The following is a 72,089-nucleotide window of genomic DNA, read 5'->3' as shown; positions in this document are numbered from 1 at the left end:
AGTTGCAATGAGGTAAGAAAGACCCCAAAAGGGGATAGAGGGGCCCACAATAAGCAGTTGTCATAAATCATTTGTAAAATACTAGGGCCAGAGGATATTCAAAGCCAGGAGGACTGTACCGCACTTGCAGGACTGGCAGGCCGTTTGATGCCTAGAGCCTCACACATTTGCAATTTCAATTGCCAGGCTTGGGGCTTAGAACGGAAAAGGTTTGTGCAGACTGGACTGCTTGGACCAAGTATGTTTTTTCTTTTTCTTTGTAAGACCTAAGTTGTCGGGAAGATTGATGCTGCATCTTTCTCTTTCCAGCTTCCCCCAGGGTTGTAATTTGCTTAATGTGCTTAGTACTGACCTGAAATAGCTGGAGGGAACGACTTAGTGGGCTAAGCCCCCAACTTTGTACGTCAAGAGCAGGGTTCCCTGGAGCCACGGGCAGATCCTGGCAGGGTCACCACAAGTTTCCCAGTGAGGAAAACCAGGTTTCTGTGTTTGGGGCTCTTACAGAGGAGGCCCCTGCAGACAGCAGCCTTCCGTGCAGGAAGGGAGGGAGGCTGGCCAGGGCCCTGAAGAGTCAGGAGACAGAAAGGCCCTATCTGGCTGCCAACGAATCTGCCAGAGGTCTACAGAATGTTCTAGAAGAACCCAGAAACTTGCTGGACTAACGTGTGGGCATTTTAGTGAGGTTTTATTTTGTTTAATAACTTTGTAAGAAAACAAGTATCTAAAACATATAAGTGTGCAGAATCTCTGCAACACATACACATTCTCTTTCCTTGGACACCCTCCTCTGCCCTGGCCAGCGCACTCAACAGGCACCAGAAATCCTTTTGTTTAACGTGGTTCACCTTTTCACAAGGCCACCGGTGTGCACAGAAGGACAAATTATCTTCTGAGGTTGGGCAGTAACCATGAGTATTCATTACACATCGGAAGTCACACAAAAGCCATGCACAGCAGTTCTGCTTCCAACACTGACATTCAGGATCAGAAGCAACGGCCCACAGGCGAGGTGGGTTTTCTGTGGATTTCACTATATGCCACTGTTACGTTTAAAGTTACTTCATTTGACCCCTTGTTGATCAAAAGTCACATAATGATGGGTTGCGCTGTAATACATTTATTCTATAGGCAAAATTAACATTTTAAATTATCATTTTAAATAAATATACAGACTACTTTTTTTAACTTTTATTTTAGATTCAGGGGTACATGTACAGGTTTCTTATACAGGTAAACTCGTGTCTTGAGGTTTGTTGTACAGATTATTTCATCACCCAAATATTAAGCCTAGTACCCAATAGTTATGTTTTTTCTGCTCCTCTCCTTCCTCCACCTTCCACTCTCAAAGAGGCCTTAGTGTATGTTGCTCCCTTCTTTGTGTCCTTGTGTTCTCATCATTTAGCCCCCACTTATAAGTGAGAACATGAGGTATTTAGTTTTTTGTTCCTGCGTTAGTTTGCTAAGAATAATGGCCTCCAGCTCCATCCATGTTTCTTCAAATTACATGATCTCATTCTTTTTTACAGCTGCATAGTATTCCGTGGTGTATATGTACCATATTTTCTTTATCCAATCTATCATTAATGAGCATTTGGTTGATTTCATGTCTTTGCTAATGTGACTAGTGCTGCGATGAACATATGCGTGCTTGTGTCTTCATGGTAGAATGATTTATATTCCTCTGGGTATGTACCCAGGAATGGGATTGCTGGGTCGAATGGTATTTCTGTTTTTAGGCCTTTGAACTGCTTTCCACAATGGTTAAACTAATTCAGACTGCATTTTTTTTTTTACCAAAATATTTAAATAAGTTCAAGACTTGTCCCCATAGATGGTGGACTTTTAATTTATTTTATTAAGCTAAAAATAACATGTGCATTATTTTAAAATAAATATATGCCCAAGATGGGAACATTCTGATCTGAAGAGGAAACTATTTTACTACGAGGGGCTTAGAGTTGGAGAATGAGAATGCATGAAGTCAATGCATTTAGGAAACTCGGTGAATTTACAAGTCATAAAAACTTGTGGAGAAACGGAGGAAACAGAGAAAGGGAATGAAAGAGCATGGGTGGCACATGCTAATGGGTACAAAGGAATTAGCCCCAGAGCTGGGTTGGCTTCTTGGCATGGGAGGGTCCTGGAAGCCCTACCCAAGCATCTTGTGAGGGTGAGTATAAAGTCTTTCCCCAAAAATGGGTGATCACCCTGTTTAAATCCTGGGAGGTCAGCCTTGTCAGAAGAGCCACTGACTTACACATACTTCTTTGTTGCTTTCTTGCCTATTTTCAGCCTCCCTTTCCTCCTCCTCTGCAGGGAGAGCTAATCAAGCTGGGATGTCTGACGTGGGATATATTCTGCCCGTTATTCTAATTTTGGTCCAATTATCTAGTGTTTTGAATAAACTTGCAGAGTTCTCCACCACTTGCTGGGAACCGTCAGAGGCAGCACATGCTTCCACTCATCCTGTCTTTATTTAAATTCTGATGCTTCCTTCAGCATGGATTTTTTTTTTTGGGGGGAGGGGGCAGTAATTGTGATGTTTTTAGAATATTGCATTGAATTATTAATTACCTTGATTATTGAGTTTGTCAGAGCCTCCTTAAATCGGAGCGAAGTGTTGAGAGGTGAAAGGGAAACTTTGTGTTGAGCAGTTGGGGACCTGCAGTCCGGGAACGGCTCCCAGGACTCCTGTGACTCAAGGCAATGCCGAACCCAGGGCTGCATGTCCATGGCGTCGAGTCCACCTTCTCACTAGCTTTGTTTCTGGGATGAAGTGTGCCCTGGGCAGGGGAGGTTGGCCTGGGATGTGAACAGCGGGGCCACTGGCTAGTGAGAGACCTCCCAGCCTGGCTAACACCTGGACAGCTGCCCAGAGGAGGAGGTGGGAGTGAAGCAGCCGACCTGGAATCCTGACACAACCAGAATGGTAAACTCACACCCCCGGACCAAGGAGGCTGAAAACAGCACTTCCCATTCATTTCCTTTCAGTTTGTACTCTATCTCCACATTTAAGAAATATTCTTCCAGAATTTCAAAAGAGCAGATGAAAAAGAAATTATTGAAATCTGTGGTATTTGGATTTATTTATCATTATAAACCTTAGAGAAATAGCAAAGTTTAGTATATGGAAAAATGTTTGATTGTCTATTTTTTTCCTCCAATAAATCCTTACATTAATTATATTTTTACCGTTCTTTACTAACATCAATCTAGCTGAACTCAAAGTTAAAGTGCTCTGTATTCTTAAACTCCATGAAAAACAAAACATGAAATGACAATATATTATCAACGTGTACTAATTGTTAAATTTATAAATTACTAGAGTGCTCCCATTAAAATACAGAAATAAGGAATTTGAGCAGCATTCATTTATTCATTTGTACCCTCATTTATTCATTATTTAATGTTGATTGAGTGACTGCTATGGGGAAGTGATTTTTCTAAGGTTCTGTAGAAAAAGCGCTAAACAAAAAGGATCTAAACTGTTACCTTCATGGAGCTTACAACCTGTGCAACCTTATGCTAGTCTATGTGACGAAGCTCTGCATGTTTGCAGCAGCATTAAATAAGCTTTTATTTGGACAGTTTGGAGCAAGAATATTTTATGTTAATAGATATCTCTACAAAATCAGCATCCGATATTCTCTTTAGGCTTGCATATCCGTGTGCACACAACAGACTTACATTGGTGAAGAAACAATTCTGAAATGTTAAAAATAGGAATATTGAAACGTGTGCATCAACAAACTGCTCACAAGAACTTTAGAGAAAGAAGAAATTAAGTAACAGAGTGAGCAGCCAAGTGTGGTGGCTCATTCCTGTAATCGCATACTTTGGGAGGCTGAGGCGGGCGAATCACTTGAGGTCAGGAGTTCAATCAAGACCAGCATGGACAACATGGTGAAACCATGTCTCTACCAAAAATACAAAAATTTAGCCTGGTGGAGTGGTGCATGCCTGTAATCCCAGTTACTTGGGAGGCAGAGGCAGGAGAATAGCTTGAATCCAGTAGGTAAAGGCTGCAGTGAGCTGAGATTGCACAGCTGCACTCCAGCCTGGGCAACAGAGCTTGACTCCATCTCAAAAAAAAAAAAAAAAAAAAAAAAAAAGGGCTTCAGGACAGCTGACCTTATGACATCTGTTTTTCCACTTCTAGTCCATTAATTGTTAATCTCTGTGATTAAATTGCCAATCTAGAGACCAAGTTTAAATGACCAATAACGAGTTAGATTTTCTCAATCTTTCAGTTATAAATGTGTCACTGTGGTGTGCTACCTAATACTTCAGTGGGCCAAACAAATACAGAAATAAACACAACATGATTAAGGTGCTTATCGTGATTGAGGTGACATTAAGGGAGAAAAATCGGCATCGCAATTTTTCAAGTAGGGGAAAAGTTACTGCAAAAAGAAAAATATTTGTTAGCTTTAAACTTATCAACTAGACTGTATAGGATTTCACTATTTAAGGCATAAAACACTCGATATTTAGGTTCTCAGCAAATACATTAGGATTGTTTCATAAGATTTAAGGGGATCCAACAAAATGGAAATTGCTCTTTTCTTTTTAGCCTCAGTTTTCTCATCTATAAAAGGTTGGTACTAAATGCTCCTTAAGATTTCTTTCAGTACAAGAAAACCTCAAAACCCAAACTTTAATATTTTAGTACACTAAGATGACTAAATAATTTTCTCTATAAACTAGTCTTAAACGTATTTTTTCACAGTGTCTATATTGAGTATAATTTAAACTACACTTCCCTGTTCGGAAACATTTTCACTGCACAAAGAGAGATATGTTTGTATTCTGCTCCTTACAATTTCAAGCGGCCCTCCTGTACTAATTTGTTTTCCAGAACAAAATATGAGCTCCATGTCATTTACCACTGAAGTTCATTTGTGTTGCCTCCTCACCAGTGAGTACCCAAACATTTTGTGAGCTCTTTAAAAAACTATGTCACAGTTTTAATATTGCTGATGTTTTTCAATCACATCTGACAAGAAATACTTGCTCAGGAAGTTGATTGTTCATTTAAAATATTATGTTGGTGTTTTAGCCTGGATTTGGAACAATACGGCTTACCTATCCAGTTCTGTTTTTCTTTTATCTGATGTAAATTAAAGGTATTTTTAATTTAGTGTCTCTTGATATTATTTGCGGGCTGAGGGCTGGGATTGGGATGAGGTGTATGAGGTACTAGTCATAGGGAAATTTTAAGGAGGGACCAAAATCAGTAATCAAGGTAAATAAAATTTTGGTGCAACATTTTAAAAAGTCAAATTAGCACAACAAAATCCATGATGAACAAAATATCCCTGTTTTAAATAAAAATAGCATCAGTAAAGGCATAGCATGCCTCTAATTGTTCATCTAGCAAGCAGTGAAAAACTATGCAAATTGATTTTTAAAAGCTAGATAACTTTACCAAAGTTACAGTGAGGAGCCAAACATATCTCAAGTCAGATCTCCCTGTTGAGTGACATGTTTCTTTCAGAGGAGGATACAAGGAACACCGAGGCTATGAAAGTGAAGTTATAGTTATCAAGTATTGTTCTTTAGTTAGTGGGGCTTCTGGTGAACTTGACCTCCCAGTTAAAACAGGTGATCATGCCTTGTGGCAGAGGGTTACATACTCATCTTAAACAAGGAGTTAGTTGCTGTGCTGTGGAAACAAAGGCATGGCTTCATTGACTTGCTTCCCCAACTTGAGCTTGCATTCTTGATCATGCTTGTGATTCTGTCCATCATCTGGTGATTTTGTGAAAACACAGGAGCATCATGAAAGAAAACAGGAGGGAAAGAGAAGAGGAGAATAGAAGCAAGTAGGGCAGGGGAAAGTCTTGCAAACTGGTTTCAAGATAGCTATTATCAAAGGATCCAAAGGTAAAGCTACTAAGGAGGAAAGAAGGGACAACTCTCCAGAAATCCATGCTTTCCTTTGACCTTTGTTAGAGAAAAAATTATTCATGGTACTTGCTAAAGATGGGAAGGCAGACTTTATTTAAAGTCGGTCATGTTGATTGATGTAGGAACCACTGGGGTCTTGCAGTGGGGGAGAGAGATTGGACTCAAATCCAACGCCAACAAGAAGAAGTCGAAGGTTATAACCAAGGATCAGGGTGGGGGTCAGTGCATGGAAAATTACTGAAAGAAACATCCGGGATAAGGGGATCCTAGCTAAACTGACTTGATAGGATCATTGCTGAAGGCAGGCCAGGGTGACCAGATGTCAAATGTGGTCAGATATCAAGGGTAGGGATTTTCCCTTAACCAATTGTGCAGGATTCTTGCTCAAATTGAGTTCTGCAGAAACAAGAAGAGAAGCTTAATTACAAGCTTAGTAAAACAAAGGACTCAGAGGAGACTGACTAAAGTTTTTTTTTAAAGGGGAGAATCTCTGAAACTTTGAAGTTTGATAAACAAATAGTAAATGATTACTGATAACTTGTATCATTGCTTTCTTTACTCTAGTAGTTAGTTAAGAGACCCATTCTTGGTGGTTCCCCCTTAAGATCAGAATAAGGGTCAGTTTACGTGTGCAATACCTTTAAAGTTTATGGTTCTTATGGAGTGAATTCCTGAAAGACATCCCTTAACTTGAATTCTCATAGAGGCTTAATATATTAAAAACTGGAGAAGATAACCCCATTTTTTTTAAGAAAAGAGTCAGAGTCATATTAAAATATTTGCTGAAAACTGCAAACAAAGAGAACATAAGGAGACTGGGGGAAGCACAAGACAGGGTATGTCTGAAAAATTGAATGGTGCAGAATGAACAATATCCGCTTTGCAAACTTGGCTGAGTCTACTAGGCTTTTCTTTCTCTTTATTTGGTAAAAATATTAAGTCTATGAATTGTTTCATTACTATCTCCTTTAAAAATAGAAATAAAATACAACAAAATTTAAGAACTAGTTTACAAAGAATAATTTACTTTACTAATCTGTTACAGTCTTGCTCTTTTAATGCCAGAATATAGCATTTTCTTGACCTCTTTCAGTTCAGCAGTTACTTCAATCTCTTCATATACGTAGAAACATCACTGTTGCATCAAGTAGTAATAATTCAGAACTTCATAAAAGCATCAACCAGGTGTTGTGCAGATGCATTAACATCCTGTGTACTTCCTATTATTCCAGTGATTGGAATGGAAAGGAATAGTGACAACATGGTGGATTTTGTACTAGTATCAGAAAAGTCTAACTTCAGTTAACAAGCCATGATTTAAGCAAGAAAAAATCAGTGTGATGACATAAAAGGATGTATCCATGTAGTTAGAATGGGAGATCTTTCTGTGCTGAAGGAAGAACATGCCCACAGTGACATGCTTTAGCTTAGAATGTAGAATGACCACAAAAATAGACAAGCAGCAGATTGTGAAAAGCAATGAGCAAAGGATGAAAATGAGGAGCCACAGAATGTTTTTCTAAAATGAGAATCATTATTAGATTTTGAATAAAAATACAACTTTGGAGGTGACTAGATTAGAGTTAAAGAGGGCAATGAAAAAGATATGTAATAATCAAGTTAGAATGATGAAATCATGACCTAGGACTGTGGTGGTGTGAAGGAAGAATGGGGGAATAAATTGGAAAATATTAAAAGGATAGAATCATTAAAAGTTTGTGATAGATCACATATAGACTTGGAGGAAGATTGCAAGATAGAGATGAATCCAAGGCTTCCTACTACACTTTTCTTGGAGATGATATATCTAAAAGTAACATCAATATTACACAAAATTCTTTAAGACAATCTAAAAAATATAATATAAAATATAAAATAATTGGCTTATATACTGGAGAATAACAAATTCATTAACTCTTTCTATGGATGATATTATTGTAAATGCAGAAAAAATTAGAAACTAGTAAAAATTACTAGAATTTTTAAATAAAATTTGGTAAGGTGGCTGGAAACATGCTAAATATACAAAAGCATAGTTTTCTCTATACTTTCCATATTAGTTAGAAATGAAAATGCAAACAAATTAACCTCTTTTCCAAAATAGCTAGAACTATAAAATACTTAGAAAACAACTAAATAAAAAAGATATGATTTATATTATAAATCTTATTGAAGAATATAAAACAGATCAGATAAATATTCAGCTACAAATATTATTCTCCTGAGTAGAAAAGTTTAATATTATAAGAATTTTAATTATTCCCAAGTAATATACACATGACAGAATTTTAATCAGAAGAAACTTTATTTTGACCTGAGTAAAATGGTGCAAAAAACCAAGTATGAGGCAGAAACAATCCTACTTAGCAATATTTCACATTCTCACCTACATATTATAATCAGCTCTATTTTTAGATTGAGGCTACATGACCAGTTTTGGGCAATAAACTGTATTTGAGAGTGAGGTAATTTTTTCTACGCACTTTCCTTTTGCCAAGACAAGCTCAAAAACTGCATTTTGAAGTGGTGGTGCCACATGTTGGGGGATCTCAATCCCTGGATCATCAGTTGGAGGAGATCTGCAATAATCCACTCCCTTGTGGGAGTTTGGAAGAGCAAAATATACACTTGTGTTTAATTAAGCATTAAAACTTGAAGGTTAATTGGTTCCTTTTTGCCTAGCTTAACCTGACTGAAATAATATGGGAAAGTAAATGTTTTAGAATGGGCAGTATAATTTTAAATATCAGTATAGGGAACAGGCACTTGTCTTAACGTATTTAAAAATGTACAAGAGGCCATTAATATGAACTGAAGTAAGGCGTTCACATGACAGATTGTAATAGGAAGTCTATATAAAATTGAGTGTATATAGAAACAATATACGACGTCAAAAGGGATATTTCAATTCAGGAGGGGAGCATGGATTGCTTAATGAGTGGTATTGGCATAATTAGCTATTCATCTAAAAGAAAACAACACTAAACTCCTGCTTATACCATATACAAAACAAAATGTTAAAAAATCTACAAAAACATGAAAAATTTGAAAATCCTTTGGGAGAAATTTGTATTATTGAAAAACAAAAAGTCTATAAAACATGCTAATAAAAGACCTATCTGAATATATGTTTTTTAAATGTCAAATGATAACAAAAACAGTCAAAAATAAGCAATGCACTGGAAAAATATTTGCAACATATACAAATGAAGGGTGTACACCACCGAGATTCTATAAATTGATAAAAAGGCAAACAGGCATGATTTATTAAAGACTCAATCCATAGAAAAGGCAATCTGAAAGGTTATAATAGACATATAAAAAGATGTTGAACTCCATTGTCAGAGAAATGCAAGTCAAGTTAATGATGCACAACATTTTTAACCCCTTCAGTTTAGAAAAAAATTAAAAGCATAATAATGCCCAGTATGCATGACAGTGTCTAGAAATAAATGAGTCTCCTGGAGGTAACAGCAATTTAAATTCTTGGTTTAAATTATAAGTATTTAAATAAAGCTGTGCACACCTTTTCTTCTAGCAGTCTTTCTTTTGGGAACATTAAATATTAAAATATAAAAAGCAATAAGATATAAGGATACTTGAACAAGAATAGTGTGGCATGTTTTGAGGTTAAAAATGAATCAGAGTCAATAGAAATATCTATGTATAAGCCGTTGAGTGACTATATTGTATTTGTCCACACATTGAAATATTGTACAACTCTTAACAGGAATGAGTTGTAGACTTATTGCCTGGAGAAATGCCCAAGGATGTGAGACACTCACTCAAAGTCAGCTAAGTAAGAACACTTAACCACAGTCTAATGAGTTTGGAATTACATCCTTTTTCTACAGGCTAATCTTCTCTGTGTGTGCTATTGCATTTTTACAACCTCTTGGTCATGCAAACATAAGGATAGTTACCACAAGCTGTTAACAGAGTTGATCTCCATGGATGGACAATAAGGCAAGATATCTTTTAAAAATTACCATTCGGCAGGTTTTTTCACTAGAATAATGAGTATATATTGATTTATTTTTGATTTATATATAGGACTTAAAAAAAGAAACATTGGTGATATAGAAAGTCCTGCAGGTTTAAGGGCTGAGGGCTCAGGGATAATGAATACAGGCCCTTTATCCATTATCTATAGAAACCTGCGGGGAGGAGAACTGACCAAGGGGTGTGATGTGATGGACCCACAGGAGCTCTGGAAACTCAGGTGGACTTAGTTGAAGCAGAAGGAACACCTCAAGAAAATGCCACAGGAAGCCTACATGTATGGATACTTGTGGATACACAGATACTGATGACAGATCTCTGGGTTGGCTGTGGGATTCTGACAATTGGTACATGGAGACAAGGTTACTGCTTATGAGATTTTATAATGTTGATCCCCATGGAGTGATGTTTTATCTAGTAATTTCTGATCAAATGTATACTCATCAACGGAAGGAGACAATTCTATAACTGAACACACTCACTGTCTTCAAGTTTATAGGCACAATTTAAATAGGAATAACATAATTTTGATGTACTGGTAAAATAAAATAATATAATTAAGTTAAATTCTAAAATATTAGCCATTATGACTATGCTGCAGTTACTGTGGTTCTTTTACGTTTATGTAGCAACTTGTCACTTGAGGGACTCCTACTGAGGAGGTCCAGTAGGACAGAAAGTATTGGAAATATCATCAGCCCTCCAAGTCCATGGGTTCCACATCTATGGATTACACCAAGTGTGGATAAAAAATGTTAGAACAACAACAAAAATAACAATACAGCAATAAAAAATAATGCAAGTAAAAACAATACAGCATAACAACTATTTACCTAGCATTACATTGCATTAGGTCTTGTAAGTAATCTAGAGATTGTTTAAAATATATAGAGGAAGTGTATAGCTTTGTGTAAATACTATGCCATTTTATATAAGGGACTCAGCATCTGTGAACTTGGCATCCTGAAGCCAATCCCCAGGATACTGAGCAATGACTGTGCTTGGAATCCCGGCTTCTCTCTTAGCAGCTGTCCACCTTTCTAAGCCTCGGCTTACTCATCTGTAAAAGCCTGCACACTTTACATTTATTAAAACAACACTTTCAAAATATCTAACATCTGGGAGGTGCTCAGTTTGCATGTGTGTTCTTTTTGTAAAAGGTATTTTCTTGATAGTCATAAATTTTGGAGGAGAGCACAAATTAAACGAATGGAAATTATGAATTATTTTATATTGCTTATACTTTCAAAATAAATATGGAAAACCTGTTCATTTCTATTTTAATTGGGTTATTAATTATAAAATATCCACATTAGTACATTTGAAATTATTCAGTTCTTACCATGGAGGCTTGGACTAATACTAATCATAATTACAGTAATATATCAACAATAATTTTGATATAATAAAATATAATTCGAGCTATCAGATAGATACACTATTGTTATCTATTAAGCTTAATCACATCATAGAGTGTACTGATAATAGAAATTACCCCAAAATCCTATAAAAAGGTGTGAGAAGTTTGACCCCAAGGGAGGAAATAAAGATCTCCAGTTGAAGAAAGATTTTACTTGTTTGTGTTTACTAACCCTATACAAACATATTAAAGAAAAGAGCTGTTCTACACTGGCAGCATCCAGGGAAATAATTGTTGAGACTATTTCTCATAAATTTTAACACACTATTAAATTACCAACAATTTTTCTATTTTACTAATAATTTTTTGAAATTGAAATATATGAATTATGTCAGAATATATCCATGGCAATGCTGTTACTAATCTGACAGTATTGATTTGCTGCATTATGCTAAAAACAGATTGTTTTATGTTGTAAAATAGAACAGATACCCCCTAGAAATATCCACACACTTCAAGTGTCGTCTCAGTTGTGAGTGTTAAAGGTACATTAATGGATTCAGAAATTGTTTTTTTTTTTTATTATACTTTAAGTTTTAGGGTACATGTGCACAATGTGCAGGTTTGTTACATATGTATACATGTGCCATGTTGGTGTGCTGCACCCATTAACTCGTCATTTAAAATTAGGTATATCTCCTAATGCTATCCCTCCCTCCTCCCCCGACCCCACAACAGGCCCCGGTGTGTGATGTTCCCCTTCCTGTGTCCATGTGTTCTCATTGTAGAACCTGGTTTGTTTCAGCCAGGACCCCAGTAGCTACAAACAGATAAGGGGATAGAACAAAGACTTCAAACTGAACTTAGTAGCAGCTCAGTTTAAAACAAAGTTAGTTAAATCATGTCTCAGCCTTTGTTTTATTTTCCTAACATGTTCCAGGCATACTGCAGACTAACACCCCTTCCTTGTTCTTGCCTAAAGCTCCTTAAGCATATGAAGGACAGGAGGCTAGGACAACTGTGCTTCCAAGTGATGTTTTAAACTCACATCTACAGGACAGCACTCCCAGAAAACCAGCTAATGGGGTGGTTATTCTGTATTTTCAATAACAAAACAAAACAACTTAATGTCGATTAAGTTTGCAGAATTCTAGATTAAAGACATGTATGAAGGTTTTATGTTGGATTTGGATTTTGTTCTCATTTTATTATTTATTAACTTCTGTAATGCTTCTCAGAATCACTATCATCACTATTTAAATCTCCATGAAGCTTTGGGTGTGAGGGAGAACAAACAGATTTTGAAGTAGTTTCTGGAGTTACTGGATTGTTAAAGACTCTTTTCTTTGGATGATTCACAAAGAGGGGAAGCCTGGGCTCTTTGAGAATGATGGCAGTTGTTACTTAATTAACATCCCTGGAAGAGAACTGTCCGAAGGGTAAAATATCACCAATTTGTCTTCACCAAAGATGCTGTTTGTCGTTCCTTATCTATGGAGAAAGGGTTTGGTAAGCAAATTAATAAAGTTAACCAGAGCTTTCCATACTGTGTCCTGAGATATTAATAGGTATTCCATGAAAAGAGGATTTCATGGGCCAATAAGTTCTGGCAGCCTCACGTGCACAGTCCTTCCTGGGAGACCAATCCTGCAGATTAGCTCACCAAGCCTCCTCAAGAAACCCAGGACACCAAAGTGACTTTGTTCCCCAGGATCCCCAAGGGCAGTCCACAGTGGAGACCCCGGCCCTCCTCCCTCCTTCCCAGAATGGGAATTTCCTGTTAACTTGGGAAGTGCTGCTGCAGATAAAGCTAAGCTTTCTCTCTATAACCATCATAGGATCCAGTGGGAGAACAGGCAGAATGGAGGAAGGGAAGGTGTGAGGGAGGGAGAGGGAATGTCAGCTCTAGATGTGAGAAGACAGACTTCCTATCCTTCCTCTGCGACTTCCTCATGTTATGACTTCAGGTAATTTGCATGATTTTACTTTTCAAGAGTGGACACGAAGCCCTGTAAAGATCCTCAGCCCATGATCACTCCTCTGCTCTGGAGGTCCCGAATGACTTCCAGATCCTGGATCAACAGTAACAAGGGTGAAGCAATAGATCCAAACGGTCATTCAGAACTTCAAGCATTAGAGAGCCCCCTACCTACACGGTTACATATCAGTCATACACCACTCTGATCTTTTTATTTAAAGAGCCTGGAAATGTTTTATCAGTCTATTGTATTCATTTAAGAGAAAAAAATGGTTTGAAGGAGGCCAGTTTATGATTTAGACTTTTGTTTGTTCAAATTGATCTGTCTAACTGGCATTAGCCAACCTTTGTCTAGATGGTCAACCCCTGACCATCCTAAATGAAACTTTAGGCCCCTGTTCAGAACATCTGAAGAGTGTGAAAAGCAAAAAGACATACATAGAATGTTTTTGTTAAAAAACGTTGGCATTTAATTCAGTTCTTCCAATAACACACAAACTTTGTTGTTGTTGGGCAAAGAACACTTACCGTGCAATCTACTCCCTAACACATTTTAAATGTACAGTGCAATATTGTGAACTTTGAATATAACGTTGTGCAGCAGGTCTCTAGAATGCATTCAGCATGTAAAACTGAAACTTCACGTCTGTTGCTCAGCGATTTCCCAGTTCCCCTCATCTGGTAACCACCATTCTTCTCGTCAATTCTATAAATCTGGCCAATTTAGATGCCTCATCTCAGTGGAATGGTACAGGGCTTGCCCTTGTGCAGTTTGCTTGTTCTGCTTAGCATACTGTCTTCAAGGTTCATCCCTGTCAGAGCATATTACAAAATCTGGCTCTGTAGGGGTGGATAAGATTAACTTTCTTGACTTAGTTCTATTCATTGAAAGTATATGCAATGCCCATAGTTGCCCTTAGGGGCCATCAAAAAACTTTAACCATCAATACTGCATTCATCTCCCAATCAAATAACTAGCAACTGATCACCCTAAAGCAATTCAAGTAGGTGCTTCACCCACGTTATTCAGATGTGCTCCTTGCACACAGGGAACATGGCCCTAGTGACCAGTTTGCTTGCAAATTAGTCACTTAAGCTTTATAAATATACAAAGGTATAGCAGTTGCAGCTCTCAAAATGATGATGAGTATAATATCTGTTGTTCCCACCCTCCTACCCAGCCTTTTTACAGTTTTAACTGATTGGCATCAATGTGTTTATCACCACTCTATTCCTTTAATAACTCAGTCTGTGCAGTGGCTGTGGATAAAATGATCTCCGTTGCAGAGATCAAAGAATTAATCAAGTGAAACAGTAAAGAATGATTTCAGAAATCTTTGGAGAGAGATAAATAACTCAAAGTGATGAATTATTGAATCTTTAGGGTGTATTTATTTATCAGGCAGTCAAAATTTACCATTTTAAATCTCATTCCATTTTTCTTTCTTATTAGCTAGTTGTCTTCAAGGTGACATATAACTACCCAAACTGAATATGCAATCAACTTGGGACATAATATGAGAAAACTTGATAAATTTATTCTATTCTGTTTAAAAACAAACCTCATGATGTTAAATATGGAAAAGCTCAAATGATCTGTAATGAACAGGAAAATTCTGGCTCCATCCTGACCCGAAGTATTCTAAATAGCTCTTCAATTAAATCATGCACCCTTAGGAGAAAAAAAAAAAGTTTTACAGTTCTCGCTTTGAACTCCCACTCAGAGGAACATCTTCTCTTCCTTCACTATCCCTGAGAGATGTGCTGCCAACTGTCTATTGAATATTATGTCTATTCTTTTAGCCCTGCCTTGTTAACTGTAACTTTTACCCCCTGATTGGTACTAACTCAAGTCTCCAAAATTACCAAGACTGTAACCTAATATCTCCCATATGAAAATCTTCAATACTTAAGTGTCCATCTAAGTAGTCTAGTTCTTCATTTAAATATCTCTAGTGTCTTCAACTATTTTTCGTAATGCTATTCAAGACTTTTGCTGTTGCAAGTTCCTCCCCAGAATGTTTTCTATTTTCAAGTTTTTGGTTTGTGTGTTTTCTGAGTACAGCTCACCAAATAGGATCTTCTGCTCTAGGCATAAGATGACCAGTACAGAGCAGGAAAGGAAAATGTCCATAGAACTCATAGAATGCCTCTCACTTTCCTTCTTCTGGATTCTATCCTCGAAGCAAAACCCAGCCTCGGAAGTACATGGAAATCCATGGCTCCAAATAAAAAGGCCACAGCAAGGCTGTCCACATGCACCTGCCACACCAGTGTAGATGACAGGGTTAAGTTTCTCATGAGTAAAGGGGAATCAAGTACTAACTAAGGCCTCTCTGTCTTGGTCAAGTAGAAACATATTTCTTTAACACACCTGTTAATATCCAACCTGATAATGAAGTACTACAACAAATGATGATTCATGCCACCAAAGCACACTTGTACATACCAGGTGGATGTCTGCTGATGAGTCAAGAAAGCCACTGTACAGCTCAAAATAATAATAAAAAAAGAAGCTACGAAACATCACAAATTCCTTGTCTTCTGAAAGCCTGGTTAGATACCATATTCATTAATAAGTTGAGATGATAAAATCAGGACTTGTGAACAGAAATAACAGGTGTATTTCAGGGTATAGAGAAGGCATTTATTACTCATCAGTTCTTCTGTTTGTGCTACTGATATCTTCAGTGTCATTCTTTGATGAAAGGAGGTGTACAGTCAAACCATAGGTTAATGTTGGCTTCAAATAGTTGACTTGTTATATTTTCCCACACAAATAACAGGGACTGTATGATCTTGTTGATGATTTTTACTGAAAGATTTCAGAAAATAATCAGGAAATTTTTGGAGTGATCACCCTTCTTTAAGAAATTACTCTTCATCAGAATCAGTTTTCAGAATTGAAAATTCTATTGTCTACTTGGTTGACAGTTTGTTCTCGATTTGTTGACACCCAACTGCCCAGATGTGAAAATCAGCATTGCAATTTTTATTTCATGAAAACAAAACAGGATTTGAATAAAAATGACCATATTGCTACCTCCAAATTGCAGATGTTTTGAGTTTCTATGAAATGAAAGTGTTTTATTTACCTAATGAGTCACTGAAACACTGTAGTTTTTTTGTTTTAGTTTTTGTTTATTTGCAGGTTGTTGTGCAGAGCCAGCCATGAAACGTTAAGTCAGGAAACACTCTGGAAAGATTCCTCACTGAGCCCTTTCCAACCAGTGTGAGGCTGGTGCCATGGCCAACGTTTCCGATGGGAATGAAGCTCCTTCCTAGAAGGGCCTCCCTGGTGCTCGGCTTCCATAAAAATGTGGCTAAGGCTTGATCACATGGAGGCTTCAACATATCAACATTGTACAAGTGCCTGCTAAGTGAACATAGCATTTCTCATCAAAGACAAATTTTCCTGTAAGATCTGCACTCAAATCCTCAAATTAAATGTTTATTGGGGTTAAGGAATTATAACAAAAGAAAGAGAAAGTTGAAACCACTGACTGGAGAATTTAGAAACCAAATTCTTCCCCAACTAAAAGATAATTAATTAGCTTACTAGCTTTTTTATCATATGAAAAATGTTATCAAGTAGTTTTCTTACAAATTTGAAGATCAAGCTTACAAATAATGTCTTTTCTTCCTCTCTTTATTTCTAAAAGCAACTGATGTGAAAATCCCACTATTTTGGACAAAAGGTGACCATTGCCCCAATCTCTATCACACAGATGCCATGGCTCAGTGAGTATATCATGGTGTGGATGTGGGCCACATTTCCACATTTAAAAAATGAAGGTTTGCGCACACACACAAGCCTGCACACACACACTCCAGCCCTCTCACTCTACTTTGTGTAGACTCTTCTGCCTCCAACACTTACAGCCCTTCAGTCTGCCAGGCAAGCGGAACCCCATCCACTCCCCAATCAAACAACTCCCCCATCAGACTTGTAGAGGCCAGGGGCCTTGCCCACTTACACTTGTCTGTCAGCTGGGTTGACAGGATGGGAAGAGAGCCTCCCCCACCTTTCCCTGCCCATCAGCTCTGCTGACAGGTGCAAGCAGGCAAGGGACTCCCCCCTCCACCCCATTCATGCCCATCAGCACATCTGATGGACACAGGCGGGTGGGGGCATCCCCAGAGCCTCTCAGGAGGAGGGCAGGCGCATTTTCACCCTGGGTGGGGCTGGGCTGGATGCGGCTTCACATTCTCAGCTGACGGGTGGGGGCAGGGACGGGTTCCCAGCTGCACCAGCATCTGACAGGAAGACACCGTTCACCCACGTTGATTCTCAGTCATGCCTCTGGCCAACCGTGGATCCTGCCTGGGTAGTGTTGGATGGGATTTCGACAGGCGAATGAAAGCATGTGGGACACAGAGAAAGCAGGGAGCCAGTGAGGGAAGATGGGACCCACCCTGGGGCAACAGAAAAGGGCATGAGTAGGGCATCTGAAGAGAGGAGATGATTGATCATGGACCAAACTCTGTGATTGTAAAAACATCTCACTGGAGATCGAAGAACACAAAGGTTTTTCTTATGTATTTTTGTCAAATATACTTAGCAAAGACATCTGAGAAATTAAGATGCATTGTAAGAAACCAAATGCATGGTGGGGTCACCCTCAATCATCCAAGTAAGTATCTATTGAACACATACTATGTGCCTGGCCCTGAACACTACATCGTCCCCCGATCACTGAGCCCACACAAACACCCTGGAGATACTCGGGTTCTTTCGTGTAGACCCCGAAGGACTAGCCAGAAAGCATCACAATGGGTCCCCAGAGTTCTCTCAGTGGCCAGTCTATGGTCCTTCTTGATGGTCTGTGTTTACACTGTCATGATGCCATATGGAAATTTAATGGAACACATTCACAATTTATGCCACTAAACAAGAAACGCCATTATCTTGTTAGTCTTTAAAACCATTATGGCTACTTTCACTAGTTTATCTTGTTAGTGTTTAAACCAATATGATTGCTTTCACTAGTCTGGGTAATAAGCACAGTCCTGACCACTGTCAAAGTGATTCAAAAACTAAAATGTCCCCAAACACTAAGTGTCAAAAAACATCAATCAAACAAAAGGTAATGTTTTCATATCATAAAGAACTCATTTGTATTAGTAAGCTTCCTCTCAGGGTCTTGCTTCAATTTTCCCACTTTAACCTTAGATTTCAATTAAATAGAAGAGCAGAAATGAATAAGGAACTTCCAACACAGTGCATAGTAAAAAATGTTTTTAGCACACATACAAATGCCTTTGAGTTTCAGCCAACAGGAAAGTAACCGGTTTTCAACCACACGTGAGATCTGTAACTCCAAAACACTGCATGAAAAGCAGCCGCAGAAACAACTAAATTGGTGTTTTTGCCTTTTGCATTGAGTCAGAAAAACATTATTAATTTTGATTTGATTTGTACGGGTGACAGTTTTACCTTCGAAATTTTCAAGTGCCTTAGGTCTTTTCTTTTATGAATTCCTGGGCCTCCTAGCAGAACACAAAGATGTCAGCTCAGCAGAGGGTGGCATCTTCTGCATGGGACCCAGTCAGACTCCAACCAATGTCATGGCCAGGCGTTCCAAAAACTTCTAGGAACCCCAGCTCTCTCATGGGCCAAAACCACCAGTTCTCTTACTGGCCATGCTCAGACAGACACTTGCATAATGACGCCATGGTACTCTACGTGAAACTTGTCGCTTCCTGCAAGCTGTGCTGAATGTATTTGTTAATAAGCTTTCCTGAAGAAATGAGCAGGGCTTTGAGCTTGATGGCCGTTCAGAAGACATTGATACAGTTTTCTGAGGCTACAGCCCTTGAAACTAAAAAGAGGATTGATGAGTGACTTACAGGTTTCAGAATACTCCAATTCAATATACATCAATCAAACATAAAGAATCAATCATGGAGGAACCCAAACTTTGCACTATAAAAGCATTTTGCTTTGTAGATACACCACTTTGAAAGTGTTTCCTTAATTAAATAGGGACTTGATAATGGGAATGGATAGACAGGCAGAATTTTCAGCTGCTGAAGGGACACTATTTCACCTTTTTCTGCCATTGTTGACTCAGATAAAGGAAAGCTGAACTAAATGGAAGCAGAGCATATTTTTGAGATCTGGGAGGAGGCTTCCAACAGCAGAACCTTTGCAGGCATGGCCTAGCAAACTGTACATATGAATTTATATGTTCCAAGAGTTGAAATATTAAGCCAGTTATGAACTGTTTACAGTTTTGGTCTAATTTATTTCATCTAATTTCTTCAATAATATTACAGCTCATGGAACTAGACAAGAGAGTCATAAAATCACTTGATTTTGCCCCCACCTTTCAGGAGAAAGAGTGTATTTCTACCCACATTTTGGAAACGAGAAAATGAGACTCAGAAAGAGGATCTTTCTGCACAAAATCACAACACTAGTAAATAGTAACAGGGAAGCAAATCCAGGCCTCCTGCCTCCTGTGCCACCTTGAGAGATGACATGTGAACAGGAAGTGGGTGGGCTGCCCCTACGTTAGACCCTGGAACAGGCCTGGGGGGCAACCCCATGACCAGAAGAACTGGGGTCCTCAACCCAATGTCTTTATTGGGCAATGCTGTCTCTTTCTATCATTCCAAGTTAAAAAAATAAAAAACACTGTAGCTATTTAAAAAAGAAAGAAAGACACACAGAGAGATTTTATAATATCTATTGATTCTAGACAAGTCATCATAACTCAACATTTAAGCTCCCATTGGTGGATTTCTTAGATTACCATTTAAGGTTGACAACTGTAAGCTTAAAAACACACAGAATAAATTTTAGACATCAAGAAGTGGCACCACATAAAACATTTATTGTTAAAATCATAAAGAAGCATTATAAATGTCTGCTAAGGCTACTTTGGAAATGTGTAACTTTTCCTAATTGAATTCAAACTATCATCAATCTTCAAATAACAACATACAAATTTTCGTCTGCTTTTGTTGTGAGTTTATGGTTGCAGTTCCTTCTCCTCATGGATGGCTGAAATTTTTAATTTACATTAAGGTGGTCTGGTAACCATGAAACTGGTTGCCTTGCTCAGTATCAAAGCTCTGCTCCAGTTAAGGCTTGGCTGGGTTAAACCTCTCACAGTATATTTAATTATAGGTTTCTTGTAGAATGATAAAGGAAGCACATAGTCACGTGGCTTAAATGTCTCTAAATAAAAAGTCAAAGTGAATTCATAAGAACAATTCTCCCATGGAGCCACCTGGCTGGAATCAGCAAGAGATTTCCTGCTGTGGAAACCCCAAGGAAAGAATTACAAGATTTTAGAGATCATTTCGTGTCAGAGTTCTAACACTTAGAAATGTGCTCAAGCTATCAAAAACTGATGTAAACACAGTCCTTCCCATTCAGTGGGGAGGTTTAAAAATAAAAGCTATTACCTAGGGTGCAATTTAAAAACAGACCATTTTGTGGAGTTTCTATGTTTTATATTAGTAAGTGTTCCACTGTCAAAGAATTTAGAAGAATGAGGAGATTCACAAAATTACTTAGTTATATATTACAGGGATTCATATCTTCAGTATGCTGGCCTGCACTATGAATCTCTAAGACAGAACTTTCATAGGATGCTCCTCCCAAATTTATTTGGCAATTGAATCTGTGAGTCCAGAGTATTTATGTTCATTACAACACACTGTGAAAAATGCTGGGCATCTCTGTGTAGGTCTCCTTGATAAAAGGCTATGCTTTGTTTTACTCTGGGTTAAAAGGAGCATGGACCAATGAATGATGGAATAGGAAGTCAATTGTCCATGTTGGTAGAGGCAGAAGGAGACAAATGCCTGGGCAGATAGGGAACAGTTACTCTTCATGAAAACCACCTTTAAGCCTGAAACAGCATGAGGGCTGAAACACCTGACTGCTGGCCCTGGATGAAACCCCCGACCCAGAGGAAGAACTGCTTCTGTTTGCCCGCCCATTCCCAATTGATTCTTTCTGAATAATGCCTTTTAACCAATCAAACGCTGCCTTTTCTGATACTACCTATGGCTTACCTGGGCATGCCAGCATGTGCACTGGCGGAGCAGGTGGAGCCCCTAGGAAATCATGCCTTATGCTGGGGAGGAGTTCGGCCTCTTCAACTTGTGTGTGGCAACCTGGTGTCCGATTTTGTGAGGTGGAAAACCTGCATGCAGGTCCCCTCTTTTTGTTGAGAGCTTTTATTTTGCTTAATAAATTCTGCCCTCCTCACCTTGAAATGTGTCTGTGTGCCGAATTTTTCCTGGTCATGAGACAAGAACCAGGATTTTAGCTGAACTAAGGAGCAAAAAATCCTGCATCAATGTTACCATGTGCACAAACTCACTCCTCGTTTTTCTGGAACCATACAGTCTTTTTGGAGCTGCAATAATTATTAAAGGTCCCTGACAGAATGATTTAAATTATATGAATTTCAAGATAACATCCAAATACCACTCTATATTTGGCCAATTTTTGCCAAATTTCAGTCTCCAACTGTAACAAAATAATTTGATTTTGAGTGAATAAAATTTTAGCAAGAAAGACTTGAGCTCTAATATAAACATTTTATCAACTCTTTCAAAGTGTTTTGGACACTCAGGAATTTCTATCACAAGAACATTGTTGTTAGAGCTGGACTAATGCAGGGTTCTGCCTCCTAAGCCATCCCAGCATCCTAGGAAGCTCAGTGGAAAGCCAGTGCCCAAGGGCTTGGCCTGACTCAGGAGTAGGATGCTAAGGGTAAGCTCCTGTCTCCTGCTCTGCTCACTTGGTTTCGTTTGTCCTTCATCCTCCTGTTTAACCATTCTTCTCAGAGCTAAGGCCATTAACTTGTGAAGCCTCCTTAGACTTCCCCAAGCACCTGGACCTAAGATAACGTAGGTAAAGCCTCTATTCTCTTGCTTGGGACAAACTTTGTCACCAGAAAATGGTAGCTGCTCTTATTTTCCTCCATGCTCTCCTGGGTTTCTCATAGAATTTGGAATAGAATTTGGAATTTTTGACTCTCATACTCTCCTCAATAAAAGGTCTATCATCAGCAGACTTCAAAAGTGGGAAAACCCTAAGAGAAGCTAATTTGGTATAGCTAAGTCTTACATCAGATACCAAAACTGAGTAAAGGGAGATGTCACTCCTCATACACTTTCTAAACTCAAGAGGAAAAGGAATCAGGAGTTGAGAGGACATCAAGGTATGTGCCCTCTTTGCTTCTGGAGTCTCCAGGGATAAGCTAAGGCTAACTAGGAAGCCCAGCCAGTCTGCAGAGATTCTTGTCCCTCCCATGATGATATGGTTCAGCTGTGTCTCATCTTGAATTCCCAGGTATTGTGGGAGGAACCTGGTGGGAGGTAATGGAATCATAGGGGCAGGTCTTTCCCATGCTGTTCTCATGATAGTGAATAAGATTCATGAGATCTGATGGTCTTAAAGAGGGAGTTTCCCTGAACAAGCTTTCTTCTTCTCTTGTCTGCCACCATGTAAGAAGTGCCTTTCACCTTCCATCATAATTGTGAGGCCTCCCCAGCCATGTGGAACTGTAAGTCCATTTAATCCCTTTTCCTGTATAAATCATCCAGTATTGGATATCAGCAGCATGAAAACAGACTAATACACATGGACTCAGAGCAAGCCTGTCTCTGTGAGACCATCAGCTGGCCTGGCCCGTCCCATAGGCCCTCTGCAAAGTAGACACATGCTGTTCCATGGAGGCCCACAGAGAAGCAGAGCACTGGAACTGTCCAGTTAGCTGCTGGTGCATAACTGGTCCCAGGAATTTCAGGGGCGGATGGCCAGGAAATGATCCCGCCACTAAACCACTGACCACCCAGTGTCTGCCACAGAAAGAACATGCTGCTAAAACTAAATTAAGACTAAAATAGGACTTCATTTTAACCTGGTTTAGTTTTTCCAGAGATGGAGTTGCATTTAGCCACATTTTTCATCCCCACCTGCATTTTGGTGTGCACACACATGTAATAAATACTCATAATAATATGTCCACAATTTAAAAAATGAAGCATTGGGTTTTATGACTTAGTTTATTGGAGTTAATTGTTTAGAGGCAAAGAGGACACCTGGGGTGGACACATAAGCACATGAATTTAAGGAGGAAAGTGGGGTCTGTCCAATTCAAGTGGGGGACCCCTTCTCAGACACTGAGACCCCCACATTTCTCTCAGTCACTCTTTATATCACTGCTAATTAGGCAGAAAACATCATGTTGGTTCTGCAGTGAATGTTGGCAGACAGCCAGCCCAGCAGTGGGTTCTCCACGGCTTCTCCCACGTTTTCTGCCCAGCTGGCCTCCAGGGACCTGTAGGAGCCACACATGCTGGGAAACTCCATTTGTCTCCAGAAATGGCTGCAACAAAGTAAATAATTCAGTGATTTGTGTATGGAACTTTATATAACAATTTCCATAAAACTTCATATAACATTTTCCATATTTCCATGCCTGAGATCACTTGAAGTGAATCAAGAAAAAAATGATTTCCACTGAAAGTGTGATGCGAGTTTTAATAAACACATTCAGTAAACATCAAAAGACAGGTAAGTGTCTCAGGGAAACTCCTATTACTCCCCATGAACTCTCCAAGTAGAGAAATAAATGCCCCATGCTGTGGTAAAATAGATTCTTACAATATTTTTTGCTTCATCAATCATTTAGTATGATACTTTATGTCACCTGCATTTTGACTAATGATCCTTTTTATTTTCAATTTTTGTTAATGTTACTGTAAAAACCACATTTATTTTCACTTATGTGAGGGTGATCTGTCACAACTCACTTTTCTTTGCATGAAGAAAAAGCACAGGTCTCGAACAATTGCTTCTGTATGTCCTTTCTTTTGGGACAAGAGAATTACCAAGAAAGCCTCACCTTGGCAGAAGGGTGTCAACAAGAGGTTGACCCGCCTCCTCTCCAGCTGCCCAGCACAGCTCTCACTCCTTCCCAGAATGATAACTTGACATTGTGTTGTTTTTATACTTTCACATCTTGGTGACATCAAGCCAGATAGTGAAGGGTCTTTCTTACAAGGACTTTCCTGATGCATTGTGGTCACCATCACACAGTTGAGGAAGGGAAAGGATTAAAATGTTATAAAACTTGCCAGGGCAGAAGATCCATGCCCCAGGGCACATGATAGGAGTAGGCTTATTCCCCAGTGCTCAGAAGTTGTCTACATTGTGCCAAATATTCTGGGAAAAAAAATTGAAAATGCTTGCATTAGGTGGGTGCAAAACAGAATTTTATAAATACTTCAATGCTTCTAAAAAGCTGACATGCCCTTTTATAGACAAACATTTTGAATTATTTTCAGTGAACTCTGTGATAGTTAATTCTGTCAACTTGACTGGGCTAACGAATGCTCAAGATAGTTGGTAAAACATTACTTATGGGTGTATCTGTCAGGGTTTGAGAAGAGATGAGGATTTAAATCTGCGGAATGAGGTGAGAAAGACCAACCCTCACCAATGTAGATGACATCTACGTCCAATCTGTTGAGAATGCAAATATAACAAAAAGGCAGAGGAAAGGGGAATTTGCTCTCTCTGAACTGAGACAATTATCTTAGCCTGCCCTCAGACACAGGTGCTCCTGGTTCTTGGGTCTTTGAACTCAGATGTGGGCTGAAACCATCAGTCACCTGATTTTCAGGCCTCCTGATTTGGAGAAGCTTCCCCGGGTCTCCAGCTTTACAGACATCAGACTGTAAAATTTCTCCCCTCTGTAACTATGTGAGCCAATATACTGTTTCTCTGGAAAATCCTGACTAATACAGGCTCCATGCCATTCTCTACAAACCATTACATGGCTACTGCTGGGTACTTAGGTCACAGCCTTTGAAAGGCTAACTCTAGGTTACAATTCTCTCTGAATCCATGCCAAGGTGTTTTCAATTTGGTGACCTGAAACATAGATCAAAGATGCAGTGCACAAACATTTTAGAAAACACATTTATCTCGGAGACTAAAAATGGCCTCCGTAACTTTTTGGCCCCTGTGAGTGAACTGCTAGGACATGGTCAGGTCTCTAGCAGAGACAGATACCCGAAGTCCACAGATATTCTGGTTCTCATCTGGGATCCTCGCCTGCCTGGAAAATGTGTTAGAAAGTGAAGAGGGAATGGTTCTGATCAGACACAGCACAGACATTCTATATGCACAGGAATAAGCCAGCTAGAGGGTGGATGGTGTAGTTTTGACAGACCTTCCTGAATAGAGCATAGAGGTCATAGTCAACTTGGATCTTGTTTTTTTGACTTCTGGCAACAAAGAACTCTGCTTCCCAAGATGCTTTCTGAGATTCTAGAAACAAAGATAGTTTGTCTCCACCCTGACACTTATACAGCCTGCCTACATACACCCGCCCTTTGCTCATGAGGCATGCAGTTTTGTGACCCAGATTGTGGCTTCAAGGTGGTGAACTCAGCCAGGACTCTTAGCCAACAGGCCCAAAATCCAGGTACCATATGACCTGCTTACTCCTGAAATGTAATTCCCCAAGAAACATTTTCTTCATATACGCAAATTCTTTCTTGCCACAGTAAGCTACGGTGATTTTTCATCCTCTGCACACCACACAGAAAGAGAAAAGCTATCCCAAACATTGCATTTTGTTTGATCTTCTTGCAAATATGCAGCCAGATTACTGACTGGCATGGCCTTTCCTTGCCAGGCTCCCTGAGAAATGCTGGGTTCCAAGACAGCAGAGTGTGAGTCCCGGCAAGGAAGATCTGCAAACGTTGACCTTTGAGGTTGGTGTCATATTTAAACAATAAAGTTGTGTGGCGAAAAGGTGGCAGAAGGGCCAGTGGCTTCACTAGGGGCTCCAGGTTGCAGTAAATATTCAACTCATCCTCCTCAGCCTTCCTCTTCAACCTCAAGCAGAGTTGTCTTTCATTTCCTTTGTGGCTTTCTGAGTACCATTTATACAAGGAAAGAGGGACACCCTGGACCTCAACAATCCAGGTTTTCCTCTTTTCTTGACAGGCATAAAAGTTGGCATTAGGTGCTTCCTATTTTTAGCCATCAAAAAGACGTCCCTCTGATCTGGAGACTCCCAAAACCAGACACGTCATTGATTATGTCATCAAAATGGCTAAAGAGATGCCCACCACTCATGTCTCCACAAAGAAGAACCAAAATAACAAATAAGTAACTACATTTTGAGTGGTGTCTGAGAGAGAACACTGGAATTCAGCAACGAACTGATGAAAACCCTTTGAAGGACAGAAACTCAGGATGGCACCGTAGAGAGGGAAGCAAAGTCCTCAGCCAAGATCAGCTTGGTACCAAGAGGGAATCCCCCTGATTGGAAAAGGTAAGCTGGAGATCTCCAGAACTCTCAACTACCACCATGGACACCTGCAATCTTAGCTACAACAGGGCCACTCAACCCTCACAGGCTCTGAGCCCAGTGTAGAGAGCTGCCTAGAGTCCACACAGCTCCATCACTCCAGGGAATGAACTAACACTGAGTCACCCCCAACTACCCGGGATCCAAGCTGCCACAGCACAATGCCATTTTTGGAACAGAAACTATGGCTAGAATGCATCCTGTCCTAGGAGTTAATAGCCCCTGCATCTCCACATTTCTGAGGGCCTGACTTATTCTCACTAAACCCACACAACAGGCTATAATTACACAACTCCAGTTAGATCCAGAAGTACAACTGTGACTCTGGCGCTGAAGCCCACACAGCATCTTGCACCCCCTCATTGCCCTCCCGAACAAAAAAAAGCAGTCAAAAACAGTGGGGAGGCCACCCCCAAGACTGAGGAAACTAACATGTGTGCTCTCCAGGGACTGAGGACTGGCCGCCCAATGCCCATCACCAGTGGTGACTCTGACGCTTCAACTGGTAAAGCCATCACAGACTGCATGTGCTTCCCAGGGTCCAACTACTCACCTGACTGGGGCCCCCACTGCCAATGATCCTGCCCTGACCCCACAACCAGTGGAGCCATCACACTTGGCATGCACTCACCCAAGGCCTGAGAACTGGCCTACCTGGTTGCCCCTTTCCCCAGCAAAGTCTTGCCTCCACAAATACCTACATTCTAGGCCACTAAGATACTCACAGACACCACTGACATTGATAACAGCCAAAGAAATTACATTGATTATAGCCAAAGAAATACATAGAGACTATATAATGTACCCACTCAGAATGAAAGCCAAAGCATGCTACCCAACAGATGCTGTAGAACACATCTCTAAGAAAAAGTCTTACCCTATGGAAGCTACCCCATAAAATTGAAAGAAGTAGATGTTCCACAAGGTGTGTTGATATCAACATAGAGACTCAAGAAACATGAAAAAGCGAAAAGAAATAAAAAGCCATAGCAAAAGAAACACAATAATTCTCCAGTAAGATACTCCCAAAGAAAAGAAAATCTATGAAATGCCTGAAAACAAATTCAAAATAATAATGTTAAGGAAACTCACGGAGACACAAGAGAATACAGGTAGATGACTTAACAAAATCAGGAAATCAAATTTCTTATGTTTTGAATAAGAAATTCCATAAAGAGATAGGAACTATTAGAAAAAAAAAAAACCTTTGAGGTGAAGAATTCAACAAATGAAATAAAAAATACAATTGAGACCTCACAGAACAGACTAGATCAAGTAAAAAGAGAAATTTCTGAACTTGAAGACAAACTTTTTGAAATGACATAATCAGACAAAAAAAATAAAAAATAAAAATGTAAAGAAACTTTTTTTTTTTAAATGGGACTTATGGGGCACCATTAAGCAAACAAATATTTTCACTTTGGGAAATGGCCAAAATTCTTCTGAAGAAGAAGAGATAGAAAAAGTTGTAGTAAAGATATTTAATAAAATAATATCTGAAAAATTCCCCAATCTTGGCAGAGATATGAACAACCAGATCAAAAAAGCTGAAAATTCCCCATATATAATCAAAAAATTTTCTCTCCATGGCATGTTATAGTCAAACTGTTATAGCCAAATATGTTATAGCCAAAAGTGAAAGACAAAGAGAGAATTCTAAAAACTACCAGAAAAAAGCATCAAGTCACATTTAAAGGAATTCTCATTAGGCTATCAGCAGATTTATCAGCAGAAGCCTTAAAGGCCAAGAGATTGGGTTAGTATATTAAAAGTGTAAAAACAAACAAACAAACAAACAAATTCTTTCAACTAAGAAGGCTATACCGAGCAAAGCTATTTTCAGAATGAATGAAAATTAGTCTTTCCAAGACAAGCAAAAACTGAGAGAAATCATCACCACTAAACATGTTTTGCAAGAAATGCTTAAGGAAATCATACATCTGAAAGTGAAAGGATGATAACTACCATCATAAAGAAAAACGAAAGTATAAAACTCACTGTTAGAACAGATTTACAGATGAGAACGAGAAAAGAACCAAACGTTATCACTACAGAAAACCACCAAATGCAAAGATAAACAATAAGAGAAGAAGAAAGGAACAAATGATATGTAAAACAACCAGAAAAATCAGTTAAGAAAACAACAGCAATAAGTTCTTACTTATTGATAATAAACATGAATGTAAATAAATTAAATTATCCAATTTAAAAAATGTAGACTAGTTAAATGGATTTTTTAAAAGACCCAACTATATACTATCTACTACAAGAAACTCACACTTCACCTGTGAAAATACACATAAACTGAAAGATAAGGGAGAAAAAAGATAGTCCATGCAAATAGAAACTTAAAGCAAGTGGGAGTCGCTGTACAGGCATATTTTGTTTTATTGCGTTTCACTTTATTGTACTTTGCAGATACTGAATTTTTAAAAAATTGAAGGTTTGTGGCAACCTTGCACTAAGCAAGTCTATTGGCTCTACTTTTCCATCAGCATGTGCTATCTTTGTTTCTTTGCATTAGCAGCATTTAGCAATAAAGTAATTTTTAATTAAGATATGTACAATGTTTTTTAGACATAATGCTATTACACACTTAATAGATGACAGTATAGAGTAAACATAACTCTTTCATGTATTAGAAAACCAAGAAAAACTTTGGTTTGATTGTTTGATCGTGATATTCACTTTATTGCAATGTTCTGGAACTGAACCCTCAGTATCTCCAAAGTTTAACTGTACTTAGACAAAGTAGATTTTAAGTCAAAGACTGTAAAAAGAGACAAAGAAGGGCATTATATAATGAAGGGATTTGTGCAAGAGGATATAACAATTGTAAATAAATGTGCAAGGAACACCAGAGCACCCAGATACAAATAGCAAATATTATCAGATCTAAAGGGAGAGATATGCTCCAATACAATAATAGTTGAGGATTTCAACATTTCACTGTAAGTATTGAACAGATCATCTAGACAGAAAATTAACAAAGAAACATCCGCTTTAAGCAGCACTATATAACAAATGGACCTCACAGACATTTATAGAATATTTCATCCAACAGCTACAGAACATACATTCTCAGCAGCACACGGAACATTCTCTAGAATAGATCATGTGTTAGGCCACAAAATAAGTCTCAACCATTTTCTTAAAAATCAAAACCATGTCAAGTATCTTTACAGACCACAGTGGAATAAAATGAGATATCAATAACAACTTTTTAAACTGGGCAAAGACATGGAAATTAAACAACATGCTCCTCAACAATCATTGGGTCAATGAAGAAATTCAGAAAATTTGAAAGTTTTTGAAACAAATAAAAGTAGAAACAAAACATACCAAAACCTATAAGATAAAGCAAAAGCAGTACTTAGAGAGAAGTTTCTAGCAATAAATGCCTACATCAAAAAGTAAAGATTTCAGATATACAACCTAATGGTACACCTCAAGGAACTAGAAAAGCAAGAAGAAACTAAACCCAAAATTAGTATAAGAAAAAAATAATAAAGACCAGGGTAGAAATAAACAAAATTAAGTCTCAAGCATGCAAAGTAACGAATACAATAAAAAGTGTTTTTACATAGACAAAATTGACAAACCATTAGCTAGACTAAGAAGAAAGGAGAAAAGAACTAAATAAAATCAGAAACAAAAAAGCAGATATTGCAACTAATACCACAGAAAGACAAAGGCTCATCAGAGACTATTATAAGCAATTATATGCCAACAAATTAGAAAACCTAGAGGAAATGAATAAATTCTTGGACACATATAGGCTATCAAGATTGAATCCAGAAGAAACAGAAAACCTAAACAAACCAACAGTAAGTAATGAGATTGAATCAATAATACAGTGTCTCCCAACAAAGAAAAACCAGGTACCCGATGGCTTCACAATTGAATACTACCAAACTTTTAAAGAAGAACTAACACCAATTCTTCTCTAACTATTCCAAATATTTGAAGGGAAGAAAATTCTGCCAAACTCATTCTATGAGGCCAGAATTACCCTGACACAAAAACCACACAAAGACAAACACACACACAAACTATAGGCCAATATTCCTGATGAACATAGATAGAAAAGCTCTCAACAAAATACCAGGAAAGTAAATCCAACAACACATCAAAAAGATAATACACTATGATCAAGAAGTTATCCTAGCAATGTAAGGATGGTTCAACATATGCAAATCAATACATGTGCTACATCACATCAACAGAATGAAGGGTAAAAATTATACGATCATCTTAATTGATGCAGGAAAAAGATTTGATAACATTCAACATTCTTCATAATAAAAACTTTCAGCAAACTAGATACAGAAGGAATATACTTCAACATGATAAAAAGCATATATGACAAGTCCACAGCTAACATCATGCTGAATAGGAAAAAGTTGAAAACTTTTTGTCTAAGAACTGAAACAATACAAGGATGTCCACTTTCATCACTGTTATTAAACATAGTGCTCCCCTGGCCAGAGCAATTTGACAAGAGAAAGAAACAAAGGCCATCCAGATTGAAAAGGAGAAAGCCAAATTGTTTCTCTTTGCAGATGGCATGATCTGACATATAGAAAGAACCTAAAGATTCCATCAAGAAACTCTTAGAACTAATAAACAAATTTGGTAAAGTTGCAGGACACAAAATCAACACACAAAAATTAGTAACATTTCTATATACCAATAATAAACTGCCGAAAAAGAAGTCATGAAAGCAATCTCATTTACAATAGCTACAAAAAAGATATCTAGGAATAAATTTAACCAAGGAAGTGGAAGATCTTTAAAATAATAACTATGAAAGAAATGCTGGTGAAAGAAATAGATGAGTACACAAAAATATGAGGTCTCATGTTTGTGTATTAAAAATTAATATTGTTAAAAAGATTATGCTATCCAAAGCAATCTACAGATTCAGTGCAATCCTTATCAAAATACCAATGGCATGCTTCACATAAATAGGAAAAAAAATTTTAAATTTATCTGGAATCACAAAAGACCCTGAATAGCTAAAGCATTTCTGAGCAATGAGGAAATTAAGAAAATTTAAAAGTTTTCTGAAACAAATGGAAATAGAAACAAAACATACCAAAACCTATGAAATACAGCAAAAGCAGTACTTTTCAAAGTTTATAGCAATAAACACCTACATCAAAAAGTAAAGATTTTAGATATACAACCTAATTGTACACTTCAAGGAACTAGAAAAGCAAGAAGAAACTAAACCCAAAATTAGTAGAAGAAAAGAAATAATGAAGATCAGAGTAAAGGTCAGAACTGGAGATATCACACTACACGACTTCAAAATATATTACAAATTATAGTACCCCAAACAGCATGGTACTGGCATAAAAACAGACATACCAATTATAGCACCCAAAACATCATGGTACTGGCATAAAAGCAGACACACAGACCAATTGAACAAAGTAGAGCACCGAGAAGTAAATTCACATATTTACAGTCAACAGATTTTCAACAAATATTCCAACAAGACACGCTGGGGGAAAGAACAATTTCTTCAATAAATGGTACTGAGAATATTGGATATCGATATGCAAAAGAATGAAAATAAGCCACTTACTCTCACCATATATAAAAATTAACTCAAAATGGATAAAAGACTTAAATGAAAGACCCAAAACTATAAAATTACTAGAAGAAAACATAGGTAACACACAAGACACTGAACACCGGTCTGGGCAAAGATTTCATGGAAAAGATCTCAATAGCACAGAAAACAAGAGCAAAACATAAACAAATGGGATTATATAAAACTAAAAATCTTCTGCACAGCAAATAATCAATACAGTGAAAAGACAACCTGCAGAATGAGAAAAAATATTTGCAAACTATTCATCCAACAAAGGATTAATACCTAGAATATACATGAAATTCAAACAACTTAAGAGAAACCAGAGCCAAACAATCCAATTTAAAATGGGCAACTAATCAAGAATCTCTAAAAAGAAGACACATAAATGGCCAAAAAAGTATATTTTAAAAATGCTCAACATCACTAATCATCAGGAAAATGCAAATCAAAATCATAAGGAGATATAATTTCACCCCAGTTAGAATGGCTATTATAAAAAAGACAAACAATAACAAATGTTGGCGAGGATGTAAAGTGGAACCCTTGTACACCATTAATGAGAATGTTGATTAGTGAAGCCTTATGAAAAACAGTATTGAGTTTCCTCAAAAAAACTAAATATGGAACTTCTATATGATCCAGCAATCCCACTGCTGGGACTTGAAGAAAAGGAAATCAGTATGTCAAAGAGGTATCTGCATTTCCATATTTATTGCAGCACTATTCACAATAGTCAAGATATTAAATCAACCTAAATGTCTATCAATGAATGAATGGCTAGAGAAAATGTGGTATATATACACAATGGAATACTGTTCAGCCATAAAAAGGATGAATTCCTGTCATTCACAGTAACATGGATAAGCCTAGAAGACATTATGGAAAGTGAAAGACGCTAAGTATAGAAAGACAAATACTGCATGTTCTCACTCATGTGTATAAGCTTACAAAGTTGCTCTTATAGAAATAGACAGTAGAATAGTGGTTACTATAGGCGGGGAAAGGTAGTGGGAAGGGGAGATAGGGAGGGATTTGTAAGGAACACAAAAAGCATGGCTAGACAGGAGGAATAAGTTCTAGCGTTCTTTAGCACTGCAGGGTGACTACAGTCAACAGTGATTTGTTGTGTGTTTTTAAATAGCTAGAAAAAGGATTTTGAAAGTTCCCAACACAAAGAAATAATAAATTTTTGAGGTGATGACTATGCTAATTACCATGATTTCATTATATATTGTTTACACATATATAAATATCACATTGTATCCCGTGCGTATAATTATGATATGTCAACTAAAAAAATCATGAACAAGTCACAATAGCATCACGTTGACCCAGGAACCACAGTGTCAAAGCACCAGTATTTATGCCTGTGATTGGAAGAGGTTCACCTTGAGTCATGTGATGTTCCCTGCCCTTCCTTTTCACCCTGGACCACATAGTGAGGTGCAAAGATTCTGGGGTGCTGTTTTGAAAGCAGGGTTTAAACACTGCAGTTAAACTTCAGATTTTAACCTTCTGAATTATTTGGTAGGTGAGTCATTATCTTTCACAGACAGAGCTGCATCGTAATGGTGTAGTTCTCTTTCCAGGCCTGCCTTGGTGGAACTGTGGCTGTCCAGATGACCTGGTCAAGAACACCAGCCTCCTTCAGTCCTGTTTCTTGAGACTCTCAATAATGGAGAAGCTTCCAGCAAAGCATGCTTCTATTCAAGTTTGTCCAACCTGTGGCCCATGGGCTGCATGCAGCCCAGGACAACTTTGTGGCCCAACACAAACTCATAAACTTTTTAAAACCATTATGAGATTTTTTTCTGAGATTCTTTTTTTAGCTCATTCATCAGCTATCATTAATGTTAGTGTATTTTATGTGTGATCAAAGACAATTCTTCTTTTTTCAAGGCGGCACAGGGAAGCCAAAAGATTGGATGTCCCTGTTCTAGATGAAGCCTCCTTCTTAGAGAGAAATGTTTTTGCCTTCTCTGGCAGTTGGAAGAGCACCCCAAATCACAAGCAGGAGGTACCTTCAAAGCCAAATGTTCAAGGGACCTTCTCTAGAGGTGGAATCCTCCCTTGACCAGCTAAAGATGACTTCTCCTTCTGGGCAACCTCAAAAGAATACAGATGATGGAGACTGCCACATGCTCTTCCATACGCAACCAACTCTTCTCAACCAATGTACAGACCAAGGCAAATGAGTGTACTCCCAATCACCTGTGCCTCCGTTCACTGCTGTTTTCACCCTCCTTTGATTACTGGAAACACTAAGCATACCTACAGAGAAAGCAGAATTAGCACTGGGCATGGTGGCTCACCCCTGTAATCCTGGCACTTTGGGAGCCTGAGGGGGGTAGATTGCTTGAGATCAGGAGTTCGAGACCAGCCTGGCCAACATGGCAAAACCCTATATCTACTAAAAGTACTAAACTTAGCTGAGTGTGGTGGTGCATGCCTGTAATCTCAGCTATGTCAGGAGGCTGAGGCATGAGAATTGCTTGAACTCAGGAGGCGGAGGTCACAATGAGCCAAGATTGTGCCACTGCACTCTAGCCTGGGTGACAGAGTGAGACTGTCTCAAAAAAAAAAAGGGGGAAATGGGAGAGAAACAAGACTCTGCTATAAGGCAGACTTGAAGGTGATTAGGTCAAGACCAATGGGGAGCAGTGTCCCCGGTCACTAGGGGTCAAGGTGAGATGTGGATGCTCATACACTCTGGGCCCTGCAGACAGAAAGCCCCTAACGACCAACAGTCTCTGCCCTTCCACAACAGGCGCCCAGGCAGTGCCAGCCCCTCCCGCACTGAAGAAAGCATCCACAAAGATGACAAAAGCAACTCCATCCCACCCCTTAAAATTCGAGGTTGACCCTGGAATCTCTGCTAAAGACAGATTGTTTTAACAAGGTGGAAAAAGAATTAAAACACGACATTCCGTATGTTTTCCAATTGCTTTCCTGATGCACATCATAAATATCATTCATTGAAAGTTGCTGCTTTTTATTACACAGAAGATGAAGACTCAGAAGGAATTGTGGCCATGTTATCAAAGTTGTGAATACTTCAGTCAGAGAGTATGTTAAAGGGAGCCTGAATATTTCTTTATATGTATGAGCTCATTTTTCTGGAAAGCCCACCTTTGTGGCAAGACGTGAAGCAAAGGCATTGTGAACAGGGGTCCACCACAGGACTTCAGATGAGAAAAGAGTTGTCCCACATAATCCCCTCCTGAATGTGGACTCCTCTGCAGCCCAGTGTCTGTTAGCCTAACCGATAGCTCATGTCATTGCATTGTCGGAGTGTTCCCAGTGAAAGGCACACCAGGGTGAAATGCACCTGTATCCTGAAGATGCCAAATGGGCTGAACGGCTTTCATTCTACCCTGTGCTTTCATGGATTTCCAGTATTCAGGAAAGCTTATAAATAAATGAACCAGAGAGGAAAGCAAAACCTTCCTCATCTCCTTGTTCTCCTTGTCTAACAATAGAGAATCCTATTTTTCCTTCCCTACCCCTCTCAAGACATGCCATCATTGTCCACAGGACAGCAAGGACATCAGTTATAACAGGCATCCCCTAAAATAAAAATCCTTTCAGGGGAAAATGGGGTGGAGCTACCATTCTTCTACATTATTTACTGAGTTCTGAGTTTCAACAACGTTATTCTTTAGTCCTTGAGGAAGGAATACACTCTCACCCTTAAAACGCTGTAAGTAGTCGATAATCCATTATTACAGTAAGCCGTTCACTCTCACAGTAATTATCTAATAACCCCTTATAAAGGACCGTGGCTTCCTGATCTGTTTATAATTATCATTTCAATGATCCCACACATTAATGTCTGACCTTCACCAACTCTGACCCGATCTTAATTAGCTCTGATATCAAATCATCACTACATAAGAAACTAGCCATGACCAAATGAATGAACCCCAGGTACAGTTAATTTCTGGAGCAATTATCTTTTCATGTAGAGAGATTTAAATGATTATCTGCACAATTTCACACAGTTTTATGTAATTCTGCGACATTATAAATTCTGTTTTAAATCATATTTCAAAGGCAGGGCTCCACGGTCTGGTTTTTCTAGTGTTCTAAAGTACTTGCTGTCCCCCTGTAATGTGGGATGATTTTGTGTCATTATTTACAATGATAAACAAATATCAAAAACACAGCTTACAAAATGATATATTATTATCATAAATATGTAATGATGTGGGCAAGTAGTCTTAGAGAAAATATCCAGGTTAAATCATTAAAGAAATACTACATTATACAGAAATATTGAAAGAAATTAATAATGTAAATATACGCTGTACAAAGATTAGAAAGCCTACAGCGTGTGTTCATATGTGTCGTGTGTTCGCTAAGCACTGCAGGCTGGAAAGCATTTATCATCTTAACAAAGCCTGCAGAGGATGCTGCAAAGGGAAATCAACCTGCAGTTGAACGTGATTTTAAACCTGAGAAACATAGGCTCATTCTTGTGTTTGCAGACATCTGACTTCCTGAGCGAAGTTTGTGTTACAGTAGCTTCCCAGTGTGGGATTCATTTTCACAGATGTCCACTGGCTTTTGGGGGTAAATATGCAAAGACAAGGGCAACACTGCAGAAATATTGTGTGTATATAGCCAGGCCTTGAGAAAAGATGCAGTTAGAACATGTTTGTTTAATGTCTCTGGTGTCAAAAATTAGGGGAAACTTGAGCAAAGCGAAATATTTCAACAAGAGTATTTACTGTTTCTTAGCCCTGGAACAATTTACCAAGCTTGCCCATGAAACCTTCCTAGTCAAAGTTTTTGCAATTGCTAACGTTTCATCCCACAAACCAAAACACTGGTTGAATGTCCAATTTTCCATCCTTGGAGATGCCACAGAGCAGAGGTTCCTCTCAGTGCTGTAAGGGTCATCCAGGTTACCTGAATGAACACTCACTTCCTGACCCTGTCTTCTGCTCTTACTCACAGTTACTATATATAGAAATGGCAAGAATGTGCCCTACAGGTTTTATATCAAATTGCTTAATAAAGTTAGAAGTTCATTTCTTATAAATTACGTATTATACAGGATGGTCTGAATTGATCAGTATTTTAAATGATAGTGTCCTCTAAGTTGGTTGAAATTAAAACATCCGCCCACAGGCAATAGGTAATTGTACTAAAAAATGCATTCCAGGAGCTGACAACCTTTATCGGAGCTTCCTGGGAATGAAGGAAGGGAGCTGGCACAGCCAATTTATCACTGGTGCCAATAGCGAATTGGTCCCCAGTCACCTGGAGACCAGCGCTGATGGCCCCCAGTCAGGGAGCATCCCTGGAAGGTCAAACTCTCCCTGTATCTGAGTCCCCACCCCGGTTTATTGGAGTTTCCTGGGAATGAAGGAAGGGAGCTGGCACAGCCAATTTATCACTGGTGCCAACAGCGGATTTGTCCCCAGTCACCTGGAGACCAGCACTGATGGCCCCCAGTCAGGGAGCATCCCTGGAAGGTCAAACTCTCCCTGTATCTGAGTCCCCGCCCCGGAACCCAACAGAGCTCAAGCTCAGCAGTGAACTTCCACGAAGGCCCTCTCAGAACCTTTCCATGGTGCTTCATCCTATATGTCCATCCTGGCAATGCCATCTGGTTGCTTTTATGATGGAAATACTTTAAATATATGAAGATAGCAGGCATTGCAAAGGATAAAATCATTAAATGCTTTCAAATCTTTAAATAGTTCTCATGCTGACACCTGCCAGTTCCAAGATAGGCTTAGAAATGAGTGCACCCCCCAGCATAAGGAGTCATGCCATGTGTGTGAGACCCAGGAGCCCAATATTATTCCCCACTCCTTTCCTGTCCTTCAGAAAATGCTTGAGGTCTTTGGTATCTGTGCCTCCTTTTGGCTGCTGAGTTGAGAGTTTGAGGGCCTTTACACCAGTTACTTCTCTCCTTCAAAGAAAACCCTTGGGCCCACACTCTCTCTTCTTTAATCATTAAGCTCCTGGAGCCAGCTACCCTGTCACATGTAGGGTTTGACGTTTGGTTTTAATTTTTTACTTTATATTTGTGATTTAATAAAAGCTGCTCTGATAGAAAGTCTGTCATTTCCTACCACCAAAGACGACTATTCTATGCACTGGTGTTCCTATGAGGCCTGGGACACAGCCAGTGATTCCTCACCTGCCCTCTTGAAAGGGATTTGTGGTGACAAGTCCACATTTGTTTTTAAGGGGAAAATTGGTGTAAGAAATTTGTTTTAGGTGCAGTCCCTGACTCTGCCTCTTTTGGTTGAGTCATCTTGAGCAAAACTACCACCACCACACTTCTGTTTTTCTGTTGACTTTCTGATTCATTTGACTATAATCAGGTAGCTTGTATTAGCCCAGCCCTCCAATCAAGGACTAGTATAAAGGTAGGAAAATTTCTTTTTAAATAAATAAAAGGGAAGAAAGAAGGAAGACTGTTTGAAAACATGGGAAATTCAGCCGAGATTTTAGAGGCCAATATCTTGAAAATAAATATTGTATCATTGAACAAATATATAATTTATAAAATCATAAATTTAAAAGATGTATATACAGTAAAAGAAGATTCATTAACTGGGAGATTTGTCTGTATAAAATATCTAGGTTAAAGCAATAAAAAGTACAGAAAAAATTAAGATAAATATGGAGCATAGTGTAAAAGTAAAAGATACCTGTAATTAGAATCCAGAAGGAAAGGTAAGAAAGAATTTGTGGAAGTGTTCAAAAAATATTTTAACTGAAAATGTTCCAAGACTGGCAAAAGACCCCCTGCTAAGGATCCATGAAGCTGCACACATCTCAAACAGGATAAATGAGGAAAACCCCACTAAAAATAAGAAAAGGAAGGAGACTTATGGACATCACAGTAGTACTTCTAAAAATCAAATATAGGGAGGAACTCTTAAACCCAGACAGGTAGACTGACATATTTCCTTCAAAAGAGATAGCATTTGGACTCAGCTGAGTTCTCCATAGAACCAGTGGAAACGAAAATAAAATGCAATGATGTCTTACATGAGCCAAGACAATAGAAATCTTAACACTGTCACAGTAGCAGTCACTAACTAAGAAAAATATTGAGAATGAGGAGTCTTCAGGAAGGAAGGTGAAAGACATCGTCAAACAAATAAAATGGGAGAAAATCAATTAGTGACAGAGTCATGCTAAGGGCAATATTGAAGTGTGTTTTTACATAAATAGTTACTGCTTAAAACAATCAATCTGTCTTGGTGGTTTAAAATATATGTAGAATTTAAGTATTGTACAACAGTAGCATAAAAGGTATGCATGTTGAGGAGGTGAGATAGTGTAAATGGAGTTGTATTGTTGGAAGACCTGGTATTATAACAAAATTAGAGGTTTCATTTAAAGTTGATATTAATAACTAAAGAATACATGTTTTCATTTCAAACCCAGAGCCAATATCATACTGAATGGGCAAAAGCAGGAAGCATTCCCTTTGAAAACCTGCACAAGACAAGGATGCTCTCTCTCACCACTCCTATTCAATACGGTGTTGGAAGTTCTGGCCAGGGCAATTAGGAAAGAGAAAAAAATAAAGCGTATTCAAATAGGAAGAGAGGAAGTCATATTGTCTCTGTTTGCAGGTGACATGATTGCATATTTAGAAAACCGCATTGTCTCAGCCCCAAAACTCCTTAAGCTGATAAGCAAATTCAGCAAAGTCTCAGGATACAAAATCAATGTGCAAAAATCACAAGCATTCCTATACACAAATAATAGGTAAACACAGATCCAAATAATGAGTGAACTCCCATTCACAGTTGCTACAAAGAGAATAAAATACCTAGGAATACAACTTACAAGGGATTTGAATGACCTCTTCAAGGAGAACTACAAACCACTGCTCACAGAAATAAGAGAGGACACAAACAAATGGAAAGACATTCCATGCTCATGGATAGGAAGAATCAATATTGTGAAAATGGCCATACTCCACAAAGTTATTTATAGATTCAATGCTATTCCCAACAAGCTGCTATTGACTTTCTTCACAGAATTAGAGAAAACTACTTTAAATTTCATATGGAATCAAAAAACAGCCCATATAACCAAGACATTCGTAAGCAAAAGAACAAAGCTGGAGGCATCTCACTACCTGACTTAAACTATACTACAAGGCTACAGTAATCAAAACAGCATGGTACTGGTGCCAAAACAGATATGTATATCAATGGAACAGAACAGAGGCCTCAGAAATAACACCACACGTCTACAACAAACTGATCTTTGACAAACCTGACAAAAACAAGCAATCGGGAAAGGATTCCTTATTTAATAAATGGTGTTGGGAAAACTGACTAGCCATATGCAGAAAACTGAAGCTGGACCCCTTCCTTAAACCTTATACAAAAATTAACTCAAGATGGATTAAAGACATAAACATAAGACCTAAAACCATAAAAACTCTAGAAGAGATCCTAGGCAATACCATTCAGGACATAGGCATGAGCAAAGACTTCATGACTAAAACACGAATAGGAATGGCAACAAAAGTGAAAATTGACAAATGGGATATAATTACATTTAAAGAGCTTCTGCACAGCAAAAGCAACTATCATCAGAGTGAACAGGAAACCTACAGAATGGGAGAAAATTTTTGCAATCTACCCATCTGACAAAGGTCTAATATCTAGAATCTATAAGGAACTTAAACAAATTTATAAGAAAAAAGCACACAACCCCATCAAAAAATGGGCAAAGGATATGAACAAACACTTCTCAGAAGAAGACATTTATATGGCCAACAAACATATAAAAAAAAAGCTCATCATCACTGGTCATTAGAGAAATGCAAATCAAAACCACAATGAGATACCATCTCACGCCAATTAGAATGGCGGTCATTAAAAAATCAGGAAACAACAGATGCTGGAGAAGCGGAAAAATAGGAACATTTTTACACTGTTAGTGGGAGAGTAAATTAGTTCAACCATTGTGGAAGACAGTCTGGCAATTCCTCAAGGATCTGGAACCAGAAATACCATTTGACTCAGCAATTCCATTACTGGATAGATACCCAAAGAATTATAAATCATTCTACTATAAAGACACATGCACATGTATGTTTATTGAAGCACTATTTATAATAGCAAAGGCTTAGAACCAACCCAAATGCCCATCAGTGATAGACTGTATAAAGAAAATGTGGCACATATGCACCATGGAATACTATGCAGCCATGAAAAAGAATGAGTTCATGTCCTTTACAGGGACATGGATGAAGCTGGAAACCATCATTCTCAGCAAACTAACATGAACAGAAAACCAAACACCACATGTTCTCATTCATAAGTAGGAGCTGAACAGTGAGAACACATGGACACAGAGAGGGGAACATCACACACTGGGGCCTGTCAGAGGGTTGGGGGCAAGGGGAGGGATAGCATTAGGACAAATACGTAATGTATGTGGGACTTAAAACCTAGATGACGGGTTGATGGGTGCAGCAAACCACCACAGCATATGTATACCTGTGTAGCAAACCTGCATGTTCTGCACATGTATCCCAAAACTTAGAGTATAATTAAAGAAATTAAAAATAATACATGTCTTTTGTGAGTTCAACAATAATATTAAATGCTATGTAATTAACAAGTAAATGGGGGGAAATGAAAAAAAATTTAAGTATCTAATTAGTTCAAAAAACAGTCATGATGAGGGAAAAAAAGAAAACAAAACATATTAAATGTAAATGACTCAAATATTTCAGTTTTTAAGTTAATGACCAGGCTGAATTTAAAAAAAACAAATGTAAGCTCCCACAAAAACATATCTTTCATTACAAGCATGTATATTTGAAAGCAAAAGGATGGGAAAATATATACCATGCAACAAATAAGCAGAAGAAAGCTGGGGTAAGTATTTGAATAACATGCAAAATAGGCTTTAAACTCATTTATGCCAAGTGTTTCATTATTGGAATGCTAAGCATGTGGGAGTTATTTATCTCCTATTGCTCAAGATCATTGCCTAGGTCTGATTTTTCAAATTCAAACAATTGCCACCTCAGGTATAAATGAGTTAAGACTAAAAGCATAATGAGACATAAAGGTATTTTATAATGATGAAGTAGTCAGTTCAACAGATAGATATAATTCCTAACTGGTTCTATTAATTACTGAGAGAGTTGTGTTAAAATCTTTATCTATGATTGTAGATTTTCCTTTTTGTTTATTTAGCATCACAATTTTTCTTCATGAAATTTGAGTCTTTATCTAAATAGTAAGGATTTAGATGATTAGATGATTTTCAAAGTTGATAGAATAGATATATTCAACTCAAGAACACAGGATACACATTCTTTTCTAACACACACAAAATGTTTGTCATTTTGTAGAACATTTGACGATTGAGAGCATGTATTCTGACCATGGTAAAATTAAGGTATAAATTAATTTGAGAAGATAAGTCTCCAAGTATTTGGGAACTGAACAAAACATTTTAAAATATTCCTTGAGCCAAAAAAGAAATTGATGAAAACTAGAAATCGTTTTAACTAAATGATAATTACCTAATCAGAAATGATACAGCTGAAGCTATAATTAGAGGGAAATTCACATCCAAATCCTAAGTAAATTAATGCAGGAACAGAAAAGCAAACGCAGGATGTTCTCACTAAGTGGGAGCTAACCATGGAGTGCTCGTGGAAGTAAAGATGACAACAGTAGGCACTGAGGACTATTAGAGGGGGGAGGGAGGGAGCTTGGTAGGGTTGAAGAACTCCTGAGTACCATAATCCTTACCTGGGTGTTGGGACCTTTCGTACCCTGAACCTCAGCATCTTGCAATATACCCATGTAACAAACCTGCACACATACCCTGCAATCCAAAATAAAAGCATATACTTTATTTTTTTTAGTTCAAGAGTGTTTGGGGAGCAGGTGCTGTTTGGTTACATGGATAAGTTCTTTAATGGTGATTTCTGAGAATTTGGTGCACCTGTCACCCGAGCAGTGTACACTGTAACCAATGTAAAAGTATATACTTTTAAAACTAAAGCAACATCAAAGAAAAGGAAAAGTAGAATAACCAAGAATTAATCATCCAAATCAAGAAGCTGCTATTGCTGGAGTGTAAGCTAAATTTTTTTGACTTTTGAAGAAACTGTCAATGTATTATAAGTAATTATTCCATTTTTATTCTGAACGGGAATTGAGAAGAGTGTTCAGTTTCTCTACATCTCAGCAGCTTTCTGTGCCGTCAGTGTCTGACTATATCCATTCTAGTGTGAATATAGGGTTTTCTTCTCATAATTCTAATTTAGATTTTTCTAATTACTGATGACAGTGAGCATGTTTTCATGTGTGTGTTACTTACTTTCAACTCTTCTTTTTCACATCCTTTGCCTTTTTAAAAAACTGAAGTGTATTATTATTGAGTTGTAAGAGTTAATACATTCTGAATAAAAGTTCTATATTATATATACTATTTACATTATATTTCCCCAGTCTGTGGCTTGTGCTTTCAACTATTTAATGATGTTATAGAAAATACAAAAGTGTTTGGTTTTTGGTTTTAATTTTAAAGTCCACTATTTCATTTCTTTTTTCTTTTATGTATTGTCACTTTGGTGTCATATCTAAAAACTCTTTTCCTAATCTAAGGACTCAAGGATCATTTCTAAAAATTGTATAGCTTTTAACTGTTAAGTTATGTCTAAGATCTATTTTGAGTTAATTTTTGTGTATGGCGTGAGGTAGGAATCTAATTTCTCTCTTTCACTTTATTCTTCATATTGATATTCAATTGTCTCAGCATATTTATTGAAAAGACTATATCCATTGAATTGCCTAGTCCCATTTGTTAACAAATCTATTTGCCATAAAGCCAGGGTCTGTTTCTGGTTTCTCTGATGTGTTCCATTGGTGTACATTCCTATCCTCAGTCCAATGCCACATTGTCTTGATTCCTGTAACTTTTTAGTCAGTTTTGAAATCAAGTAGTCTAAATCCTCTAAACTTTTTCTTCACTGAAAACATTGTCCATTCCAAGTTCTTGGATTTTAAATAAATTTTGTAGTATTATCAATTTTACCTCCCTCTCCACCTTAAAAAATGGCATACTAGGATATTTTTTAGGGATTGTTATGAATCTGTAGATCAGTTTGGAAATAATTGATGTCTTAACAATCTTGTATGTTCTGGTACATGAAAATGGGACATCTCTCAATTTATTTATTTATCTCTTATTTGGTCTCTCTTACAATGTTTTGTAATTTTTAATGTACCAACCTTCATTTCTTTTTTCAATGATTCTCAAGTATTTTATTTCTTCTCATGATAACAAGAATAATTTTCTAAATTTCATTTTCAGTTTTTATGCTGTTTATGTATAAACATACAATTTATTTTAAAATATTGATCTTGTATTTTGAGATTCTTTAAAAATTCATTTATTAGCTCTAGTTGTGTGTGTGTGTGTGTGTGTGCGTGCATGCATACACATTACTTAGGATTCTCTATAAAAAGAATCATACTACCTGTGAATAAATGGAGTTTTGTTTACTTATTTCCAACCTGTAAGTTTAAAATTTCCTAAGAACAATATGAAATCTCAAGTTTGATATTCAATAGAAATGGCGAAAGTATATATTCTTGGTTTTCTTGTAGCACAGGAAAAGCATTGAGTCCTTTACCATTAAATGTGATGTCAGCTGTGGATTTTTCATAGATGCCTATATCAGAGAGAATTCCTCTATAATCTGATTATACTGACTTATTTTCAAAAATATGAGTGAATATTGGAACTCATTAAATATTTTTTACACCTATTGACATAATCATATAGTTTTTATTCATTAAACTATTAACATTGTGTATTGTCTTGTTTTGGGATCTTAAACCTACCTAGCATTCCTAGTATTAAAATCATGGTCGTATTTTATGAGTTGTTGAATTTGGTTTACTAATATTTCATTAAGTATTTTTGCACCCATGTTTATGAGAGACATTGGCCTTTTTTCTTTTGACCTATTTATCTGGGTTTGGTATAAGTGTAGTACTGGCCTCACAGAATGCATGGAAGATGTTACTTCCTCCAGTATTTTCTGAAATAATTTGTGTAAGATTAGTATTATTATTTTTAACATGTCGATAACATTATCTGTGAAGCCAACTATGTGGGGATTTTCTATTTCTTCTCTAGTCAGTTTTGGCAATTCAAGCATTTCTAGAAACTTTTATATGTTATTTACATTTTCTAATATTTCGGCATAGAGTTGTCATAATATTTATTTACCTTTTTTTCAATTCTATATTAGGGATGTCCTCTCTTGATTCCTGATTTTATATTTTCACATTTTCTCTTTTTATTTTGTAGTTATTCTAGCTAAAAGTTTATGAATATTGTCAACCTTTTCAAAGAGCCATCTTTCATAGTTTTCAGTATTTTTTCAGTTTTCTATTTCATTGATTTTTACTCTGATTTTGTAATTTCCTTCTTTCTGCCTGGTTTGGGTTTAGTTTCTCTGTTTGTTGTAATTTCATAAAGCAAAAGTTTTGGTTATTGATTTTAGATATTTCTTCTATCCTAATACAGACATTTAGAGCTCTACATTTTTCCTCTAAACACTTCTTTATTTTTGATGTTGTGTTTTCTTGTCATTCATTTCAAAATATTTTCTATTTTTTTAATTTATTCTTTAATTCTTAGGTTAGTTAGAAGTGTGTTGCCTAATTTCCACATTTGATGATTTCCCAAATTTCTCCCCATCATTGAATTCTAACTTAATCCTAGTATGGTCAAGAAATATACTCTGTATGATTACAATCCTTTAAAAATTTATTGAGGCTTTTTTTTTTTTAATGCAGGTTCTTACCCTGTCACCCAGGCTGAACTGCAGTGACACAATCCAGGGCTCACTGCATCCTTAACCTTTTAGGCTCAAGCAATCCTCCCATCTCAGTCCCCCAAGTAGCTGGGACCACAGGTGCTCACCACCATGCTGGATAATTTTCATGTTTTTTGTATAGACAGTGTTTCACCATGTTGTGCAACCTGGTCTTGAGCTCCTGAGTTCAAGAGATCCATCCGCCTCGGCCTCCCAAAGTGCTGGGATTACAGGCTTGAGCCACCATACCCGTCCAAGGTTTATTTTGTAGCCTAGGATGTGATCTATCCTGGAGAATGTTTTATGTGTGCTTTAAAAGAATGTTTATTCTCCTATTGTTGAATAAATTGTTTCATAAATATGCTTAGGCATATAATATACTTCATACATATATATCTATTTATAACTATGTTATACAAAATAGGTCAAGTTGGTTAGTTATGCTGCTCAAGTCATTGATGTATCTTTTCAATATTCTTTGAGTTTAATTGATATATCTATTATTGAGACTGGTTTTGAAGTTTTCAACTCTTTTTATTTCTGCATTTTTCCTTTTACTGAGATATGATTCACATTCCATAGAATTCACTCATTTAAAATGTACATTTATATATAGTATTCTTACAATAAAGTAAGCTACCAAAAAGAAAATGTTATTCAAAAAGTCGTAAGAAATAGAATATATGTTTCCTACTCATTCACTGGAAGTGAATCATGGTAAAGGTTTTCCTTCTCATCATCTTCATGTTGAGTAGGTTGAAAAGGAGGAGAAAGAGAAGGGGTTGGTCTTGCTGTCCTGGGGTGGCCAACCTGGAAGTTCAAACCCATGTTGTTCATGGGCCAACTGTATTCACAAAGGCATGCAAACACTATCACTATATAATTCCCAACATTTACATCATCTCTAAAAGAAACCTCAGACCCATTAGCAATCATTTCCCACTTCCCCTTGCTCCCAGCCCCTGGAAGCCACTAATTGACGTTTTGTCTCTATGTATTTGCCCATACCAGCTGTTTAACGTAAATGGAATTAAACAACATTTGGCGCTTTATGTCTGTCTGGCTTCTTTAACTTGGTATAATGTTTTGAGGGTTCATTCATGTTGTAGCACGTGTCAGTACTTCATTCTTTTTCAGGGCCAAATAATATTCCATTTTATGGACATAACACATTTTGTTTGTCTATCAGTTGATAGACATTTGAGTTGTTTCTACATTTTGGCTATATTAAATAATGCTGTTATCAACATTTGTGTGCAAGCGTTTTTGTGAACACATGTTTTCAGCTTTCTTGGGTGTATACTTAGAAGTGGAATTGCTCAGTCACATGGTAGCTCCATGTGTAACATTTTAAGGAACAGTGCAAACTGTTTTCCAAAGTGGCTGACCCACCAGCGATGTATGAGGGTGTGATTTACCCATTTTTACCAATACTTTTTATCATCTGTCTTTTTTATTCTAGCCTTCCTAGTGGGTATAAAGTGTAGTTTTGATTTGCATCTCCTTAATGACTAGTAATATGGAACATCTTTTATGTATTTATTTACTATTCATATATATTTGGAGAAATGTCTATCAACTCTTATTGTTGTTTTGTTTGTTTCGTCTTACCATCTATCAGTTTTTAGCTCCATGTATTTTGGGGGTCTTTTGTTAGATATATATTTATATTTTTACAGCTTCTTGATTCATTGATTCTTTTATTATTATGAAACATCCTTCTTTATTTCTAATAAATATTTAGCTTTTAATATGGATGTAGATAGTATATAGATATTATTGTAGCTTATATAGTAACTGTCACTTGATGTATATTTTTCATCACTTTACTTTCAACCTATTTGTGTCTTTAAAGAGTAACTCTTGTAGACAGCATACAGTTGGATATTGTATTTTGTCATCTGATAATCTGAATTTAATCCATTCACATTTAATGTTAGATTTTGTTCTTCCATCTTGCTATTTCATTTCTGTATGTCTCATGTTTTCTAGTTTCTCTGTTCTTCACTCTTTTGTGAAAAATAATTTTAGTACTATTTAATATTTATCACTATTTTAATTATGTCAATTTTTAAACTATTTTAAAATGCATTTTCCTGGTGTTTGCTCTAGGGATTACAACATATATCTTAACTTACCACATCTACTTTAGATTAATACTAACTTAATTCTGTTAAAATGTAAAAACTTTAATATTCATTTATTTTCTTCTTCTTTGTGCTATAACATATGACATAGATAATATATGAATATATATAACCATATTATATATGAATTTATTTAATAAGCTCCCAAAAAGCATTATAATTATTGCTTTATACAATCTATATCTTTAAAATAGGAGAAATACAGGACTTTCTTTAGTATTTCTTATAAGTCTGAAAGTAGCAAGATCTCCCAGTCTTTGTTTATCTACTCATGTCTTTATTTGCCTTTATTTTTAAAGAATACTTTTACTGGATAATTAATTCTTCCTTGATAGTTTTTTCCAGCACTTTGAATGTGTAATTCCACTGCTATCTGGTCTTCCTTGCCTCTGGTGTAAAAGCAGCCATTGATTGTATTGTTAGTTTGTATGTGATGAGCTGTTTTTCTCATGCCTTTTTTCTCAGATATTCTTGTTGTACACATTTTCATAGTTAATAGTAGGAGTAAGACTACTGGGCTTTAAATCCAACTTTATTCAATACCCAGTTTTCCAAAATGGTTAGGCCAAAGTAACTTCTAATGATGGTGGTAATGCTTTTTGTTTAATTTTTTTTCCATAAGTTATTGGGGTACAGGTGGTATTTGGTTATTTAACCCCTCATCAATATTGGCTTGAAGAGTTAATATTAGATTCCAGAGTTCCAATATTCACAAGGGCCTGGTTAGTATTCATATGGCCCATGTGTCCATGCAGCCCCTAAAATAATAAATTCATAGTTCAGACTCTCATGGCCTAGATCCAAATATTTTTTTCCTGAGATTCTTAAATTTGAGCTAATTCTAGGGATGACATGATTAGCAAATGCTCTGCCCCGGTGATAAATAGCCACTCTGACCTTTTTTGGGTGTCCACTGTCAAATGCCTGTCACCTACTCTGATGCTCTGGTCTGCATCATTCCTCGGCTACCCCCATCAACATGTTGGAGTGGCTTTTAGTTATCCTGATGGTTTGGAGCGAAACAAAAGGGTCTACAGGTAAAGTTCCATGAAAGAAAAGAGAAAAGTTCCTGTCTGAGTGTCTGCTTCTGAGCCACGGCAGAGAAATTTGTCTGTTGGTCAATGGTGGTCATCAGGCATGTGGCCAAGGTAACCAGCTACGCCAGAAGAACATGGCGGCCACAGCTCCTGCAATGCACACTGGAAGGCTCAGGATTCTAATGCCTTTTTTTGTTGTTGTTTGAGGCAAGGTCTTGCTCTGTTATCCAGGCTGGAGTGCAGTGGTGCGATCTTGGCTCACTGCAACCTCCACCTTCCAGGTTCAAGCGATTCTCCTGCCTTAGCCTCCCAAGTAGCTGGGATTACAGGTGTGAGCCACTATGCCAGGCTAATTTTTGTATTTTTAGTAGAAATGGGGTTTCACCATGTTGGCCAGGCTAATCTCGAACTCCTTACCTCAGGTGATCCACCTGCCTTGGCCTCCCAAAGTGCTGGGATTACAGGCATGAGCCATCATGCCCAGCCTCTAATTCATATTTTTAACATTCCCTAAATGTAGCTTTCTGAAAATGTTATAAATCTGTTTTAACACTTTGAAAAGTATAGGTTTCTAGTTTAAAGGGAAAAAAACTGGTATAAAATTTTGATTTTAGAAAAAAAGTTTGACAATGTCTCAATTGTATATTACTCTTTTGTCCTATTTTTATAGAAAATTTATTTATGAATGTCATCTTTGTATATATTTGCCCTTCCTTTCACATAAAAATATCCTTCAAGTTTAACTCAATTTATGTACCAGGCAATGAAACTTGTCTTCCTGGAAGGGCAACTGTAACTTCTAAAAGGCTGTTCATCCTGTGGTTGTATGGATGCCTGTGAAGCCTCCTTAAACCGTCACTCCTCTCACACTCCCAAAAGATGGAGCCTGCTAGTTACAGCAAAAGTAGAATAGAATGAAATGACTTAATCAAAGAAGCTTCATGAAGTTTAACCTATTGTCTTGAGGTCTGAATTCCTTCTCTTTGAGGTAAGACCACTTTCAGTGACATCTTACTTTTGCTTCACTCACCACCCATGGTTTTCCATAACCACCATGAGGCCTCCGAGAAAAATTTAGAAAGTAAGCACTGCCTGGGACGGACACCCCAGGAAAACAAGTGTGGTACAGAGGCCCATGCTGATCCATGATACAATCTTCAAACACAGGGGAAGGCAAAGCTGCTCTTATCTCTCTTATCTCTCCAAAAACCAAGTTAAGGAGATCTGCCAGTTTGGGTCCAAATGGCTTCTTATTTTATTTTTTTCTTAGATGGAGTCTCACTCTGTCACTAGGATGGAGTGCAATGGCATGATCTCAGCTCACTGCAACCTCCGCCTCCCAGATTCAAGTGATTCTCCTGCCTCAGCCTCCTGAGTAGCTGAGATTACCGGTGCACACCACCCTGCCCAGCTAATTTTTGTATTTTAGTAGAGACGTGGTTTCACCATGTTGGACAGGCCAGTCTTAAACTCCTGAACTCATAATCTGCCTGCCTCGACCTCCCAAAGTGCTGGGATTACAGGTGTGAGTGAGCCACCACGCCCGGCCCAAATGGCTTCTTCTATTTTGTATATAAGTACATGGCTAGAAAATGTCCACCTTGGACATGAAAATGATAAAATACGATATTCAACCCAGAGGTTGAGACCTTCTCAATTCCACGAGCAATTTCTCCAGCTCACCCACGTGCCATCAACTCCAGTGATTCCTTTTCATAGGAGAGACACCAATCCAGTGGGCTGCCCTGCCTATTCCCTTACATGAGCTTAGGTTTTGCGATATTCAGTCTGAACTCTTTTCTCACTCTCTTTGGGAGATGCCCTTCATTTGTGCCTCTCCAATCACACACAATGGAAGTTTCTACTGTCCCTTCTAGCATAGTGAGCATTTCCTGTCTTCCCATTGACCTATCTGTGATGTAGCTCATTTGTGCCCACACAAACCACTGTTTCTTGGAGGACTGCAGAAGCAAACCCAAAGTAAGCATATACTGAACACTCCTTCATTTGAATGGAAATGATGGGCAAATACAAATACTGTCATTTAGTGAAATCCCTTTGTTCTACACAGCCCATTGAAGAAATTGATGGCTAATTATTTCCATAAGTCCATTTCTTCTAAAATCACAAAATCTTACAGAGAATTAAGTCATTGCAGATGGTGAGACAATTGAAGAAAAATAATATTAACCCAATTAACCTTTCCTTAGGTTAACACAGATTTTCTCAGAGAACAGTAACTTAAGCTAAATTTTTGGTTGCTGGTTAAATTACATTTAAACCTGCTCCTCTAAAATGCAAGGGGTGTCTTCATATTTTGTAACTCATATCAGTTTGTTTTTGCTATGAAACAACCTCAAAACTTAGTAGCTGTTATTAGAAAACTTAGAAAAGTATTCACTAGTTTACAGCTCGGTAGGTGGACAATTTGGACTGGACTCAAGGGAGCGATTTTCCTACTCATCTCACTTGGAGTGAACTGTGGTCAGATGGTGGCACAGCTGGAGGGGAAGTTCCAGAATGGCCTCACTCACAAGGCTGCTCACTGGGCTCCTCTGTTCTTCTCTAGGGTGTCTTTGCAACAGGCTAGCTCGAGCTCACTTACATCAGGGACTCACAGTTCCGGGTGCAGTGAAGAGAGGGGAGGGGACCCCCAATGCAGGATTACATTTCAAGATGCTACTTGAATCATGTTTCCTAGTGTTCTGTTGGTCCATCTGTTGCAAGGCCAAACCTAGATTCGAGGGGTGGAAAAGCAGATGTCAACTCTCAACGGAGACAGCTGAAAATACTGTTTTGTGATCTCCCACACACCCTAACACTTTCCTATCTTATTACTCCTTATGGCCTTTCCCTTCCAGCCAGGCTTTCGTCTCCTCTCTCACAGTCTTATGCTCTTTATTTTGCATAGTTTGATTGGTTGATTGATCCATTCATTCAATAAATATTTGTTGAGTACCTACCATGTACCTAGTATAGTTTCTGGTCCTGGAGACATAAAAACAGCAATATATAAAAACTTCACAAACCACTAAGAGAAAGATCAAGAGGACAAACAGTGCAAAAAGTGATGTTAGTAATAATGGTAGGGATTTCCACTGAGTAGGTTTTCAGAAGGTACATAGAAGAGATTTGACCTGAGTCTGCAAGAATGGGTTGGAGTTTGCCAAAGGATGGGGAAGGGAAAGGCCTTCAATCAGCATCTATAGGGGCATGAAATTAATATGGCCCAGGACTCCAGGTGCCTGGTACTGCTGGAAGGTAGAACCATGCTATGGCACGGTCTCCATCCTCAAAACACTAAAAGTTCAGTAGGAGAGAGAAGCAAGTAATCTTACGGTTACTCCAAGGTGTGGGAGGTGTTTTGACACTGGTGAACTCATTGAGGGAGAAGCACCTGTTATGAGGGGAAGAGTGTTTTGATAGACAAATAAGAGAGGAAAATCTGAAGGAGGGGCTCACTAGGGCTTAAAGGCCAGGAACAAGAAGCTGCACAGAACAGGACTGTCTGCAAATGGAGGTGGACACAGACATGTGCTAGAGAATATTCAGAGTTCAGGGAGAGCCTTTTCGAGGTGGAGTGAACTCAACTATGTCAATGGCATGTGAAGCAAAGGGTAGGGGTGAGGGGGGTCAGCTGAACATAAAGAGAGATAGGAGTTGAGGACAGTGCAGGAGCATAAGAAGGCAGGAGGGAAAGGGACTCGGCTGCGTAGGAGATCTGGCTTCCATAACCGGGAGACCAGGGCAAAGCAGGAAGGCGCAGCTGCCCGTGCAGCTGATGAAGATAAAGAGGGGAAGTCCACAGCACTCTTCCTCACTGTCCTTGATTTTCTCAGGGGGTAGGAGGCCAGACCACCCCCAGTGGGAGAGGAGAAAGCAAGGTAGGGTCTGAAGGAGGCGAAACATTTAGATAAATGCTCGAGGCCTGCAGCTGGGAGGAGAAGACTGGACACATTGAAGACCCCCTGGCAGCATGGAAGGGTGGGTGCTGGTCACTTTCTCCAGAGCACCTCTGAGGTGGTTCCTGTGCTGCTGTCCCAGCACACTGGAGGTAAGCAAGACAGTGCTTCCGAGTCAGATGGGCCAACAAAGTCATTAACCTCCTCACCTCAGCTCTGCACCTGCCAAGGGAGAGTGACCACAGTGTCAACTTCATAGGGTGCTAAGGGGGGACAGGTGAGAGGCTCAAAGACACAGGCCTGGCATGGGATAAGCATTCAATAGTTCTCATCTTCAACTGCAGTGCATGCAACTGACTCCCAGAAATGTCTATGGATTGAAGGTAACATGCTGTGTGGCCCTTTAGTAAACAGCCTACACATGAGAAAAAACATCTGAAGAAGCAAAACGTTAATTAATTAAGTCTATGTAATGCTCAGGAGTGTTTGGGCAAAAATGATATTCATACTAGACTTACTTTCTCACATGGGAACAAGAATAATGAAGTTATATGAACGGGTTTCACAGTCAAAATCATGAGGTCTGAGCAGGGAGGAAGCTGCAAATCTCACTCTTGAACGAGTATTTTCTAGAAGATAAAACTGAGACCCTTTGTCAGATGAGTAGGTTGCGAAAATTTTCTCCCATTTTGTAGGCTGCCTGTTCACTCTGATGGTAGTTTCCTTTGCTGTGCAGAAGCTCTTGAGTTTAATTAGATCCCATTTGTCAATTTTGGCTTTTGTTGCCATTGCTTTTGGTGTTTTAGACATGAACTCCAACAAATTTACAAGAAAAAAACAAACAACCCCATCAAAAAGTGGGCGAAGGACATGAACAGACACTTCTCAAAAGAAGACATTTATGCAGCCAAAAAACACATGAAAAAATGCTCACCATCACTGGCCATCAGAGAAATGCAAATCAAAACCACAATGAGATACCATCTCACACCAGTTAGAATGGCAATCATTAAAAAGTCAGGAAACAACAGGTGCTGGAGAGGATGTGGAGAAATAGGAACACTTTTACACTGTTGGTGGGACTGTAAACTAGTTCAACCCTTGTGGAAGTCAGTGTGGCGATTCCTCAGGGATCTAGAACTAGAAATTCCATTTGACCCAGCCATCCCATTACTGGGTATATACCCAAAGGACTATAAATCATGCTGCTATAAAGACACATGCACACGTATGTTTATTGCGGCATTATTCACAATAGCAAAGACTTGGAACCAACCCAAATGCCCAACAATGATAGAATGGATTAAGAAAATGTGGCACATATACACCATGGAATACTATGCAGCCATAAAAAATGATGAGTTTATGTCCTTTGTAGGGACATGGATGAAATTGGAAATCATCATCCTCAGTAAACTATCGCAAGAACAAAAAACCAAACACCGCATATTCTCACTCATAGGTGGGAATTGAACAATGAGAACACATGGACACAGGAAGGGGAACATCACACTTCGGGTACTGTTGTGGGGTGGGGGGAGGGGGGAGAAAAAAATAAACAAATAAATAAATAAATAAATAAATAAATAAATAAATAAAAACTCAAAAAAAAAAAAAACTGAGACCCAGGGTGGGGAAGATCCTGCTGAAGGGCATGCATCACTTGGATCTTTGCTGTGATCTGCATTGTCAGACAGCTTTGAACTTTGTTTAGTAAACCATGGGAAAACATTCCAATGTTTGCAGCAGTGACGTGCTGTGATGAAAAGGGTATGTTCAAATAATTAGCTGGATCTGGAGGGAATCTTACTCATTACTTGGGGTTTACTTGTACTTTGTTCCAACCAGATATACCAGCCCATGATGATTAAATACATACATTCATACACACATACGTATACACATATGCACACATACATAGGCACACACATGCATGCGTGCATATATACGTATGTACAATCAGTCCTGGTGGCAGATTTCAAGAAATTCTAAAATGCTTTCCCCGTTTCTTCATTTACATTCACTCATGGACTTGGAACTGTATTTCTCAGGTCAGAAAATGAGGAGAGATGAGAAAAATAGACTGAATAATTGTGTAAATAAATGCCATTGTATTAGCCACACTATTATTTTATAAAGTAGCACTGCTATATATCCATGCTCAGTAAAAGCTGTTTTTTTAAAAATGTGTTTTTAACTGATTATAATTCTACCAACTAACTGAGGACAGAGAATGTGATAACAGTTTGGATGTTAAGTTAACTCTGCGATTGTGCTGTATTTGTCCTAAGACACACAAAGGAGGAAAGAAGCAATTACTCAGCAACTTTGACCATCAAAACAAGAACCAAGAATGGTCAAGTTGCTCAAATTCTACAGTCAGAATGAGATAGGCAGATAAAATGATGGCATCACCTCTCATAATACATGAATGAAATTTGATATACTAACTAAAGAGATGATTGAATTAAATTGACAGTAGGTCATTATTTAATTCCATTGATAATATTCCTGTCAAGCGATTCATCAGGTAGCCCATTATATTTTTCTCAATTTCTGGCTATTAAATTTTCTTCTTACATTTTGATGTTGAGAACACATCCCAATCACTACACCGTCTTATATTCTTCATATTTGAAATGAGCTTTTCTGTTAATAATTCCAATTTGCGATGTCAATGAATAGTAGTTTTCTGTGACAAATCTAAAATTAGCTCAATTTTTAAAAAGTAAAAATGTTCATTGCAAATTTATGACACTTGGCTCAACTTAAGTGAATTAAGTCATTACATAGTGAATGTACGTAGTTAATTTTCTGGGATTGAATTATGTAAATTGGCTGCCTACACTATTCTGATTTATATCACATTGTAAAAATTTAGTATTATCTCAAAAGTATCATGATTTTCAATCAACTGGCATTTACTATTTCTATTTACTTTTTGAATGCATATGCAAAGATTTTTAGAGATCCAAAGAGACCACTATTAAATCAAATAACCTACTCTCATTTTATCTACTCTCAAACAAAAAATGTTTAACTCTAAATTTTATTTTCAGGACTCCTTTTAGAAGTCTTTTGTTATTTAAATCTCCTCAGCTCCTGCATTTGGATACTCCATGCATATTTTACATCATGGGAGAGCACTGCCAAAATCACCATGTGATTTTGACTTCCTACTACTGCGAGGTCATAAAAATCACAGGGTAAGGTAAAGCGTACATCAGGCCGGGTACCTGAAAAACAGTGACCTGCGGAGCCTATCCAGCTGACTCTCATTGGGCATGTAGCCTGAATGAGAAATACACTTTTTGTTGTTGCTAAGTTACTGATACTTTAAGGTTGTTTATTACTGCAGTATATTTAAAGCTGACATATTTTGTGGTGTGCACAGAACAGTCAGGGTTTGTTCCTAGCCTAATTATGAACAGTGGCTCCTCCCATTCACAAAAGTGTCTTGGTTTGAACCACTACCCCAAGTATACCTGAGTCTATCATGACAAAAACCACTTCCCTACTACTAGAGGAAATGATCAAATGAATGAAAAGTGCTCAATGAATCCAAATAAAGCAAAAGAGAAGAGAAAAAGCAACATACAAAAGAAGAAAATATAAAAAATAATAATAGGAATAAATCTAAATAAATCCTTAAGTACAGTTAGTGCAAATAGACTAAATACTTTAATAAAAGTCTGAAATTATCAAACTGGATTAAGAAAAAATAAAAACTATAAGCCATTTTGAAGAGACAAAACCATAAAAATACAAAAGGTAGAAAACAAAAGGATGAAAAAATCTATACCAGAAAAATATTTGTAAAAACGTAAAAAGCCGTTTTAATTGTATTAAAAGAGCATAGACCTGACAAAGTAATGAGATATTGATAAGTTGCCATTCAGAAAGATGATATAACAAATTTAAACTTGTATAAACTTAATAGCACAGGCTTAAAATATATAATGCCAACATTCATTTAATTTAAAGGATGAATGCACAAATCCACAAAATCCACAATCATAGTAGATTTTTACCCATACTCTATAATAATTGATAGAAAAGTATATTTTAAAAATTAGAATATTTGAACAGCATAATTAATATGACTAATTTAAAAGAAATCCATAAAACAGTGTCTTTAACAACAAAAGAATACATACCTGTAGCACCAAGCACACATGGGTTTTAAGATGCAACAGTAAGATAGTTCATTCACATATTAGCCCATTAGGCAAACTTTGACAAATCTCTTAAGGTTGTATTTTTGAAAATACATGTTTTTGGCCACAATGAAGTAAAATTAAAAATTAATAGTGAATAAATAGGTACTATTGAAAACATATACAGATAGTCTCTGATTTATGATGGTTCAGCTTACAATTTTTCAACTTTATCATGGGTTTATTGTGGGATGTAGCCCCCATGATAAGTTGAGGAACAGCTATCTAGAGAAATATGTATTTGGAAATTAGGAATAACACTTCTAAGTACCTCACAGGTCAGAGAAAAAATTGCAGTGAAATTTAAAAAATATTGAAAGTTGAATTATGTCAATAACAATCACTTATGTAGCATTTACCATGTGCAAGCAGTGCTCTATGATTTGTATATATATTAAATTATTAAACTTTAATGATAATTATAAAGTAGATAAAATCCATTTTACTGAGACATAAAGTGATTAAAGATTTTGTATGAAAAGCAGCAATACAGTAATTAGAAGAGATAATTATATATAAATAAATGCGTTCCCATTAATTAAAACTCTTAGAAAGACAAAGTAGAAAATCTTTGAAAACTGTACAACAGCTCAAAATGACAGAAATAAACTACCTGATTAGTCATACACACATAAAAGAAAAGGAATTAGTAAATAAATACCTTCTCACAAAGAAAAATTCTAGCACAATGGTTTGAACAGCGAGTTCTATGAAACAGGCAAGAAAAAATAATCTCTATTTTATACAGACTCTCTCAGAGGAAGAAGAAGAGGAAAGGGGAAGATGAGGAGGAGGAGGAGAAGAAAAGAAGCTTTCTTCAATTTGCTTTACAAGTCTGACAAAAACTTGATATCAAACATAACAGGGTTGGTATGAAAGAAAAAAGCTGTAAGTGCATCTCACTTATGGACATAGATGCCAAAATCATAATAAAATATTATCAAACTAAATACAGGAAATACAAAAATCATAATACATCATAACAAGTTGTCTTTCCCAGGAATAAAATGTTTGTTTAATATTGAAAAAATTAGTCAATGATAATTCACCAGATTAACAGATTCTTGGAAAACATTATGTCATCTCAGCAGATGTCAAATAATTCATTAGGAAATTGATTATCCCTTTATTATATATATAATTTATAATAATTTTATGTTATATATAAAATTATAATATCCTCATATTATATTAAGGTATATTGAATTTTTTATATGCCTATAGTAGATACAATGATCACCTCACAAAGGTGTTCACATCCTTATCCCTGGAAACTGAATGTTACCCTACCTGAGAAAAGCCACTTCGCAGGCATGATTAAGTTGAGAACCTTGAGATGGAATATCCTGGATTACCCTGGAGAGCCTTACCTTGGAAGTGGAAACTCTCCAGGTTGTGGGAGAATGGCCAGAGAACCAGAGAGACGGCTGTGTGGAAGAAGTGGCCATGCGGCAAGAAATGTGGAAGGGTCCTAGAAGGTGAAAAGTCAGGGCAACAGAGTCTCTTTTAGACCCTCCAGAAAGGAACGTGGTCCTGCCACCATCTTGATTTTAGCCAGTGAGACCTGTGTAAGATTAAAACCAACAGAAATATAAGGTGATAAATCTGTGCTGTTTTAAGCCACTAAATAGATGTATGGTAATTTGTGATAGCAGTAATATTTCTTTGATTACTAATTAGCCTACAGGATTTTTATCTGATTTTCATCCACTTACATTTTTGCTTTCGTGCATGATCTGTTCATATCCTTTGCCCATTTTTTAAAAATCACTGTGGTCTCTTTATTTATATTAACACTTTTTACACTGAGGTACTAACTCGTAGATGCCACACTTGTTACTTTGCCAAATTACTGCTTATGTTTTAACATCAATTATCATATTATTTTTCTATGGGATTTTAACAATTTTTACATAGTAAAATCAAGGAAAGGAAACTCCTTGCTTCTGCCCCTAGTGACATGCTTAGTAATCTTGAATTTATCCAAAGATGAAATAAATACTTAAAATTCCTCTCAGAACATTACTGGGTATTTTGTATTTAAATTTTTGATTTAATTCTTTTTTAAATCAGTAGTGTAATTGCCATCTATATTTATCTTTTTCAAAAAATTAGCCAGTCAGGCCAGGCAGGTTGGCTCACACCTATAATCCCAGCACTTTGGGAAGCTGAAGCAGATGGATCACCTGAGGTCAGGAGTTCGAGACCAGCCTGGCCAACATGGTGAAACCCCGTCTCTATGAAAAACACAAAAATTAGCTGGGCATGGTGGTGGGTGCCTGTAATCCCAGCAACTGGGGAGGCTGAGGCAGGAGAATCACCAACTCAGGAGGCAGAGGTCGCAGTGAGCCGAGATTGTGCCATTGTATTCCAGGCTGGGTGATAACAGCGAGACCCCGTCACACACACACACACACACACACACACACACACACACACAAAAACTAGTCATTTAAAGACAACATTTTCGACAAATATCAACAAATATCCTTTCTGTACCAATTTGTAATGTCAAGTTTATAAAATTCTTTATGCTGTTCCCGCATTTTTAATTTTATTCGGTGGACATGTCTGTTAATCCTAGTGCATATACTATTTTGATTATTTTTAACCTTACCTCATATTCTTTGGTCTGCTAATACAAATTCCCCTTCATCCTCATTAGTCATCTTCTCAAAAATATTCCTAGTAATTCTCAAGTGTATATACCTGCAGGTAAACTTAAGAATCATTTTGTGAAGTTAAAAAAGCTGTCGAAATTTAGGTTGATGTTACACTAAATGTGGTGTAATTTGATGATTTATTCTATTCAGAATCATGAGACATAATACAAAATTTTTTAAAAATCTGAAAAATTTTAGCATTGCACTTATAGTTTCTACATTTTCAGTTGTTTTCCTATAGTTATTAATTAATTAATTGCTGAAATTGTATGATTTTTTCATTACATTCTTAGTCGTGTTATTAAACCTCTACTACTTTATTACTTTCTGACTATCTACTCTATAATGGAGTATCTTCCTGAACTCTCATATTATTTGTAATAATTTTAAGTTAATTCCCTTAAGTTGGATTAGGTCATATATTATTTTAATTAAAATTAATTAAAAACTAGATTGCCTCAAATAAATATCATTTCTTCTTTTTTTCTCCAAACTTCATTATTTGTATCATTTACTTAGCACTTAAAATATACTGCAGTATATATTTAACTTAATATATAGGCAGAATGAAACCTTTATTAGAGCAGATTTACCTGCCCCATTGGTTCACTATCATCTCAAAGCCTTATGCATTTTTGTCATCCATAAAATTAATCTTGATATTTAGTGTCAAAGTTAAGATAGTGTAAAAAGTTTTTAAGTGTTTGCAAGGTTCTAAAATTCAGGATCTACAAAAATCTAGAATGTTTATGTTTGCTGACCTGTAGACTTGTTTATCAAATAAGTATCATTTTATTCTCCTCTCAGTGTTTATGGTTTGTTTGTCTTGTTTGATTGCAAGGGCGAGCATTTCTACAATGGTAGAACATGATAGAGGTGTGGGGATCATGCTGTTGTCTCAGGCATCATAAGGCCTTCTCAGGAATGGAGACTGCAGAGTCATGGGCAGTCTAAGGTAAGCAGCCTGGTGGCTCTATTCACTAAAAGGCCTAGGAGCAGAAATCTGCCTTTGAAATTGTTGAAAGCTTTATCCCAAAGGCCAGCTATAGTTCTGATCTGTTTTTCTGGCTGATCTGGCAGCATCTTTCCCAGAGGTATCACTGCAATAAGCAGCACTGGAGGGTGCCTCTCAGAGCCCAGACCTGGAGGCAGAACGAGGTATAACTCCTGGCCAGACTGTCTCTAGCTGGGGGACCTCAGCTCCAATGCCTAATCTTTTGATTTTGACTCTCTCCAACTATAGTATTGGAGAGAAAATGAAACCAACTATGTAGAGTGAAGGTGAAGAACAGTCAAAGTATGCAAGGACCTGGATCAGGGCTTGGCACATCGTGTGTGTGTATTGAGTGTGCCTATGTTTTACATGTAGCATAGATGGACACACTGTGTGAATGTGAATATATTGTATATGTGTGTCTGTATAGTATATGCAAGATAGCATTATGTGAATATACATAGTATGTGCATATATGTAGTATGTGCATGAATATAAATATATATATATCCTTTTTAGAGATTTAAGAATCAATTATTTTACAGAAGAAAGGAGAAACTGGCCAGGCACTTTGGATCCCTTTGTTCAGACCTGTGTGGTCACCATGGGTCTGAGTGCAGCCGGTGCTGGAGCTCATGGTGAACTGCCACCTCCTCTGCTCTGTGTGTCCTCAGGGCAGCCAGAGACCTGAGCTGCAGGCTTGTTTTCTATTTCTAATCAGTAAAATTCCCTCTTACTTTTTCATTTTTTCTGGCTTTCATTATCTTTTTCTTGTTCTTTCTCTTTCTCTTTCTCTTGCAAACTCTCCCAAGGTGGAGAGCAGCTGTTGTTGATGCCCAGGTGGGTATCTTCCCCCTGAGATGCAGTGAGGACATGAGGCTGGGAGGATGTGGCTGTCACAGGATCCTTAGGGTGTCGCTTCTCCAGCAGGAAACCTCCATGGCTGGTGGTCCCTCTGCTTTGGTTTTGTTTGCTCGCACTGGGCTCTTACCACCCACTCGGCCTGGCAGGCTGTGCTTGGCTCTTACCACCAGCCCAGATCCCACACCTGCCAAGGGTGAACCAGGCATGGAGCAGCAAGAGGGTGTATGAGCGAGCAAGCACAGGTCCAGCCACTGCACACAGCCAGTGGGTGGGCAGCTCCTGGCATTGGCACAGGCGCCAGCTCTGTGTGAGGCTGCAACTGGACCAGGCGTATCCCAAACAGTTTCTGCTGAAGGCACCAGGGAACGTGGTAGTGCCCAAAAGCTTGAAGACACCAAAAACCACAGAACCCCAGAGAGGGTGTTACAGCATGTCACAGCCCAGGCTGGGGGAGCCCCAAGGTCTGGGATCCCAGAAGGGCTTCAGCTCTTCTCTCCTTCTTGCCACCTGAAGCGTGGTGAGCAGGGAGGTGTTTCCAGTGTGTGTGTTTCAGTCCATTTGTGTTACAGCTCCTTCAGTCCTGCTATGCCTCCCCAGCCTGCAGCTGCTGGGCTGACCTGGCCCTGCTACTGCTTCCTGTCGTGTGAGGCAGCCACCTGCACTGGTGGAGGATGTGAGGACTATAGTGTTACAGCAGCTCTGGCTCAGGGAATCCTGAGGTCTGGGCCTCCAGAAGGGGTGCCACTCTTCTCTCCCACAGTCCAGGAGCATGTCATTGCCCACAGCTCAGCCAGCCATCCAGGAATGAGTAACAGCTCCTTTCGCTCCTGCTGTTCAGTGGGTCCCAAGTTCTTGTCCAGGAAGAATGAGGCTACATGGACAACTGGAGATTGAGCAAGGTGAGGAGGAGCTTTACTGAGTTACAGAACAGCTCTCAGCAGAGAGGGGATCTGAAGTGGGTAGCTCCTATCTGCAGGCAGGTTGTCCCGGTGAGTGTAGAAGAAACCAAAGTGGGGAGCTGCTATCCATAGGCAGGTCATCCTGAAGACTGTAGACAACGCTTGAAGTGTGTAGCTCCTATCTGCAGGCAGGTCATCCCTAAAAGTATAGAGACTTGAAGTGGGTAACTCCTATCCACAGGCAGGTCATCCTGAAGAGGGTAGAGGAGTCCCAAAATGGGTAGCTCCAATCTGTGGGTGGGTTGTCCTGAAGAGTATAGAGAAGTCTCGAAGAGGGTAGCTGCTATCTACAGGCAGATCATCCAGAAGAGTTTAGAGGCATCCCAAAGTGGGTAGCTCCAATCTGTGGGTGGGTTGTCCTGGAGAGTATAGAGAAGTCTCAAAGTGGGTAGCTGCTATCTAAGGCAGATCATCCAAAAGAGTTTAGAGGCATCCCAAAGTGGGTAGCTCCTATCCACAGGCAGGTCATCCTGAAGAGAGTATAGAGGAGATTTGAAATGGATAGCTCCTATCTGTGGGCAGTCATCCCTAAGAGTGTAGAGACTTGAAATGGGTAACTCCTCCCCACAGGCAGGTCATACTGAAGAATGTAGAGGACTCCCAAAGTGGTAGCTCCAATCCATGTGCAGGTTTTCCTGAAGAGTATAGAGAAGTCCCGATGTGGGTAGCTGCTATGTGTGGGCAGATTGTCCTGAAGAGTGTAGAGGGGACCAGAAATGGGTAGCTCCTATCCACAGGCAGGTCGTCTCAAAGAAAGTAGAAGAGTCCCGAAGTGGGTGGCTCCTATTTGCAGTCAGGTCGTCCCAAGGAGCATGGAGTCTAGCTGAGTCAGGGATTTTTATGAGTTCAGAAGTGAGGAAGTATGTGCTGATTGGTCCATGGGCAGCCATAGGTGGGCCTGGAAAAAGCACCATGAGTTCTCACTCCAGGACATGGACTCTACCCAGAAACGGAAGCCTAGCCTCCAGGCTCCAGGTGGTTCCTGCCTTAAAGGTGGGGTTTCACCAGGGACCTGCCCTTTCCTGCCTAGGAACGTTTCTGCCTCCCACCACCATCGACATGCCTTCTGCAGTGTCCAGGCTGTCCGTGCTGAGTGGTGCCTGCAGGCCAGTGCTGAGCCACCTTGAGCCATCCCATCTTCTCTCCCTGAGCTCACTGGTGCCCAAAGTCTTCAGAGGGGGCCAAGACAGCAGGGTGCTGGCATGTCAGTGCTGCCCTAAACAGCCACACCCCTGGCTGGGTTGCAACAGCACTCAGACTTGGCCACAACTTTGCTCGGCACTGGCTCATCACCTGTCTTCATGCAGGTGCTGGGAGTGGGGAGATGCCAGGGAGCGGGAGCAGGCACTTCCAAGCCTATGGGGGCAGGGGCTTCCCAGGCTCCTGAGAGTGCAGGGATGCCCAGGTCTAGAGCCACAGCTGGGTGGCTGCAGCTGTGCCCAGGAGTGTGGGGCTCCTGCACTGCCAACTCAGTAGGGGGAGGGGCTCCCACCTGTTCTTGGCCCCCACCAGCTCCACAAAGTATGCAGCCCTGGCCATGCCTCCCCCACTCAGCTGGCATCTCCACAGTGGCTGTTCCAGATGGGCTGCCACCACCATCACCACTGGGATGGGCTTGGCTGTCCCAGTGGGAAGGAAGCGCTAGGAGCAGGAGGAGCAGTGCAGCTACGAGGGTGAGCTGGCAGGAACTGGGGTTCACTTGGGTGTCTGTAGGGGCTCACGCTGGCCTTCGATGCTCTTCCCAGCATGAGGCAGGCATCCTGCAAGGGCTGCTGGACTGAGCTGAGGGGTCCCTTTAGTGCCAGCAGCTGGGCAGCCGGGCAGACCAGGACCAGCATCGATCTCTAACGTCCTTCAGCTCCCAACCGCAGACATGGGGCTGCCTTTGTCCAATGCTCCATTTTGGACACTTTATGATTCTTAAGGGAATCTTAATGAAACAGCCCTGTGGGTCGCAGGAAGTGAAGGGGCCATGGGTCTCTACATTGTCACTTACCAACAATGACGACTGCATAGACAAGGGGTAAAAAGCAACCACACAATGAGGTGCAAGAGAAGAGAAATGGCATCGAACACCGGTGTAGCCTCAACTCTTCATACCATGATGATTAACGCACTTTCGGCTCTGCAGATTGTATGTGAGTGCATTCTCACCTTCAACAGAAAGGTAGTCCCAAGCATGAAGACAGGTGATGAGCTAGGAAATAGAAATGGAAGGGACCCACCACCATGCATGTGGAGATGAGATCCAGGGTGCACGTGCGTATCCTCAGGAAAGTAAAGCAAACCTTGCTGCCAGAACAGAATCACATGTGAAAAATAGGAATCTATGGTCAATTCTCATCATTGTCAACAAAAGTCAAGAATATTTTTATAAAGTCACCTTCTTTTTAAATCCACAGGGGTAGCAATCTAGACAATTCAAGAGTCTGGGTATATTAGACAACTCTATCCACCCTCAGGGAGTGGCGAGACACCAACTGACACCTGTGATTGCCTGGTAAGATGTGGCAGGGAGCCTGGTTAAAGACAAAGGTGATTAGATTCCAGCAGGAATGCCTGGAGACGTGGGAGGAAGGGTTGTCTGTGTAAACCTGTTTCCCTTTTTCACCTTTGGGTTTCATGGGCTTGTCCACAAATTGCATTGCCTGTAGAATTATCAAAAAGTCAAAATCAAATCTTCTGGCAAAAATAAGCAATGATTTTGGATCACATATTAAGTCAGAGCACAGAAACTATTTCCCGACTCTCTGAGACATGCCCTGAGATGTCAGAGGCAGAGTCTACAACACCTCTCACGTCTGGCTTCACCCACCCAATCACAGCAACACTCCTTCTGGGGCTTCAGCTACAGATTCTCTAAGTCTATAGAAAGATTAATGGGTCTCTGAATTAGACTCATTAAATAATCAATAAAATGAATAAAATATTTCCTAATAGTTTTCATGTATTTACATCCCTCAGAATTATTCGAAATACACAAAAAAACATCCTCTCAGCAGCCTTTAGAAATTTTATGGGATACCTGAGGGTTTTAGGAATGCGCACCCTGTGGTTTATGTTAGGGAACCCGCTCCAGGGAAACGTGATCTGGACGGTTCCCAGGGACTGAAGGTGGCCATGTTCCAATGGCCTAGCTGTTACAGTAGGTAGCTAGTGAGACATGAGCAGGGCAGGAGAGGGGCCCCCCACCACCACCAGGAATGTCAGGTGGCCATCAGGTGATGGTCAGGCAGCTGTTACACTGTCTCTCTAAAATAATAATGGGTCGCCGCCAGCGCTAGGGAAAGGCGATCTCCCAATAGATACAAAAAAACCCTGAAACTGGTGATCAGCACTTCCCAATAAGATCTCAGGTTCTGGGTGAGTGGGCTCAAGCATGCATATTAAGAGACAAAATAGCAGCTTTTAACTGGCAAACGACCTTCTAGGAACATTGGACTGGTAGTGGACGAACGCCTCGAAGTGAGGATGCGCTCAACTCCAGTGAACACACTGCGCATGCTCCTCCCAAAGGCTGGCAGGCCCCTGCGCATGCAGACAGCCCCGCCCACGCGAAAAATCGGGAGAAGGGACCCAAGACCCCGGAAGTACGCCAACATATAAAACCCCAAGTCAAAGGTCAAACTGTGCACTTGATCTGTCGAGTCACCCACCTGGCACCCTTCCAAGTGTATTTTACTTCCTTTCGTTCCTGCTGTAAAGCCTTTTAGTAAAGATTCACTCTTGCTCTGAAACTTGCCTCGTTCTCTCCTTCTACCTTATGCCTCCTTGGTCAAATTATTTCTTCGCAGGAGGCACAAGAACTGAGGTGGCTGCAGACCCGTGCGAATGCGCCGCCGCTAACAAAGCCACACTGGGCACACGCGGTCTCCATGAATGCCTGCACAGGAGGTCGCTGCCTTATCCTCACTTCACAGATGGAGACTGGGAGGGACATAGTTCCCAATGGAGTAACAGTGAGGGGATGGAGAGGTCATGATTTGCATACAGCTCTGTTGGACTCAGACCCCTGTGCTGGCCGTCCCTGTGCCTCTCCCCTGCTGGTGCCATGGCGGCTTCCGTGGACTGGTCTGATCCATGTCATGCCGTGGCCATGAGAAGTTCCTGGCTCCACGGCTCCTATTGTGACACTCCTCCCTTTCCCTCCAGGCCTGATCCACGTCATGCCGTGGCCATGAGAAGTTCCTGGCTCCACGGCTCCTATTGTGACACTCCTCCCTTTCCCTCCAGGCCTGATCCACGTCATGCCGTGGCCATGAAAAGTTCCTTGCTCCACGGCTCCTATTGTGACACTCCTCCCTTTCCCTCCAGGCCTGATCCACGTCATGCCCTGGCCATGAGAAGTTCCTGGCTCCACGGCTCCTATTGTGACACTCCTCCCTTTCCCTCCAGGCCTGATCCACGTCATGCCGTGGCCATGAGAAGTTCCTGGCTCCACGGCTCCTATTGTGACACTCCTCCCTTTCCCTCCAGGCCTGATCCACGTCATGCCGTGGCCATGAGAAGTTCCTGGCTCCACGGCTCCTATTGTGACACTCCTCCCTTTCCCTCCAGGCCTGATCCACGTCATGCCGTGGCCATGAGAAGTTCCTGGCTCCACGGCTCCTATTGTGACACTCCTCCCTTTCCCTCCAGGCCTGATCCACGTCATGCCCTGGCCATGAGAAGTTCCTGGCTCCACGGCTCCTATTGTGACACTCCTCCCTTTCCCTCCAGGCCTGATCCACGTCATGCCGTGGCCATGAGAAGTTCCTGGCTCCACGGCTCCTATTGTGACACTCCTCCCTTTCCCTCCAGGCCTGTGCCCAGAAATGGCTTCTTGTTGTTGCAATGAGCTGTCAACTATGTATTTTGTATTTTCAAAACACACTTTAAAATGTCTAAAATGGAAGCAAAGATATACTTAAAGCACTTAAATTTAATAGTGTCTTTAAGGGGCATGGTGAGACAAATACTGTAACATGACATTTTGCAAACCTGCACGAGTCAGAGGCATAAAAATGTTTATAAGAGAAAAAGCTTAATGATTGGTGGTATGCTTATTTAAATGAAGAGTAATTCATAAAATCATACTTGTAAAAAACAGTCATACAAATTCATATTAAATCGTGATAAATGATCTGTCTTGATTAAAAAACCCATTTCTTTTTTTTTTTTAACAGTACCCATTTATTAGTTCACAGTTCTGTAAGTCAGAGGTCCCTCTCAGCATGGTTAGGTTCTCTGCTCAGAATGTCACAAGGCTGAAATCAGGGTATCAGCCAGACTGAGTACTTGTCTGAGGATCTGGGAAAAATCTCATTTCTTTTTTATTTTATTTTATTATTATTATACTTTAAGTTTTAGGGTACATGTGCACAATGTGCAGGTTAGTTACATATGTATACGTGTGCCATTCTGGTGTGCTGCACCCATTAACTTGTCATTTAGCATTAGGTATCTCTCCTAAAGCTATCCCTCCCCCCTCCCCCCACCCCACAACAGTCCCCAGAGTGTGATGTTCCTCTTCCTGTGTCCATGTGTTCTCATTGTTCAATTCCCACCTATGAGTGAGAAGATGCGGTGTTTGGTTTTTTGTTCTTGCGATAGTTTACTGAGAATGGTGATTTCCAATTTCATCCATGTCCCTACAAAGGAAATGAACTCATCATTTTTTATGGCTGCATAGTATTCCATGGTGTATATGTGCCACATTTTCTCTTACAATCTGTATTTGAATAGAAATTAAGGCAAGTGACAGAGAAAGACATAGGGAGACAGAGAAAGGATCCATGAATCAACAAATACAATAGGAAAGTACGGCAGATTCGTCTAGTAATAAAAATAAGACATTTCTTAACCCTGGATTGATTGCTGACTTATTTTGAACAATCTTACTATAGAACTGCAATTACTGCACAAATGAAGTGTTTCAGACATGAACACATTCACAGGTATATTGAAAATATTAAAAGGATAATAAGATAAAAGCCAAAAAATTAGGACAGGTTCAGCTTCTTAAGACAGGTGTGCCTGCTAAGGAGTTTCACCAGGCAGGTCTTCTCCAGTGTCCCTGGTTTGGGTATCAGGCTCTTTTTCTTTTCTTTTCTTTTCTTTTTACTTTTCTTTTTTTTTTTCCTTTTCTTTTTCTCTTTTCCTTTCCTTTCTTTTTTTTTCTTTTTCCTTTTATTTTTTTTTTGTGAGATGGAGTCTTGCTCTCTTGCCCAGGCTAGAGTGCAGGGGCACAATCTTGGCTCACTGCAACCTCCACCTCCCAGTTTCAAGTGATTCTCCTGCCTTAGCCTCCCGAGTAGCTGGTTTTACAGGCACCCACCACCACCCCCGGCTACTTTTTTGTATTTTTAGTAAAGATGGGGTTTCATCATGTTGGTCAGGCTGGTCTCGAACCCCTGACCTCAAGTGATCTGCCTGTCTCTGCTTCCCAAAGTGCTGGGATTACAGGCATGAGCCACTGCACCCAGCCCCCAGGCTCGTTTCTTATAGTGCTGCTGGACTACCTTCCAAGAAGTCAAATCTGACCTTCCCAGGCCTACTTGAAACTTGGCAGGTTTAAATTTGCTTTTGTTTAAAAAATAAAAATAAAAAATAGAAACAGAGAGGAATTCAACATGGGTTTAGAAATCCATATTCATATTGGTGTCCATCAGCCTCTAGGGTTGCTGGGTGCCTCCTGGGAGCTTCTGCGTCATTGTTCAGGATACAGCTTTTAAGCCGAACATGTCATTTCCTGTGTGTGCTGAAGACAGTGACCACCATGGCTCCTAGCACTCTCAGCAGTGCTGACTTTTATCTTAAGAGTTAGATTGGATGAAATCTACTGAAAGCACTTCATAATCATTTAACTGTAGGATTCCCCAGTAACTCTCTACTCCTTTCTAGCATGACTTTTTGAGCAGGCCCTTTTGATCTTCTGACGGCTTCCTACACTGTAAGTCTAATCCTATATTTAAACATATTTCTACATTGCATTGAACAGTTTGATTTAAATTTTCCATAATCTAGATAGCCACAGTCATCAGCTCCCTCACTCTCTGTGATACGCCCGCCACTCACGCTTTGAAAAATAAATAGAAATAAAAATGTTTAATGAAAACGACAATTACAACACATTTGAAAACGCTCGACAATTTAGCATCACAAAAAGTGAACACTGAAGGCCTCTGCTTCCAAATGCCACCCTAATTACAGAGCATTCCCTTTCAGTGCTCTTTTTTCACATGCAGAAGAGGCCTTATTCAAATGAGGGGAGACCTTTCGCGGGGCTCTAATGGAGAGCTTAGCATAACGCGGGCTGCTTGGCCATGCAAATGGCAGCGAGCGCTTGGCGTGCGGGTGCAGATTATAGTTATCCTCTCCACACACCACAGAAGTCTTCACGCTCTGGAAATATTCCGCTTATCAGTAAGAAGCAATGATCAACACCTCACACCCCCAGCCTCGGAGAGACTCCGAGAGCGAGATCATCAATATTCAGATCGAGTTGGATTCTCACGCCACCCGACTACTCATTTGCTTCTAAAGGGAAGGCTCACTGTATACTTCTTAATGTAAACATTGGACAACCACGTATCCAAGCCCAAATAGAATGATTAAAAGGTGGCTTCCCACAGAGACAGTGAAAAGCAGCCGCTGTTATTGGCTCTGAAATTAAAAACAAAAAACAACAACAAAAAATCTTAGAAAAGCCTTTTGTCCTAGCTCCATGAAAGAATGCGAAAGTGCTGATTCTTAGAAATAAATAAATAAATAAAAATGGCAGTTGTTGAAAACACTGCAAAACTCTGCAAACACACGAAGCCACAGATGACATCCTCTTTTTGTTTGCTCTACGGAAGTTGTTTGCCTCGATGATCCCATGGCGTGGCCCCAGCTCCTGACTGGAGGGGCATGGCAGATTCTGGGCCATCCAGCTATTCGCTGAAGAGGACAGTGGTGTTTCCATCCACTTTCAAACCAGGTTGTGTATATCGTCCCAAAGGAGAAAACCCCCACAAGTAGCGTGTGCCCGTGTACCCCAGGAAACAGACAGTGGACGCGCGCGTTAGAGGCCCTGTCTGGCTTTTGGCAAGTGGGAAGTTGGGAAGAAGTCATTTGGCCAGATGAGGGACACGGCCGCCTGTGCTTTGTAGCCTGCTTTCAGGGGTCTATAATCAAGAGAAAAGATTCAAAAACAAAAACAACCTGCCTGTGGCCCATTCTTGCACATTAATATGAGAAGAGAAGACACATCTGCCTATAGAAGTCAACCCCACAAGGGACCTAGGGTGAGCAGGGGCCAGGCACAGGGCTGAGTGGGTCTCCCATGGGCACGTGTCCACTGGCCAGCACCCTGCACCCTGCGTAGAAATCAAGTCAGAGTGCCAGGTGCAGCTTTTTAGAAAATGTATAGAATACATAGAAAAGAATAGACTAGAACGAAATAGAAAATAGCAGAAGCCATCACACTTAGCAAACTCAGGCTTTACAAACTTTCTATTTGTTTTACTCACTTTTATCTGTGTGTAGTGTTGTGTGCTCTGTAATGAGTGCATAGTGTGAGTGTGTGTTATGTTGTGAGCTGTATGATGTGTGCATCTGTGTGATGTGTTAGTGGTATGGGTGGTATAACTTACATGTGTTGTGTGAGTGGTGTACGCTAGGTATGTGGTATGTGTGATAGGTGTATTGTGTGTAGAGGTGTGTGTACGATATGGTGTGGTATTGTGGTGTATTTTGTGTGTGCACTGTTGTGGTTGTTTGTGAAGTATGCATGGTATGTATGGAGTGCGTTGCATGTCTGATATGTGTGTTCTGTGTAGACAGTGTGTGGATTGTGTGTTGTGTGTATTGCATGCATGTGTGTGCACACACGTGTACTTGCATGCCCACACACTGGGAGGGGATATAAAAGCCTGAGAGCTGTGGGGGCTGAGGACTCAGGGAAGCTCAGGAGCAGACTGTCATGGAGTAGTTCGCTTTCCTGACAGGTGCTGGCCACACACCTGGATCCAGACTCTGAAGGCTCTGGGCCCCCATGTGCCCGTGTGAACTGTGTGGCCCTCACAGGCTTGGTGGAGGCAGAGTGCTCCAAGTCTCACAGCCTCTGATCTGTGTCTGCACACACAGAACTCCACACTCTCTGGGATCAGAGTCTTCCTGGGTTCCCAAGAGGGTGGTCACCTTCTGGGGGCACAATTTGTAAACCTGGGGTGATGAGAGGAGAGAAGAACAGCATGTACCCCAAAATCCACAGAAAAAA

General features: G+C 39.1%; 1 long non-coding RNA gene across 9 annotated transcripts; it reads right to left on the bottom strand.

The window, feature by feature from the left end:
* Positions 1 to 22,895: 22,895 nt before the first annotated feature.
* LOC129059321 (uncharacterized) lies at positions 22,896 to 66,983 on the bottom strand. 9 transcript variants are annotated; one of them, XR_008525118.1, is made up of 9 exons: positions 66,505 to 66,925; positions 61,763 to 65,496; positions 59,986 to 60,088; positions 58,739 to 58,932; positions 51,719 to 51,983; positions 50,007 to 50,135; positions 42,980 to 43,055; positions 24,128 to 24,447; positions 22,896 to 23,608 (listed from the first exon to the last, which is right to left on the bottom strand). It is a non-coding gene; the product is annotated as an uncharacterized LOC129059321 (long non-coding RNA). The 9 variants fall into 9 exon arrangements; XR_008525119.1 differs by lacking the exons at positions 42,980 to 43,055; positions 50,007 to 50,135; positions 51,719 to 51,983 and having other exon boundaries at positions 61,763 to 63,746; positions 64,845 to 65,045; positions 66,505 to 66,964; XR_008525115.1 differs by lacking the exons at positions 42,980 to 43,055; positions 50,007 to 50,135 and having other exon boundaries at positions 51,855 to 51,983.
* Between the last annotated feature and the right edge of the window lie 5,106 nt (positions 66,984 to 72,089).

This window comes from Pongo abelii, chromosome 4, assembly GCF_028885655.2.
Source record: "Pongo abelii isolate AG06213 chromosome 4, NHGRI_mPonAbe1-v2.0_pri, whole genome shotgun sequence".
Lineage (NCBI taxonomy): Eukaryota > Metazoa > Chordata > Mammalia > Primates > Hominidae > Pongo > Pongo abelii.
The sequence above is the reverse complement of the archived record's forward strand: the minus strand, read 5'-3'. Positions and strand labels throughout refer to the sequence as shown.